The 72,089-nt window shown below is 43.1% G+C and overlaps 1 long non-coding RNA gene across 2 annotated transcripts; it reads right to left on the bottom strand.

Annotated features, from left to right (window-relative positions):
- Window positions 1-20,449: 20,449 nt before the first annotated feature.
- Window positions 20,450-41,171, bottom strand: LOC146080648 (uncharacterized). Of its 2 annotated transcripts, XR_014474927.1 has the most exons (4): window positions 41,094-41,171; window positions 28,227-28,422; window positions 21,569-21,672; window positions 20,450-20,744 (listed from the first exon to the last, which is right to left on the bottom strand). It is a non-coding gene; the product is annotated as an uncharacterized LOC146080648 (long non-coding RNA). The 2 variants fall into 2 exon arrangements; XR_014474928.1 differs by lacking the exon at window positions 28,227-28,422.
- Between the last annotated feature and the right edge of the window lie 30,918 nt (window positions 41,172-72,089).

Raw genomic sequence — 72,089 nt, 5'->3', positions numbered from 1 at the left:
GAGCAGGGCCCCACTGGTATCTTGCCTGTGGCTTTATGAAGTCTAAAGTTACCTCTGGTGGGAACATACCATTTTCAAGTAAATTATACGCAAATTAGTTTGTGATACAAGAAAAACATTAGGGCGGAGCTAACTGGGAACTACAGTATACTTGCCTACTCTCCCGACCCCTGCAGGTGAGTCACAATTTATGGAGCATCCCTCCCACATTCTGCCCACTTACTAGTGAAGTGGTCAGAGAGTTGAAAGAAGAGTAACAGGAATCTGTGTTCCATGCGGAAGGGTAAGGTTGAAAAAAGACTTGCGTCCATCTAGTTCAGCCTAGGTTGTTGTTTTTAGTGAAAACAGACAGTTTTTACTGAAAACAGACTTTGGTACTTATGTATTATCTGGACTCCCATGTTAAATGCACCCCGTTTTTTCATACCCCTACTATCCAACTACGCATGGAGTTGAATTTATATAGTGTGGCGAGCGCAGCGAGCCACCGTGCCCGAAGCGTGGCGAGTGCAGCGAGCCCCGCGAGGGGACGCGGTCTCATAAGAAAAACGTGAGCCCAGATATTACATAAGTACCCAGACTTTTAAAGACAGATTATATTTCTTATTTGTAACCATGGATGTTATTAGGTGTTTGTCCACTTATTGTAGGTGTAGGGCCTTGTGAAATGATTCTATGTTAATCATGTCATTTAGGCCCTGCTTTCTATTCAAATATGCACAACTTGCGTCACTTTGCCGTGAATGGATGGGGCCTAATGATGTGAGGGCTGCAGCCCTGCCCCCATCACTGCCCACCTGCTTGCCCTCTTTAGACTTCACCTGGAGAGGACAATTTAAAAGTGTGTAAGTATTCTGGAGACCTATGGCAATGCACTCAGGCAATGCGCCAGGGTGTCTGTTTTGGTACATCAAACAGCATTGCATGCCCCATAAAAACCTATGAGGGATGCAGGTGCGGGCGTGACAGGAGGGATCTCAGCAGGTATCCTGCTGGAGATTCCTGCTGTGGTCCCTCCATCATACATCCCAAAGGTACTTAATATTTGCGGTTAACCCCCAAAAATGGGGGATATAGCCACAAATATTAAATGATAAATGGGCCGCTAAGTCTCTCACTCACTCCAGCTTTGAAGACTTCTGCTGCGGCTCGACTTGAAAATAATCATCCAGGTTCACCTACCTCCCTCCGGAAAGGACTTGCGGCCAAGTATACCTGTTTCCACATTTGTGACTTTAATGGCTACCTGGTAACAATATACAGTATGCGATTCATTAATATTGGAGTAATTACTCAATTAACCTTATATGTCATTTTTTATGTTGTTTTTTTTTTAACTATGTAGTAAAAATGAGTGTAGTGGGTATTGGTTAAAACACCAATACCCAGAAGTGAATGTAGGGTAATTATATTAAATAGCATGATACAGTAGTATATAAAACATAACAACTCGCTTCTTCTCCTTATAACACAATGTACTGTACTGTGCAGCCCATCCCAATAAATAAAAGTAGTAAATTATTTTATAGTTGGCAAATGTAAAATAGGTTACTGCACAGCTAAATAACAAAATGTCCTCTTTTCTCAAATGCCTACTGAGCAATAGAAGAAAACTTTGTACAGCTTGTAGTAGTGTAATGCAGCAGTCCTGTTTTCTCAGAAGTCAGCTTATTATCTTCTGTTTCTTCTGCTTTTTCTCTTGTAATATTCTCTGTCTCTCGTTACTTCTAAACACTGCTGAATAACTTTATAATGTACTGTACTGTATCCAGACTATTTGCTCCACTGTACATTTCTTTTTTGTATATGCTTATATCCTGAATTACTTTATTATTCTATACTATATACAAGATATATTGGGGGGAAATTTACTAAGAGCCCGGGATATGGCCGATCCCGGGTACGAATGGATACAACTGGTATCGACCATATCCCGGGTAAAAAAAAAGTTGTAAATAGGGCAAATTTACTAATCTGCTGTATTTATGGGATCCATATTTTCCGATGTCGTAGCCACCCGGATCCACTTGTATATGTATTTGGCGGCCATATACTGTATACAGCCGCCAAATACATAAGAATCGGCAGTCACACCGGTTTTTAAAGTGTAAAAAAAGAATAAATAATTGAAAAAAATGCTTGGGATCCCACGTGGGGGTATTTTGGTAACCAGCACCCTGCCCAAACAGCCAGCAGGGTAATGCCAGAGTCAGGTAAACTATTTACACTAGTTCCCCCGGTCAAAGCATTGTATTACATCGCACAGGCAGGGTGCGCCGACAGGTCTGCTGCGCCCTGCAACAGGAGAGTGGGAAGCTGGACCTGGGCCCCTCCAGCAGACCCAGGTCTTGTTAAAAAGTACCCCCCCCCCCTTCTCTTGATGCCACTGCGCACAGGCTCACTTTTATTGATACGGCACCCACAAATTTGTTGTCATGGGCCCCACAGACCTTCATATGACTGCAAATGGGCCTTTGAAGACTCAGAGGCAACTCTTTCTTTTTGTAAACTTGTCAGACATTAAACTTAGTCTCTATCATGTAAACTTGTATAGAGTTTCATCAGGCAGGATGGTGAACCATAGTGACTTGGATAAGATGGTGGTGCGACATAGGGATGTTTGTTTTGCAGTGTAGTAAAGCCAATAGTATTGTCAAACATATGCTATTAACTGTTTGCATAGGTGGTTTATTTATCCCAAATGGAATTACTGGGAACCCAAGGGTACAACATAAGGTCCATCTTGCGAATAACTTTGTCAGTTGGCAAGCAAAGAACTTACCATTACAGTAATGTCCTCACAAGCACCAACTTTGCCAAATGGGTATCAGTGTTTTCAGTTTGTTGAAAAAATGCTTGGGTTTCTATAGTTTTAGTATGCATGGATATGAGGAATGCCATTCCGATATACAGTAGACCAGAACTGACATTCGGTGCTATAGGGGAAAATGTATTCAAAGTTATGAAGAGTGGAGAAGTGGAAATTTGACCAGTTGCCCTTAGCAACCAATCAGCTTCTAGCTACGTGTTTATCAAGTACATAAAATTATATCTAAAATCTGATTATCTGCTAAGGACAACTTCTCAACTTATTATTATTATTATTATTATTATTATTATTATTATTATTATTGTTAATAACAGGTGCTTATAAATCACTGCATATTCTATTTACAATTGGAAACAACAGTGATAGAACAAACTAGGTAATGATAGATACACATAATGGTAGTAAGGCCCTGCTCACAAGCTTATGGTCTATAAAGAAATAGGCGGAATACATATTAATGACCTGCAGATGGGAGGTCTGTGGTTGGAAGACCGACAGCAGCATCCAAGATGAATGGCCTTCTCCATGTCTCCCCTAATCTTCCCTTTCTGCTACCTAACTCTAACACACTTACTCCCGCTGATCAACCCTAACCCTCCCAATTAACCTTAACCTCCACCACCCCACACCCTATTCCTAACCGATCCCCTAGTGCCTAAAACTTACCCTCCATGCCCACAGCCTAACCCTAACCTGGCCCAGCATAGTTACAATCAGGATGTCAGCAGTTGGGCTTCCGGCATTGGTATATCCAGCAATGTTGGTATTCTGGAGGCAAAATGGTCCAGACAGATTGCAGGGGTTTGCATGATATACTGTAGCATAGGCATGCGCAGCACATTTTATTAGGGGGTGCACCATCAAAGAGTTGTGTCTAGCACCACCGATTGGGCATGTCTAACATGACACATGGGTGTGTCTAATACCGCCAATCAGGCATGTCTACCATTATCTATCGGCACTCGCTGCAATATAAAACGTCTCTCAGCAAAACCCTAATCTCCTGCCTATTTCAGTTTTAAACTTCTAATTACTCTGTGTAACAGTACATGCAAATAAAGACAAAAACATATATGGCTGACACCTGCATGTAGTGATATAATAATGGTCTAATACAATTAACAATGCAAAACACACATAATTGATTGATTTTTTTTTATGGAATACAGTTTAGCAAACAAAAGTCTTGGATAAAAGTTATTGCTAGAAACAGGGAGGTGTTCACAGGGCTGTCGAGATGGGGGGGGGGGGAGCAGGTACAGTTTACCTGGGCCCAGGCCCCACACACACATTTTTTTTTATTTGGTGGTGAGTGCATAGGGTCTGAGTGCACCGGAGTCAGCTGTTTAGCAGCGTCAGCAGGAGCGCGGATGTGGGTGGGCGTGGGGGCGCAGCATCACTGAGGTCCTTCTGAGTGGCATTCCACTCTCTGGCTCCAGGGCCTGCTGAGAGCCTGCCACGTGACTTGGGAGTTTACCATGGCTCAGCGGCAGGAGGATACTTCGGATAGGTAGTCCCTGGGTGCTGGGAGGAGTTGGGACAGAAAGAGGCCACCTCCCACGGGAGTACTATGGAAGTCAGCATGTAACCCCTGGCAGAGCACAAACTGTGACTCCTTGGCAATGAGCATGTTAACCCCTGGCAAAGCATGTATCCCCTGGCAGAGCATGTAACTCCATGGCAACAAGCATGTTAATCCCTGGCAGAGCATGTATCCCCTGGCAGAGCAGGTTAACCCATGGCAGAGAATGTTAACCCCTGGCATTAAGCATAAAACCCATATCAATGAGCATTTAGGTCAGCAGAAATTATGTGGCATAATATGTTCAGTATTATATGTACTGTAATAGGCATTACAGTGTGTTGCATAATATGTAATGAGCATTACGGTGTGTGGAATAACGTGTAATGGGCATTACGGCATGTGGTAACATACGTCATAGGTGTTACGGTGTATGGCATAATGTGTACTGGGCACTGCAGTGTGTGGTATAATGTGTAACGGCCATTATGACATGTGGTATCATATGTAATGGGTGTGTGACGTGTAGTAGTCATTACGGTGTAAATTTTTGTCCGATAGGCCACCATGGAAGAAGTGATGTAACAGCAGGTCCGTAGACCCCGTGGCGGCTTGGGGGAGCCAACACCGGCAGAGTGTGCGGGGATCTTCATCCATGGGGGCCCAGGGAAGTTGTTGTACTGGGTCCCAGGATTTCTCATGGCGGCCCTGGGTGTTCATAAGGGTAGGCACACCATTAGGATGTGCCTGTGCACTCCTAACACTCAATGTGCTCACTGTAGTCACACAGCAATGTTGGGCAGGATTTACTTACGGTATACAGTAGATGTACTTAAGTCGGATAGCTTTTGAAGGCGATGTGAGCAGTTCTGAAATTTGATAAGCTTGCATGAAGAGGTAAGTTTTCATAAGGGGTAAATGTAATATGGTGAGAGAATCAGAAAGTGAGAGATTTGGTAAGAAATCTACAGTTTTTGTAAAGTGGTAATCAGGGACGTAACTAGATATTTGTAGGCTCCATAGCAAATGTTTGTAAGGACCGATATTTACCAACCTATGGTGATAATGTATATAACACATGTAACTTAAACAGGGAAGATGGGCCCCCTTCAGCTCTTGGCCCCATAGCAGTTGCTCCCCTTGCATCTATGGTAGTTACACCCTTGCCAGCAATCATTTACACTGCAAAACCAGTTTGATTTTCTAGTCAAAATTACACTGTTTTTGGTAGATTTTTGCACATTTATTAACAATAAAACACTAAGATTAACATGTACATAAGTATTCACAGCCTTTGCCCAATACTTTGTTGATGCACCCATGGCAGCAATTACAGCCCCAAGTCTTTTTTAATATAATGCCATAAGCTTGGCACATTTACCTTTGGGCAGTTTCAACTCATTCATCTTTGCAGCACCTCTCAAGCTCTATCAGGTTGGATGGAAAGCGTCAGTGCACAGACATTTTCTGATCTCTCCAGAGATGTTCAATCAGATTCAAGTCTGGATTCTGGCTGGGCCACTTAAGGACATTCATAGTTGTCCTGAAGCCACTCCTTTGATATTTTGGCTGTGTGCTTAGGGCAAATGATCTGCTGAAAGATGAACCATTGAGGTCAAGAGAGCTCTGGAGCAGGTTTTCATCCAAGATGTCTCTGAACATTGCTGCATTCATCTATCCCTCTATCCTGACTAGTCTCCCAGTTCCCATCCCCACAGCATGATACTGCCACCACCATGCTTCAATGTAGGCATGGTATAGGCCTGGTGATGAGTGGTGCCTGGTTTCCTCAAAAAAAACATGACACCTGGCATTCACGCCAAAGAGTTCAATCTTTGGGGCAGATGTATTAAGCCTTAACAAGAGATAAATGCAAGGGTAATAAAGAGAGATAAACATCCAGACAATCACATCCTAACTGCCATGTTACGAGCTGTGTTTGAAAAAAGTCAGTAAGGAGCTGATTGGCTGGACATTTATCTCTCTTTATCACCCTTGCATTTATATCTTGTTAAGGCTTAATACATCTGCCCTTTTGTCTCATCAGACCAGATAATGTTGTTTCTCATGGTCTGTGAGTCCTTTAGTTGCAATTTGGTAAACTCCAGACAGGCTGCCATGTGCTTTTTACTGAGGAATAGCTTCCGTCTGCCCAATCGACCATACAGGCCTGATTGGTGTATTGCTGCAGAGAGGGTTGTCCTTCTGGGAAGTTCTCCTTTCTCCACATAGGATTGCTGTAGCTCTGACAGAGTGACCATTGGGCCCTTCTTCTCCGATCGCTCAGTTTAGACTGCCAGCCAGCTCTAGGAAGAGTCCTGGTGGTTCCAAACTTCTTCCATTTCTGACATTGGGACATTGCTGACATTGCTCATTGGGACCTTCATAGCGGCAGATAGTTTTCTGTACCCATCCCCAGATTTGTGCCTTTAAGCAGTCATGTCTCAGAGATCTACAGACAATTCCTTTGACTTCATGCTTGGTTTGTGCTATGACATGAACTGTCAAGTGTGGGATCTTATATAGACAGGTGTGTGCCTTTCCAAATCATGTCCAATCAACTGAATTTACCACAGGTGGACTCCATTTAAGCTGTAGGCAGAGCTGGATTAAAGGGGGGCTCTGGGGGCATGTATCCCCAGGCTCCCTTATCTGAAAGGGCCCCCTTGCCCGATGAGGCAACCTGTGCAGTCTGGCTGTGTTTATTTCCGAGAGTGCCACCGTCCTATACTACTGCTATCTACTGGAATACCTGGGAAGGCACCCAGAGCTTATAAATAACCTGAGGGGAGAGTGCCGAGAACTGAGTCTGTATATATATATATATTTATATATATATCATCCACGAAAACTCCACTTCAGCTTACTGTAGAAAACGGCTTTATTGCAACGTTTCAGGCATCACAATGTAAAACAGCAACTTTTACCTTAAATAACCCCCCTAAAGGTTGTGTCATATGTACTTGTACATGCTGTAGATTTTTGCTTCCAGGTGCTGTCTTTCCTTATCCCCGCACAGGCAAACAGATTACTATTAGACATACATTAACTTGTTTTACAACATTTACAGTCTATCAGATAATTTGCCCGTGCAGATTAACATACATTGGGAAAACTGAATGTCCCTTTAAGGACAGAATGGCAGCCCACCACAGTGCTATTACCACTTCAGTGGCAATCCCGAGAATTTTCCAGGCTGTGCCTCAGTGCCCAGTCTGGCAAGCCCAGAAAATTCTCGGGCTTGCCACTGTTTACAGCCGGGCAGCACTGCTGAGTTCAATTACTGAACTCAGGCAGCTACAGCTCTGCCCGGCTCCCTCCCCTCTGCCGTGCCTCCTCCTTCCTCCTCCTCCCACCAGCTGCTGGGGACAGGTACGCGGTGTGGGGGTGCAGGTTCGGCCAGCCACTGATTGACAGTGCAGCGGCGCTGCGCGGACCCAGGAAGGCAGTGGTGGTTTTGTTTTAAGGGAGCACTCCCCATAAAAAACTTGCCCAGTGGGGAGCGCTCCCCCAAAAAACTCCACCACTGAAGGGGTTAAAAAAGCATTAAGCACTGGCGGCAGTGACCAGCCTGTGGCTCGCCACTTTGTGGAGGCTCACGATAATGTATCTGCCATACGTTACAGAATGATAGATCACGTAACTGCCTCTTTGCGTGGGGTTAATCGTGGATTGAAACTGTTAGGTTGTGAAGCACACTGCATTCTCAAATGAGGTACTTTGACACCTTATGGTTTAAATGAACAATTAGGTCTATCCATTTTTATTATGTAAGGTTATTACTATTTATATGCAGAGGTAATTGTTATTAACCGTTACTAATTGTATTTTTGTACACGTTTTATATATGCAATGATGTGTTGTTATTGTTACTATGGTGATGGGTTGCACTCCATCATCTCTTACTGACAGTTCAGGCCGCTAGTAGAGTGATGTCATAGCGGCACGCACACCGGGGCGTGCGGATGCACAGTGATCGGCGTATTCACTTGGGTGTTATTTAAGGTAAGAGTTGCTATTTTACATTGTGATGCCTGATGAAAATACTGCCACGTATTGAAACATTGCAATAAAGCCATTTTCTACAGTAAGCTGGAGTGGAGTGCCGTGTTTTCGTGGATAGTGTATGTTTGCTGCATGGGCACCGCGTCTACCTACTATGTGTCAGTGGTTGTGCCGGACATCCGAATGCAAGTATATACATTATATATATATATATATATATATGAACTCATTTTGGAGCTGTATACCCATCTATATTGTGGTCTTGACAAAGGGCCCTGTGAGGCTCGAAACGTCGACATACCGACATGAATATATGGTGACGTATTAAACCTTTTTAATTGCATTCTGAAGAAAAGCCTGGTGAGTGCTCTTTTATTGGACTGTTACATATATATATATATATTGACATTATACAAGTAGTGATCTTCTAACAAGTTCTCTATATCCGGAATGTCACTCCAGCTAATTATTTAACACAGATGTGAGTGCCAGTACCATGGACTGTACATATATATATATATATATATATATATATATATATATAACCCTGCTAAAAAGTGGTATGATACATTTGAAATGTTGGACTTTATTTTTATTTTATTTGGAGAACCAACCGCACACTGGATTTACTTGTATAGTAGCAGCAACAAACTTCTCCCGGGAGGGCACACAGGCCTCATCGGTATAGTAGCAGCAACAAACTTCTCCCGGGAGGGCACACAGGCCTCATCGGTATAGTAAGTAGAGTGCCAGCCACTACAATAAGCATTTATATATATATATATATATATATATATATATATACAGTATATATCTGGTCGTGGAGCAGCTTCTGTGTTTTTCTTTGACCCCCACTAGGTCCCACCAGGAATCTACTGGCCGGGATATGTGGTGTGTACTAAATAGGTCTGAAATCAGTTAACACAATTCCAAGAGGCTGATCTAATATCACACTTAAAGCCTGTAACCATACAATTATACACCAGCATCCTTACCCCTTCAGTTGCACCTTCTGGGTTCCGCTGCGACTATACCAGCCAGGGCATGCAGTGTGTATTAATACAGGTCTATGATCTAATGGTGATTATCTATTATATTCCTTCTATTAGTTACTCCTTATGCAGCTATGTTGAATAGTCAATCATTCCTATCTGTCTGTCTCTCACAGTCGGTAATCCAACATGTGTTTCATATCAACCTGCCTTGAGAAAGCAGCTAGACTAGAAAACACATGTTGGTTTAACACATGCTGTATGTCCCAGCCGGTATAGTAGCGGTTGGATCTGGCAGGTGCGACTGAAGTGGTGAGCACACCGGTGCACGATCGTATGGTTACAGGCTTAATTGTGATATTAGAGCAGCCTCTTGGAATTCTGTTAACTGATTGCTGACCTATTAGACGCTGCATATCCAGGCCAGTATATTTCTTCAGGTTGAAAGATGCTTTATTGGCTTAAGTGACATTGAATTTGATACAATGAAGGAACCTTGCAGGTGATAACATTGTTATCTGAGAGAGGGAAATGAGTGTTATTGAATTCAGAAAAAAATCTAAATTGAGATATTGAAATCACCCATAATGGTTGATATGTTAGAGGACAGGAAGTGAGGGAGCCAGGCAAAAAAAATCTTCAGGAAATTAGGTGTCCCAGACAACAGCAGAGAAAATGTAGTGAAAATCCTGACAGAATATACTTCAAATTATGTAAATGTGAATGGTGGAATCTGTGGTCGAACTGTGTATGAGAAATTTGTCACAGTAATATTCCAACTCCACTACCTTTACTGTTATCAGGTCTGAAGTTGCACTTGAATTAGAGATCATCATGTGACAGTGCTGCAAGGTAAGCCATGTATAATTGTGTGAGCCAAGTTTCCGGACCTGGAGCCTGGGGCTGGTTGTTAAAAATCGGGAAACCCCTATTTGCTGGTTACAGCTGTGGGCGGGACCCCACGCCGTTTTTTTTTTAATATTTATTTTTTTTCTATTTTTTATACACACTGCAGCCTGCACGGATCTGACTGATCCGTGCAGACTGCCAGAAAAATTTGTATTAGCGGCCGTATATATATATATATATAATGAATACGACATCGGAGGGTTACAAAGCAGTCGTATATGTCTGCTTTGTAATTTCCCCTCCGGGGAAACAGTCGTATGCAGTCGTAGGGAAAATACTAATACGAAAAACTAGGTTTTTCATATTAGTAAATTTCCCACTTACTATCCCGAAAATACGGCAATTTGTATTCGTATTGATAGCACATCAATACGAATACGAATTGCCGTATTTTCGGTTTAGTAAATGTCAAAAATAAGTGTATTTCTGGATACAAATACACCTATTTTTTTACAAATTTCCTTTAGTAAATTTCCCCCTAAATGTCACCCCTGATGTTTATAAGTTTAGCTGGATTTATAAATTGTTGTGGCCTGAATTTGGTGAAATGTCGCCAGCTAATAGAAACAGGAGACCGACAAATATAGTTGAAGGTGGTTTGTGAATGTTTTTATTTTTTTTTGGTGATAGGTTGTTGATGTTTCTGTCAATGTATAAAGATAGATAATTCATAAGTGTTAATAAGAGGGGGATGATAATTGAGGAAGCAATATATAAAATCGGATGAGCTGCAGAGATATTGAAGGATGTAACAGCTTTGGAGAAAATATCATGGAGTGCTATAAAAAAGTGTGTTACATGTTGTTTTTGAAATAATACTAGTTAATTAGACTAAGAGGATAATGAAGATGCAATTGTTAAAGTTAAAATTTCAAAACCTGTTTACTGATGTTCTTCAAACTGTTAATTTTACTAAAGTGTGAATTTTTAGAAGTTACATAGTTTGTGAGGTTGAAAAAAGATAATTGTCCATCAAGTTCAACCTATATTAATTATACGTGACTTAATTTAAGTTAAATGAACCCTTATTTAGTGGCCAATGTATCACTGGCTAGTGCCCTTAACTCTTTGAGTGCCAACATCTCTGTGAGAGAAATGCCAGAATCATTCACATTTGTGATAAAAGAGAAAAAAAAAAAAGTTGTGTAAAAAAAGATTATGGGTGACATTTAATAGTATGCGATTTTTTGAAATCGCATTTTTTGCTCTGAATTCGCATATTTAATGAGGTGCGTATTCTGGAAAGAAAAGTGCGATTAAGTGCGATAATGGGCAAATTTTAGGCATGAAATGTGTTAATTTGAGGTAATGTGCGATTTCGTGTTTGTAAAAAAAAAAAAACAACGGCATGAGGTCCCCCCTCCTGAGCATAACCAGCCCCGGGCTCATTGAGCCAGACCTGGTTCAAAAAATACGGGGGCCAAAAATCTGGAAGTCCCACATATTTTGAAACCAGCACCGGCTCCAACAGCCCACGGTGTCATGCCACAGCCAGGGGACACTTTTTACATAAGGTCCCCTGGCCGAAACATGAGCGCCATGGCTGGTCAGCCTTGGACGGGGTACCTGGAGGAGTGGGGACCCCCCCAAATAAAGGGGTCCCCCCCAGGCTTCACCCGTCCAGGGCTAAAGACCAGGGCTGTCACCGGCGTCCGTGGCCAGTGGACGCCAGCCTGATAGGGTTAAAACTCACATACGTAAGATTGCTTTATCCAGGAGAACTACAAGTGCCAGCAGACCTCCCCCGCATGCAAGCATGCGGGGCATTAATGGGCCCACTGGGACTTGTAGTCCACCTGTAAAAACAATGTTATAATAAAACACGCACACACAGAAAAGTATAACTCTATTCAGAGGCGTAACTCTGGGAGGCAATGGAGGCATCTGCCGTTGGGCTCCTGCTCCCAAGGGGGCACCTCTCCTCCCCTGCACACGACTGTCAGAACCCTGTACCACACCCTCCATTACTGTGACTTCTCTGAGAGGAGAAGTTGCAGCTGATCCTCCTTGAGCTGCTAGGAGGTTTACAGGTGATAGGATTGTATGTGATATATTGCATGCGGTCGTTTTGCATGCAATATATTGCATTTCTATTCTTCACTGCCAGGAGGCTGTCCATGCTGGAGATCAGACCTGCAAGCAGGTCTGATTTTTCAACTCCAATGTGCATCGGGCCCGTGCATCGGACTGGATGTCAAACGCATCTGATCTGGCCACTTTTCACCCTATTTCTTGGCCTGATCCGTCGGAATCAGGTGAAAAGTGGCCAAATCGGACTGTTGGATTGGGGACTTAAGCTTTTAAGAACAACTCAGCCTCAAAGCGGAAGACCATGTAAAATCAGACTGTTATGGTGCATGGTGTTTATAGATTCCATAGCTGAAGTGTTCTGAAATTCCACTAGAATTATTGTAAACATAAAAACTGTACAGTGGGAGCTTAATGGAATTGCTTTCCATGGTCCAGCAGCTGCATGCAAACTTCACATCACAAAGTCCAATGGAAAGCATTGGATGGAGTGGAGTAAGGCACACCAACACTGGACTGTGGAGCAGTGAAAACATGTTCTGTGGAGTGATGGATCATGTGTCTCTGTTTGGCAGTCAGATGGATGAGTCTTGGTTTCGTGGATGCTAGGAGAATGTTACCTGAGTGACTGCATTATGCCAACTGTGAAATTTGGCAGAGAAAGGATAATGGTATGGGTCTGCTTTTCAGGGTTTAAGAGAGGCCTATGATCTCCAATTAAAGGCAATCTTAATGCTTCAGCATACCAAGACGTTTTGAACAATGCAATGTTTCCAACTTTGTAGCAATGTTTGGGGAAGGACATTTTCTATTCCAACATGGCTGTTCCCCAGTGCAGAAACTACAAATTTTAAAAACATGGTTTGAGTTGGATGTAGAAGTATTTGAATGCCCGCACAGAGCCAAGAACTCAATCCCATTGAGCACCTTTGTGATCAACTGGAAATGCAGACTGCGAACCAGGCCTTTCATCCAACATCAGTTCCTGTCCTCAGAAATTCTCTATAGAATGAATTGGCGCAAAATTTCACAAACTCTTGTGAAAGGGCCCTGCAGGCGATCCCCCGCACACTTTTCAATGACTGTGCCAGTCATTTCTACACAGTCACTGCAGTTTCCTCCTCCTCCTCAGTTTCAGGGACTGCAGAGCCTGAGGTGTGTAACTAGTAATAGTAATAATTAACCCATTACACCATTGCTCCATTCACTAAGCTTGGAATCTATGGGTAAATGTTCATTAGCCATTGGCTTATTGTGGGAGGAAATGGCTTATTAATGATTAGCTCTTGTTGTTAAAGTCCAAGACTATCAGCCAGTAAGCACATGGGGTGATTTGGGTTGGTTTGCAAAAGCAAACTCCTTCTTTAATGGACAAAACCATGTGCACTGCACATGGGGCAGATGTAACATGTGCAGAGAGAGTTACATTTGGGTGAGATGTTTTCAAAGTAAATCTATATTGTATTGTAAAAATAAAGCAGACAGTATTTACTCTACACGGAAACAAAATAACTCTCCCAAATGTAACTCTCTGCACATGTTACATCTGCCCAACCTGCAGTGCACATGGTTGTGTCCTTTTGCAAACCAACCAGAATCACCCCACAGTGCAATCGAATATGCCCATAATAAACACAGGGATAAGTGGGAAGGATGAAAGTACTATGGATACTGCATAGGTGGCTTGCTGAATACATTTAACAAAGGAACTTTATTAAACATGTGACAACTGTTTATGTTGGTTACAATATGAAGATATTGTTATTTTATTAATATGTTTCAACAAAAAGTTACATAATAGAAAATGAATTATTTTACAATACATGGTGACCAATGAATCATTTTAATATTTACTTAAAATGACTCCAACATGTCTTATGCAAGACCTGCCAGATCCATGTCACAGTCTCAGGGAACATGCTGTACTTTGTTTTCATTTCAGATATTGATGAGTTTTCTTTTTGTGTTATTTAGACATGCCTAAGAGCAATATAAATACATTGCGAATACTAAAGCCAAGAAACGCTTAGTAAAGAGAACATAATCTATTCAATATAGCAGTGTAAATACAACACTAAAATAATACTGGCTTTAAGACAATTAATAAAATCGTTTTTCTAAAAACTAGGTCAAATCACAATCACTAACCAAAATGCTTCCTGTATTTGGGGTGTTACAAACATCTTTCTTCCAAAGCATGCTCTATTCCGAATCTACAGTGCAATACGTTTGATGACAGATGTCATTCTTGGGGAGATGTACGAAGAGAGATAAACTACTGTACAAACCGATCAGCTTGAATCTGTCATTTATCAAACAAAAGGGCAAATTTAATGAGGGATAATCTTGTTATTACTCATTACAAATGATAAATGGTGCTCCAGCAAATCAGCTCAGACTTTCATTTTTCAAATACATGGCAGGTACAGTAGGAGCTGATTGGCTGGAACATTATTTATCATTCGTTAAGAGTAAAAAAAAGTATTTTGCCCCAAAGCCTATAACATGGAAGTTAGAAGTGATTTGCTAGCATTTTATGTCTCTCCATTTTTATCACTCTCCAAAGCTTAATACAACTCCCTCTTTTAAAGTATTTTATTCAGAAATTATTCATCAAAAAAATAATATTTCAAGAAAATATATTTGAAATAAATAGTATTTAATAGGGTGTATGATGGAATTTTAGAGAAATACGCAATAGGTGTGGGATGCCAGCCAAACTTGAATGTTTTTTTAAAGTGCCAAACATTTACAAGGCAAAGCCATGCCTTCTAAATAATTACCGCTTTAAAAAAAATCCTAGTTTAGCCAGCATCCGCAACTCTGGAGATCTCAGACACTGGGGGTAATTTTGGTTGATTCACTTTCCCCCGCGCATCACACAGGGGAGCGATGTTTTTAATCGGAGAATGAGCATAATGAATGGGCGAATGGACCATGCAAGTCCATGGGAATACCCAGTGTTTCATGGGTGTCCTCATGAAAATGCTGGGCATTCCCATGGGATTGCGGGTACTATGGGCGAGATGTATTAAACTGAAAATGCGGTAAAACCCCGGTTTTACCGCATTTTTCTATGTATCAAAACCCGGCCGCACCGATACCGCATTGAAGGGTATCGCCACCTTTGGGTGGCGATACCCTATAGAAGCCTATGGGCTTCTTTTCGCAGCCCGCCGCCTCCGACGCAAACCCGCCCCCTTACCGAACCCCTCTGGCTTACCTTCCTGAAAGGTCCTGCTGGACCCCGGAAGGTAAACCCCTCCTCCCCCTAGTGAAGCAGCCGGACATCCTTCCGGCTGCAGGGGGGGGGGGGAGGAGGCGCAGGGGACAGCCTGCTTAGCTGTCCCCGGCATGAGGGGAGAACCAGGCGGCAGGGAGATGACGGAGACCCCCCGCACACCACAGTACAGGTATCGCGGGGGGTCTCCGTCACCGCACCGCGATGCCAGCCGCATATGTTAGTACATATGCGCTGGCATCGCGGAGGGCGGGCGGCAGGCGGGCGGCGATGTATTTTAATACATCCCGCCCATAAGGAGGTGTGCCGGAAGCCCACACATATAAGCCAGTCTCCACTGGCTCATATTTGCATGCATATTTTTCAATGGCCAGCGGGACATGCGAGGGGATGTGTCTTCGTCACACATCCCCTTGCATGGTTGCAAAGGGAAAAGGCGATTCAGGGGGGCAGAATCAGGGCCAATATTACATATGCCCCAATATGTCAAAATATTGTATTAAAGATTAGGGTTATCTCTGAGACTTTCTATTATTCAATGAATTTAATTGTTTAACTTGAACAAAACCTACTGTATGAAAGCTAGAAAAAGATTTATCTTAAGATCTTAATGATTGTATTGTTTGTTTCAATCACAATCTCTTTAATCATGACTGAAAAAGGTATTGTATTGGCTGGTGAGGAAGAAGTTTAATTTTGTAGATTTTCCAAAGTCAGATCTGGGTACAGATTTCTCATTCATTCTGTCAATAAAAGGAACATGTCCTCTATAACAACTGCTGCTGTTTATGTGGGTGACCATGGCAAAAGAGAGAGCTCCCATGCCATATATTGCTAGCACCAATGAAGGATTATAACATACAAATACATAAGGCCAAGCAGTTTAGCTGTGAGGACACTTTTGAAAGTCCCGCTGTGTGCCTAACAAAGGGGGTCATTCAAACCTGATCCCTAGGCTCAAGGGCGTAACTACCAGCTGCTATGGGGCCGAGAGCTGAAGGGGCCCATCTTAACTGTCTAAGTAACATGTTTTACATACATTTATCACCATCAGTTACTAAATAGGGGGCCCTTACAAACTTTTGCTGTGGGGCCTACAAAAATCTAGTTACGCCCCTGCCTAGGCTGCTAATTTGTAGAGCCCTGCGATCAGGTAATCCCCACCCAGCTATATCAAAATCCTACCCTGCAATTAGCTGTAAATCCATTCGCAACTCACATTAAATGATTTTTCCACTCTGTGCAAGTCTCTGCATAGTACAGGACCTACCCGACAAGTGCAATAGAAAAAGACTGATCGGGGCCGGAGCTGATATCACACCCCCTGAAAACGCCTGGGTACGTCTGCACTTTTGCTGACACTCCCAGAAAAGGATGGGAGACATCCACAAATCCTGGCTTCCAGTGAGTCAACTTGCGTAATTAAAGAGGAAGATGGATTTAATCACAGGATGGCCTCAAGCAATCGCCCAGCCTGAGAAACCACAGCCGTGCTATCAAGTCTGAATAACCCCAAAAGTTGGGAGGTATCTAGCTTCACTGGGAACACCTAACATTCTAAACTCACCTGCAGATATTTGCAGAAGCAAATTGTATACCTGAAGTGTTCCCAAGAAAAGAATAATCTGAAAATGGGCTTTCAAATATGGTAGCAAGTCTAATAGGGTATGGGCCGACCAGGCAGTCAATAGGACAACCAGTATTGGTCAACACCTGAAAAAGGTTGACATACCTTGGGTCGACATGGTCAAAAAGGTTGGCACAAGCATTATGTCACCATGAGTTTCACTTTCTTTGGTGTCTATGTCGAAATTAACTCCTCATATGGCTCGCTTCGCTCACCATGCTTCGGGCACTACTATAATGCAACTATGTCCACTTGGATGGTATGGAAGTATGAAAACATCTATTTTTTTAAATGTGAAAAACTCATGTCGACCTTCTCCATGTTAACCTATTGCTTGTGTCGAACTTTTTACCATGACAACCGTTTTCATGTGTTAACCTATGGCCTATTGACTGCCGCAGCCAACCTAATTAGTGTTGAACTGCCCACCACATCCCATCAAATATAGGCAGGGCCAACCCAATAGTGGGTAGGGTTAGTATACCATTTGCTCTTTTCACATTGGAAGTCGGCGAGAACAGTGCACTGCTCAAGGATAAATGTAATGAAAAGTAAAGTAGGAGTATTACAGATCATATGTATACAAACTAAAGAGGAGTGTATATTATATCATTAACTTTTATGGACTGATTCTGGTATTTGTATCTACCTTGGTGGAGGAATGCTTGATACTTGTTTTTGTGTACCTGCAATATATATGCCGTCTGACAAATGCATATATATCATAGTATTTTGGACATATACTCATCATTTTTAATAGTTATGCCTCCATTGTACCATTTATAACATAAACTGTGGCTCATCCAATAAGGGAAGCTCTTTGCCTCCATGAACAACAACCTCATAGTACATAACACATACACCTCAACCATCCCACTATTCAGGTACTGTCCTGCTGTCCTACAGTACCCATAGTCATAGAAACAATGTGAACCTGTGGGTGGCCCAGCAGCTTGGGTAGTGCTGGGTATGTCCCCACTGTGACACAAATCAGGGTGAGTCATGAGGCCAATAGGAAGATTTTAGTGCTAGGGACAGGTGTACTGTGCCGCGTACAGATGGCTGCCTTCTGGTAGAGGGATGCCGCCCTCACTTTGGGGGTAAACAAGAAACAAGAAAGAGTCATGAGGCCGCCTCCCTTGACCAAAAGTTGCCCATTAGTTTTGGAGTGTACATTTAGCATATTGTTACTGTATGGGAGGTGGTCCTTTTCCCCTACTACTTGATCTTGGGGATTTGAATAACATTTCTGCAAAGTTTTCCAGAAATTTATATTATTGTGTGTCATCTATTAATTTGACATTAATCCATCAAGCCATCTGTACTATGTTTTATGTGAGGAATTAGTGCCCTAACCAAAGAAGATTGGATTAGCCATGAAGTGCCTGTTAGGTTGTGAGAGAATCTAATGCTGAAAAGAATTGATCTGCTACTCCCCAGTTCCTGCGCTTTTACTCCAATTTAAGAACCTTCCTACTTCTCTGGTGTCTTCCAGGAAATTCTGACGCATCTTGTTCCTGGGTTCCTCCAATGGAGAGGAGACATTTCTCTAGTCCTCTGTTGTGAAAGAACAATGCAAATGTCCATTTTGTTCGGGCCACAGCAGTGCATATAATACCTGATATGGCCGACTTGTAACATTAAAATATAACATTGGACGGACATTCTGGATGATTTAGTATTTAGTATATCTGGTTTATTAATTAATATAGGATCGGATGTGCACATACACAGTTCAGCTATCTAAGTATACTATGCAGAGTATAAAAAATGTAGTAAAGTTTAAACTTCCTGACAAATTAATGATAATAAATCTAATAATAACGGTTTGTGCCTCTGTTGTGGAGACAGACAATATATCCTGCATTCTATTTCCAAGACATTGCAACATCTGTCTAGCAATGTGAGTCAGCCTAGTCTCCCCCGGGCATCTATTACCCTTGTTTACAAACACAAACTAATTTTGTCTGTTTCAATTTCTAGGCTTGACATGTGTGTAGGTATTACATGTTTAATTCTGTTACAGCAACAAATCTTATCAATGTATGTTTTCAGATTTTTTATCAAGTATTTTTATATTTAGTTGAGAGTTTCTTTTCTTCCTTTATCTGTTCCTTTGTGAAGTCTTTGTTGCACATCTCTTTTCATATAATTCATAAAAGCTGGGTGATTTGTTTACTTACAAAAAATACTGAAAATCTTATACTATACTTCTTGTCCACTAAAGTCCAGAGTCCAACCCAGGATTTGGAAAAAGGCTCAAAACTTATTCTTGGGTAGGCACCATTCACACTACACACAAGTGTGAACGGATCCTGGGTCACACAACCCGTGTCACCAATTTACAATACAGCTTATCTGGGTCCTTCCCATGTAAAACCCTGCTAGTCACCTGGGATTGGATCCCAGGGGACTGCACATGGGTGGAGCAATTTCCACTGTCAAAAATCTCAGGCTGCTGTGCAGTATCCAAGGATTTTTGAGTCAGTGAAAAAGAGGTAACGGTGAAGGCAAGGGAGTGGAGCAAACACGGAGATGGACACTTAGGTGACCCAGTATATGCCGGGTCAGTTAAAGTATTGTAGATAGACCAAATGTATATTAATAATAATAATAATATATATATATATATATATATATATATATATATATATATATAAATAAATACATAACAGCAGTGTAGACCCCTGGGCATAGCAATGTATTGGGGCCCCTACCTATCCTCCAGTGGTAGCGGTAGGGGGTGCTATGGGCGGAAGCTTTGATGTCCCATGGGTGGTAGGGGGTATTATATCAACCGCTCAGCATGTAGGGCCTGGATTAGTAATATCCACTAATTACCCCTTTACTGCACAGATGGTGGGAGATGAGGTGGGAGAAGGGGGCATTGGGCTTAATTAAGGGGTCCTGATACATAGCTTCCAGGGTGGTATAGGATGTTTAATACGCAGAGGAGGGGTGTATAGTGGAGTGGGATTATTATTCATAATTTCTGGTGGGAGGACAGCTTGCTTGACTGCAGAAATCTCCAGTTCCGGGAATTAGATTTCTTAGCTTTTATTGGAATTTGAAACTAGAGAATCTCACCTACCAAATGTTACTGGGACTAGGGGATCAGAGTTCAGGAGGCAGAGCAATCCACCAACGAGTATATAAGACTATATACCAGGTGTATGGAGCTGGAGCAGTACCCAGCTGCTGGAAGGCTGATATCTCTGGTTCTGGGCACAGGAAAGACATGCTTCTAGTGTCCATCAAAGGGGGAGAGTCTTAGCTTTTGGAATAAAAACTCATAAAAACTCTAAGTCAGACAGAACATGAAATATCTGACTGGGAATAGCAATTAACAGGCTTGGATGAAGACCACTGTTTTGAAGTCAGATATCTCCGGTTCCCCAGGGCTGATTTTTAAAAATTTTGTACCCATGGAAAGAGGGGACCCTCAACTTTAAGTTGAGGGCCCTTAAATTCCTGGGAGGCTTTCTGGGTACTCAGAAACCCCCCTGCGTGCTCCACTGATAACATGATGTCAGCGCCCGCCCCCAATTCATAGAAGATTGGCCACCATAAAAGTAAGTTCAGGCTTTTATCTGTGAAGAAAGAAAAAAATAATTAGATGGTGAGTAACCATTGAATGGTTTTTACTCTGTGCAGGCGGATGTGTAAGCATACACATCCGCTCGCAGCATAGAGTGGAAACTTGGGTGGTGGGGGGCGTGCGTTCGTCTGGGTGGCATTTACCTGCTCGCTAGGCAGCAAATATACACAGCCTATCGAGCAGGTCTGAACTGGGGTCTCATATGCACAGATCCACTGATTCAGTTACAGTGTGGTAGCTTCTCTAAACTAAAAATGCGGTAAAAACCCTGTTAATAGGGGTTTTACCGCATTTTGGGATGCTCTAAGCATCCCCCGCCGGTTTACAGTGACGGGGGGCATCACCAGAAAAATATGACAATGCCCAATAGAAGCCTATGGGCTTCTACCGCAACCCACTGCTGCCCCGCACCGACCCCCCGACGCCACGCACCGGCCCCGCCTCCCCACACTGACCGCCCCTCACCTGTGTCCGGGCAGCACAGAGCTGTGCTGCACGGACCTGTGACCTCCTCCTCCCTGCACTGTGATCCTCTTCCGGGTGCAGGGAGGAGGAGAGCCCGGCGCAGCAGCAGTAGCGCCGCGTAAGGGAGGGGGGTGGGGGGCGCTGGGACCCGGGACTCTCACCAAGAGCTGTCCTTTGCCATAATTATTGCATATGATAGAACATATCCAGACTCCCCCACAATACCTTTACAGCAGTGTGTGAGATAAGAGGCAGCACTCTTTTCATCAGGTCATACATTAGTTGGCATAAGTGCAAATTGAAACAGTTTCTTACCTCCATTATGAGACATTAAATAGATGTGTAAACAACGTGTAGGTGTCGATGCCGTGCTGCTAGAACTTCCTGGAGGTCAGACACTCAGGGCCGCCCCGTGGGTGTTGCCTCAATGATGTCACACTGAGCCGGGCATCGCACTGAGATATACAACAAAACTTAAGTGAGAAAACAAGATTGTGATAACATGTGAGAAAAATTAATAACTTAACACGTGAACATAAGTGGTTGTACACTAGTTCTAATATAAAGATAAAAAATATTTAAAATTGTACAAACTAACAACGGGATTAAACGTTATAGTGACTAGATAATCGTCTATTTTTTTGTAGTGACTATACTTCAAGCAATTCACTTGATTTTAATCTATTGATATTCTTAAGGGATATGTGGGGGGACAAAAGCCACCATACTACGTCTCTAGCCCTGTCAGACAATACATCAAGTACTTCTGTTACTTTATCAATTAGATGGGATGTCATTCCTGTTATTTCTAAAGTATAAAGATTATATTAGGTTTATGTATCTCACTTCTAAAGAACAAGCCATTGGTATTATATTATATGAAAATGGGTACTTGTTTCCTAACACGGCGCCCGTAGGTGGGTCATCGCATACCTTAAGTTACGGTATGCGATGGACGCGACCGACGCGATTTTAGGGCTATTTTTTGCATTTTCCCCGACAATTAAAAAATCGCGTCCATCGCATGCCTTAACTTAAGGTACGCGATGCGACCGACACAACCGACGCGATTTAACATTGAATGCATTGTATTCAATGTTAAATTCCAATGTAAAATCGGGTCCATTGTATGCCATTATAATGGCATGCAATGCGACCGATTCGATGGACCCGTTTTTACATAGGGAACAATGTTAAATTGCCCAATGGACCCAATTTTTGATTGTATACCCACCCTGATGGGTAATTTGTAAGTAAAATGCCCCCCCATCATTAACGCCACCCCACGATGAACGGCAACCCGAAGCGTGGCGAGCGCAGTGAGCCCGCCAGGGGCGGCGGTATGCGTGCTCCGACCTTTTCATACCCCCACCATCCATGTCGTCGTGGAGTTGATTTTATATAGTGTGGCGAGCCACCAAGCCCGAAGCGTGGCGAGTGCAGCGAGGAAACGCGTAATACCTGTGAAGTTATGCGCGTCCCCTCGCAGGGCTCGCTGCCCTCGCCACACTATATAAAATCAACTCCACACCGACGTGGATAGTGGGGTATGAGAAGGTCGGAGGACGCGTACCGCCGCCCCTCGCGGGCTCGCTGCGCTCGCCGCGCTTTGGGTTGGCGTTAATTGTGGGGTGGCGTTAACAATGGGGGGGGGGCATTTGACCCAACAGGGTAGGGATACAATGAAAATTGGGGTCTGGGGGGCATTTAACATTGGGGCCAATGTAAAATTGGGTCTCAGGGACCATTTTACATTGGTTCCAATGTAAAAATTGCGTCAATCGCATCGCATGCGATTTGGTTACATGCGATGCGATCAACGCGATTTTTTAGGTCCCGATGGACACAACTTTTATCGCTGGCGCCGTGCTAGGAAACAAGTACCAGAAAATGTTCCATGTAAATATCTCATTTAAGCCATTGGGTACAAGAGTGTTCAGAGTGTGGATCCACTTGGATTCACACTGCGATAATCTTTTTGGACGATCACCCCCTCTTGGTGATTGGGGGACATGTTTGATGATCTTGCAGCGCAGGCTGGCCAAAGAATGTCCAAAGTTCTTAAAGCGCTTGTCGATTGGCTGTTCAATCCCTTTGGATTCCTTTCCATCCAACACAGCTTGAATTGATGATCGATGTTGTGCCATCCGGGTCCTCAAATCTCGAGTTGTTTGTCCTATATTTAAAAGCCCACAAGGGCATATAATGATATATATGATGAATGTCATGGTGCATGTAAGGGTCTGTCATATCTTATGTTTATACCCAGAATGTGGATTTTTTTACATAAGTACCGGGTTCCGCTGGCTTCCGCGAGTACGAGTTGGCAAAAAAGTCTCTTTAATCATTGGAGTCAAGTTCGTTTTCACGAGTATATCCCTGATGCTGCGACCCCGTCGGTATGACGGCATTAGTTGCTTATTTCTTAAACACTGGAGATCCTTATCGCTGGTCACGATAGGCCACAGTTTTTTTTGTGGTTTGAGGTAGTGATTAGCATACAAGGGTGTACTTGGTGACAAAGGGTATTTTATTGCCCATCTGTTTCTGTGGGACCTTTTTTAATAAATACCCGCGGGGAATTTGCATGATTTCCATTTTATTTTTAACAAGGTCTTTGTATAGGTACCCACGGCAAACGAACGTGTTGATCATTTCATCCAATGTTGTCGACAATGTTGTTGAATCGCTGGATTTTCGTGCCTCCCGTAGCATTTGGGATCGCGGTAAACCCCGTATCAAAGACGGCAGATGACAGCTTGATCTCAATAGAAAAGTATTTCTGTTGGTCGGCTTGCTGTATGTCGACTTATGTATCTGGTTATCTTCAACTTTAATTAATACATCAAGATAATTAATAACCTTATTGTCCATCTGATGTGTGAATTTAATTGGGGTCTCTTGAAGGCTAACTGATGTAATCACGGCATTTAGTTCATCCTTGGTGCCGGTCCAGAAGACAATCAGATCATCTATGTACTGCATGTACATTAAGATGTTATTAAATACAGCAGGATCTTTGAAAAATAGATGTTGTTCTTGCCCGAACATATATATGTCCGCTAGTGCTGGGGCGACTGGGGATCCCATCACACACCCAGTTGTTTGTATATAAAACTGTCCATTGTGTAAGAAGTAGTTGTGGGTCAACCTGTATTTGAGGAGCTGAATGAACAATGGTATGGGGATTGCATCAAATTTTTTTCGATATAGAAATGTTTCAACTGCAGCCAGTCTGCCAGCATGAGGTATCACTGAATAAAGATTCTTCACGTCCAGAGTGCACATTACCAATCCTGGAGGTACCTGAGGTAATGATTGTAATATGTGAAGCAATTCTGTTGTATCCTTCAAGAATGTTTATGTTAGAACATATGTGATAATTATGTATGTGATGGGCGGCGAAGGGGGGCGGAGCTGGGCCACGATTGTTAGAGAATCTCCCCCAGTATGTCATTGTGAATCCATGGTGCAGGACACTTAGACATGTCAAAAAAGGATCAGGACTGTACATACCTCCCAGATGTTTTCAATGGGACAGACAAGTAAGTAAGTGCAAGTAAGGGGGTACGGCGTACCTTTAAGAAATAAGTTGCAGGTATGCCCTACCACCCTGCATCTCCTGCTGCGCTTCTCCCACCCCTCACAATTTTGTACAATTACATTGAATCTTGTTTTTTAGACTACCATGCTGCTGCTATTTCTCGCTTCGGAGTGAGCTCCAGCTTTTTGAAGTACATGTCCCAGTTATGTGCTGTCTGCTTCACATTACAATCAGTTTAAAAAGGAACTATTAGCTCTAGACTGGCTTTAGTTCATCTACAGTATATGCATTCAGTGCTGGTTGAAACAGACCATCAACTCCTTATGAACATTATTTGCAAACCCCTGCATAGTGCCTCAACACAAATTCACAGTTTCATGTTCAAGCGCCAAAGTACCATCCGGATGTTTTGTAGAAATGTGGAAAAGACCTCCATGTCCCTGATGCATTATCACATGCTCACCTCCCAGACTCAGATACTGATGATGACTAGGATGCAATTGGTTTTGATGTCCTCTCCACCAGGCACATGGAGGAACTCTGTAATGAGACACTCAGGGATTACCTCTACTAATGGGTGTTTCAACTTGTCCTGTCCGATTGGTCTTATGATCATCAAGTCTTTCTTCATCATCCACAATGAGTGAACCCTCCCAGATGGCATCCTCAGCATTTTGTGATAACTTAAGCTATTCCAGGTCTCTATGCTCAATAGGGCAACCAGGGTCACAACAGGCGTCAGTCCAACATACAGCAGGCTAAGGCAGTGGCACACACAGGGGGTTCTGGTTTGGACTGAGGCAGATTTTACATGCTTGCAGGTGCTGCTCCTCAACATGAGAGCATTAAGGTGCTCTCTGTGCTAGGGGAAAACTTAGCAGCAGGGTCGGGACATCACTATCACTATGCAGCAGTGGGTGAGATCAGATTGATGTGTGTATGCATTTATATATATGCATTTATATATATGCTGTGCAAGGGAGACTATGGGCCGCATTTATCAAGGGGGGAGTGAGAAAAACTTTGCGATAACTAGCCAGTACCGTGAAATTAAAGTATCACCAGCATGTATCAATGTGCTATCGCATGTATTTTTGAAAGATTGAGAAGACAGATTTTGCATTTGTACAATTTGGAACTGCAGTTCCCATCTTTATAATTCCATTTAGTATGTCCCCTTTTCTGTATTTTATATATAATGTATAATATATGTGTACTGTATATGCATATATGTGTGCTAGTGTGTGTATATATATATATATATATATATATATATATATATATATATATATATATAGAAAAGAAAAGGGGGTTCTCAGAGTGCGCCCTTACCACAGTGCAAATGTCTAAAATGCTGTGTTCAATACAACAATAATGTATAACCAATAATTAACAGTAAAAATATTTTTCTTTATTAAAAAGCGTCTTCAAAGTGATGATATAAGCCCAACGCGTTTCGTCAACAGCTTGACTTCATCAGAGGCATTTGACAGCAGTACAGTACAGAGATTTTCACACCGAAAGAGTCCTTTTTAATACAACTCGTGTATAGCAGGCATTTTCATGTGGTATTAAATACCGGTAACTGTTTCATACGAGATCACTAAGTGTTTTTGTGAGCACTTAGATTTGAGAAAGGTGTCCACTTCCCATCTTAGTCAAGTATTCATTAAATACTGAGGGTTTGGTGACCTCAGGAGAAATAATATACTTGAATTCAGATAGCGTTTTTATCACTAAGTGTTTTTGTGAGCACTTAGATTTGAGAAAGGTGTCCACTTCCCATCTTAATCAAGTATTCATTAAATACTGAGGGTTTGGTAGCCTCAGGAGAAATACAATAAACTTGAATCCAGATAGCGTTTTTATATAGTGGTGGTGAAACCGGATGTGGACTCCTGGACTCCAAGCACTGAATGTATATATATATATATATATATATATATATATATACTGTAAGTTACATACCCTAGCAGAATTTGTGATTTTCTGGACATTTCTCAGAGAATATGAATGATAACTGACAAACTTTTCTTTCACTCATGGTAAGTGGCTGGGTGAAGCCATTTATTGTCAAACAACTGTGTTTACTCTTTTTAAATCATAATGACAAAATAAACTATTGTACCTAAATGACCCTGATCAAAAGTTTACATACCCCAGTTCTTAATACCGTGTATTGCCCCCTTTAACTTTAATGACAGCTTGAAGTCTTTTGTGGTAGTTGTGGATGAGGCTCTTTACTTTCTCAGATGGTAAAACTGCCCAATCTTCAAAAAGCCTCCAGTTCCTGTAAATTTTTGGTCTGCCTTGCACGAACTGCACATTTTTAGATCTCCTCAGAATGGCTCAATGATAATCAAGCTCCCACACAATTGACCCTATTAGATGTGCTCTGCTGGGGTATCTGTGTCAGAATAGGGTCATTTGTGTGGGAGCTTGATTAGCCTCTTATTTGTCCATTAGACCTTGATTACTATGTTACAGACCTAAAGGGCAATTGTGTGGGAGCTTGATTAGTCTTCCATATACTGTCTGCTAGACCTTAACTATCAGGTTACAGACCTAAAGGAACTGTTGAGAATATTATGTGGAATTCCCATTTATGACTTGTGATTGATTTGTTCCAATGTCAGAACTGAACAACCCATGATGATGAAACGCGTTTGGTTTCCTCCTATGTGAAAATAATCCATCTCTGTAAACAAGTGTCGCAAACATCATAACAAAGCATCAGCTATAAAGTGATAATTTTATCATCTTTTAAGAACCTTTTATGAAAATAATTTTTTTCAAGGACTTTTTATTATTGTTGATGACCCAAGAAGGTTTTATAGCATACTTGCCTACCTGACCCTCTCCATGAGGGAGAAAATGCTCTGTTCCTGGACTTCCCTGTTAATATATGATTGCCATCAACTGTGGGGAGCTAGGTAATAGATAACAGGTGATGGCAATCATACATTACCAGGAAAGTCCAGGAACAGAGAATGGAGAGGGTAAGGTAGGCAAGCATGTAAGACGTCATCCTGTGGCACCATCACTTTTTTGTTGTAATATATACATATATATATATATATATATATATATATGAAAAGGAAAGGGAGAGCAGGGTGCGCTAAAGGATATAATCACAATTCACTTGATACATTCACTTCATAAAACAAATGAATAATCTCATTGAAGTTGAGACTTCCAAAGTCGAATAGAATTGCCAACGCGTTTCGTCATATAGAATGACTTCCTCATGGGTGATGGAAGTTTATAATTCATACTGTAAATTACAATATACAAAAATCAGTAACAAATACAGATATATATACGACAGATGGCCCCGGCGGGGGTGACCAAAATGCGGCACTCTCGGGTCTTTGCAAAGAGATTTGATGTGACAACAATGTTTCGGGGGTCCCTTGCCCCTGTCTTCAGGTAACAGTACACACACATATCCCACATTTACCTCACCTTATATTGATGTGCATAGCCGGTACATCAGACCCGCGGTGTCCTCCATGCTTCTGGGCGGAAGACGTCATCTGACGAACTTCCGGTCCCATATTGCCTGGTTACCACAAGCCAGGGTCGTCAATAGCCGCACCTCCGGCATAGCGTTGCCAGGAAACCGCTGCCTGGAGTATACCTGCGTTCTGGGGGCTCAGGGCTAAAATTAAAAACAACTTAAGCATAGTTACTTTGCTCAGATGAAATGCCAGCACATAAGAACAACGTCTGCTGTCTATTAGGGGGAATGAGCAAGAAAACAAGCATATATGCATATATATCAATATTAGTAGAAATTAGAAAAATTGCAGCAATATCAGGTGTCGTGATGTAGAGAACTACATTACAAAAGTGCATAGGGACCCCTGAAACGTTGTTGTCACATTAAATCACTTTGCAAAGACCAAAGAGTGCCGCGTTTTGGTCACCCCCGCCAGGGCCATCCATTTGCTTAATGAAGGCACCAGGGCATCTGCATTTTCCGGAGTGCCAGCGCGCAGCATCAGTAACTAGATATCCGTTTAGGATATCAAGGAGCAAGGCACCCTACCATCTTTGATCATCTCTCCTATATTGGAACAGCATTGTCTGCTAGGATGGAGGCTCAAGATATGCAAGCAGGAGTAATTATAGCCCCCATTGGGGATACAAGCACCTAATTTTGAATCCTGGTCGGTGAAATTAAAATCGCAGTGTGACATGTACCGACGAGAACTGGTACGTTTTAAAAAACTAAACTTGCCACTCTAAAAACAGACTACGAGTCAAATCAGGTGTATTAATGGCTCACAGGCACTGAGCCAGGCTCTAGAGGTCCCAACACCCAAACTAGACGCAACTGGCGCAGTCGCCGCTACAGCAAGGAGCGCTCGCAACAATCGTCAGCATCAGACAGCGACTTTGCACCTATCGAGTCAGACGAGAATACAGCGCAGAAACCCCCTTTAGGGGTCACTACCCACAAGGGTCGCGGCACAAAAAAACCAAGGGCAGATGATCTACAAGACAAACACACAAAAAATAAACAACATCTTTAACTGGCCATTGACAACCACAGAGCAGAATATCCTCCAGAAAGGATTGTCATTTTGTACCGACCAACCATCACAATGCATATGAGTGGCAGCTTGATTTGCATAGAATGAACAGAAAATTATGGTTACGCAAATTTTTCCAACATCATCAAGACGATAGGTTGCCAAGTCTGGTCAGTAGATTTCTTCAGTCGCACAGTAGATCCACATTTGACCCTCCCTCCAATATCGCCTCTATCAAAACGCAGCCCCTACTCCTTATCATGCAAATCTCTCTAAAGAAGAGACCAGGGCACTCAAAACCCTTAGGTAGGATAAGAGCGCATATCCATACGTCCCGCTGACAAAGGCGGGGCAATTGTAATACAAAACCTCAGTGATTACAGAAATTAATTGTTGGGTCAACTTTCCAACACTCAAGTGTACCACAAGCTTACCTCAGACCCTACGGATGAATACAGCATAGAATTGTCTGGTCTTCCACAAAGAGCGGTATTGGAGAATAAAATTGATAAAAAAACTATGAATGCTCTGACCACCAAATTCCCAGTAATCTCCGTGATGTACAGTGTCCCCAAAATTCACAAGGACGTCAGATCCTCTCCGGGACGACTGATTATTTCAGCGAGGAACAGCCTGAACAGCCGGTATCCCAATTGTTGGATACCCTAATTCAACCTTTCGTAGTCATACAAAAGATGCAACCGGCTTCCTGAAACCGACTAAATCTGGTGACAAACATCACGCCCAACACTTTATTGTGCTGTATGGAGATAACAGTTCTGTACACAACCATACCTCATCAACAGGGACTTTTAGCCATGCAGAAATTCTTGGAGGATTTGGGTGACAATTTCAGGTTCGACAAAATAGTCTTTTTACAATTACTGGAACTGGTTTTAACCAGGAACTATTTTCTATTCGATGGCCAACTGTAATTAAAATAAGAGGGTTGTGCTATGGGCTCTGCCGTGGCACCCTCATATGCCAATGTTTTTACGGTGGCACAATAAAAAATGTTCTTCTCCAATAACGAGTACAGCAAGCAGATCGTCATGTTGTGCTGCTACATCGACACTTATTCATGCTGTGGGAGGGTTCCCCTGAACAGTTTGTCTGTTTGATGGACATCATTAATCAACAACCGGGACCCATTAAGCTAACCTATAATTGGAGTCGGGAAGGTGTCAACTTCCTGGATGTCTCAGTTTTCCTGAACAATGAGGTAATTTCCACCAACATCTATTACAAGAGAACCAACAGAAATACACTTTTGTTGTCAAGCAGCCATCATCCACCGCCCCTCAAAAAAGGCTTGGCCTATTCACAAATGTTGAGGGCAGTACGCATTTGTAGCAACCCAGCTGATCTCCCGGTCCAATTGGACTTTATCATCTCTAAGTTCCAGGACCGGGGTTATCCTTTGAAAGATCTAAAGGCATCCAAACAAAAGGTCCTGAAACTGGACAGAAGCACTCTCTTAAAACCATCTATACGTACCAAAATTTTCCCATGGACTACCACTTACGATGATTATAGTCCATTACTACCAGTGGCAAATCGGGCCTTGTGCCCTATTATAGCCACCAATAGAGATCTCAAATGCTTTACTTCTACCCGCTCCATGGTTTGCTTTTGTCGAGGATGTAACCTGAGGGACAAATTAGTCCATACAGATATCACGGGATATGACACCAGCTTACAATAATACAAGAGTTAAAGCGCCAGGGTGCTACAGATGTGTGAAGTGTGTGACATGTCAATATCTAATAACCGGCAGCTTGTTTAAACATCCTCACAATCAAAAGGAATATAAAATCAGGTACTTGTGTATTATCACGGCGCTCGTGAAATCGGCCGCAAATTGCATGCAAAAATCGGATGCGATTTAGCGGCCGATTTGCGGCCAAATTGCCACAATTTCCTGCTGATTTGCATGCTATTCCATCTTTGCACACCCCCACTATCCAAGTCGCAGCAGTACGCGTCCTCCCGACCAATTCATACCCCCACTATTTTTGTTGGCATGGAGTTGACTTTACAAAGTGTGGCGAGCACAGTGAGCCACCGAGCCTGAAGTGAGCGGACGCGGAAAACGATCCCAAAGTGTGCCGAACGCAGCGAGCCCCATGAGGGGACACTGATTACTTGACATGTATTCCGCATCCGCTCACCACGCTTCGGGATCGTTTTCCGCGTCCCCTTTGCAGGGCTCGGTGGCTCACTGCGCTCGCTGCGCTTTATAAAACAAACTCCATGCCAACGTGTATATTGTGAACATGTCGGGAGGACACGTACCGCGTGCGCTCGCCACGCTTCGGGCTGACTTGGATAGTGGGGGTGTGCAAGGATAGAATAGCATGCAAATCGGCAGGAAATCGCAGCAAATGAGCCGCAAATCAGCCGCAAATTGTGCACTAAATCACATTGCAGATCGAATCAACCACAAATCAGCCGCTAAATCGCATGAGATATCGTATGCGATTTAGATGAAATCGGGTGCCGTGATAACACACAAGTACCTAAAATCAATCATGTATTAACCTGCGGGACCAGGTATATTATTTACATTATCATCTGCCCCTGTACTATGTTGGGATGTCGACTAGACAGTTCAAGTATGGCGATGCACAGGTCAGCCATCAAGGCTGCCCTCGCAGACAAGCCTAATAACCAACCTGTTGCATCCCACAGAAATGTGGACATGCACTGTCCTCCTTGTGATACATAATCGTGGACCATGTCCCTCCCTTACCTAGGGGAGGGGACCGTCAGAAGATTCTATTTAAACTGGAAGCTAACTGTATTTTCCGCTTGGGGACAGTTTACCCTAATGGCCTTAATGAGCGCATCACATGGAATGCGCTTTTGTAATGTAGTTCATGGCACCTGATATTGCTGTTTTTCTATTTTTCTATTTTAATTTTTTTTTAATTTTTCTAATTTCTACTAATATTGATATATATATATATATATATATATATATATATATATATATATATATATGCATATATAAAAATACAATATGGCCTTCATTTTGCGCTATAGATTTAGGTAAGCTGCTACTCTGATAAGGCTCTCCTTTTAGTGAGAGTCTGATGCACAAAAAGATGGATTTATCGAATAGCGCTGGACTTAGTACCACCTTGTCAATTATACTGGAAATGATACACCAATCACACTTCATATGACAATTCCTTGTCGCCTTCCAGAATGACATGTGAGATTCGTTCAGGATAAAAGTTCTTTATTGAAACCCAACGCGTTTCGTCATAACGACTTCATCAGGGGTATAACAAAATAGTTTATTGATAGGCCTGAGTGTCAATTAATGTTTCTTTCGAACAAGGTAAAATCAATAAAATGATTGATTTTTAAGAGAAGCCAATCTGGCTTGACATGCCAGATATTTCCGTGAAGATGCGGTCCTTAGATATTGGACTCACAAGGCCGTATTAATACGGTTGCACCTTACAGAACAGATTAGATGGATCCAGATAGGTGTATCACCTCTCACATAATCACCGCAGTGTAGCAAAGTCCCAAGCTCCTTCAGCTTATACATATATATATATATATATATAATCATATCTGTATATATACATTTTTGTCTTTGTATAGGTGTGTACTTGTTCGATGTAATTCTGATGGCTGTCAAAACAAGTCTTGATAAAGGCCATAATTCGGGTCGAAACGTTGACCAGAGTGTTGGCAGCGTACTAATGTGATGAAATAAAGCAAGTATTTAAAAACTTCAGTCTGGCGAGTGACCTTCCCTGTATATATATATATATATATATATATATATATATATATATATATTTCTGCGAGTGCCGCCGCCCCGACATCCTTATGTTTCCTTGACCCACGGCTGTGAGCTCAAGTTTGGAAGGCACCGCAGCATTCACACCGCGTTTAACTGAGTATCCCTATTGGGACTGCATTGCCCATCAGAGTGCCGCCACAGCTACACTACATTGCGATTTGGACTTTTTTATGTCCGGACCTGGCTGGCACCTACTGCTCTTCATTTCTGCTGAACCCCTGGGACTCCGGGACACTGTATTTGCACGTGCACCCTGCACCTACACCAGGTGCTACCACAAATCACTATTCACTGGGCTGTTTGTCCTTCTCAAAACCCAAGACCCAGCACACTGTGGTTATTTGACTTAAGTGTCTAACCAGGATGGATGGTATTATTCCTCACAGCAGCGCTGAGCCGTCGTCACAAACTCGGGTAGAACTGTCCCATGGTGCGATGTTCAGTTATTCTGACACAGACTACGACCGCTTATTATTTAAAGATGACCTGTTTTCTGCAAGTGGAACGCCGGATAATATTCAACTTTACCATGACTGGCTCAATTTAAAAAGGAGGGAGGTTGACTTCCACTATCATGGAGTCACCCTCTCCGATTATGTAAGAGAAAAAAAGATCCCTCGGGGATTTCGAGTCAAGAACGTCCCTACTTTGGGACGCTATAACATTCAATTTTGTAAAACATGGACTTCCATTTTAAATAAGTGTTCATTTGATTTAATGGTTGCAGTGATTGAGGAGGTTTCACGTGAACTGGTAGTTATTCGGGAGAAAATCAACTCTTTTGAAACCACTAATAAGAGCATACTGACAGCTGACAACACTACAAATTGGTGCGAGAAACTGTCGATACAGCTTGACAAATATAAGAAGGAAAACAAAAAGAGCAAGGTTGATAATGATTATCTACGGCATCAGGTGTACCCCTGGCTTACGGGGGGAGATCAAACCAATCGCCCCTTTAAAAAGCAACCCTTTACCCGTTACCAACGCCCTGGCAGAGATGGAGATTCATCCCGCGATGAACATTCCTCTGCGAGCTACTTTGAAAGATCTTCCCAAGGCTCCGGTTCAAACCCTTTAGGAGCACATCCAAAGGAACGGGCACCACACGCCCCAGAAAATTTACCCGCCGGGGGGGGCAGTGGAAAAGGTCGGGGTCACAAAACCCGGTTTCAACCCAAGAGGTTCCCCAAGAGTTAATTTTCAATCTGTCAGACCGTTCTTTAACTCCACTTGAGCACAAAGTGCTTTCTAAAGGTCTGAGCTTTGTGCCTACTTCAAAGCCAGACCCTTTTACAATCAAAGTGGAGCAATACAAATTGATAAGACAATTAAAACTCCGTGAATTCTTTCAGAACAAGACACCTTCCCCTATTTGTTCTAGTCAAGCTGATAATTATCCTCCCAGCCTGAAGAAGAAATCAAGCTTTGAGCCTGTCTCAATTAATCCTTCGATCAGGACGTTTGCAAGAATGATTAATAAAGAGACCTCCAGTATCATTACAACCTCCTCTCCCAGCCATTCTAATTTCTCCGCAGCTGAATGGCAAGCGTTGAAATCCTTAAGTTCGGACACTTCCATCTCCATTCGACCGGCGGACAAAGGAGGGGCTACGGTCATCCTCAATATGTCAGATTATGTGGCTGAAGCTGATCGCCAATTACAGGATACTGCAACTTACTGCCCATTAGCCAAGGACCCGACTGTCCAATACAAGGCTGAGCTTGATTTGATCTTGACTGATGCGGTCACTAATGATATTATTTCATCTACCACTAAAGAAGCATTAACCACTGATCACCCTGTGATTCCTTTACTTTATTTATTGCCTAAAATACACAAAAGTCTGGACAAACCCCCGGGGAGACCCATCATCTCTGCCCGGGGGTCCCTGTACCAGCGTGTATCAGTGTACCTGGACGCTTTCCTCCAACCATGTGTCCAGGGTATGGAATCGTACCTTAAGGACACTAACACGTTACTGTCTAAATTGTCTACCATTGGTACTACACCTGATGAGTGCCTTCTGTGCACTATTGACGTGGTGAGCCTGTACACGTGCATTCCTCACCAGGCTGGTTTGGATGCCGTGTGCAGGCTCATCACGGACAATCCTCTGTACAAGGGTCCAAGCATTCCTTTCTTCTTATCGTTGCTTAAACTAACGCTTAAACGCAATTATTTCTGCTTTAATGGCAAATTTTTTTTGCAGCAACAGGGCTGTGCGATGGGGTCCTCAGTGGCTCCATCGCTGGCTAACGCGTTCATGTACACCATCGATTTACAACTGTTTATTAACAATCCCTTAACAGCTGGTAACTTACTGCTTTACACCCGCTACATAGACGACCTGTTGGTCCTATGGGCGGGTGGAGCAGAGGCACTTCGTGCCATTCTGGATCGACACAATTTGACTGTGTCGCCCGTGAAGTTTACCTATGACATGAATCCGGATGAAATCCATTATTTGGATGTCACCATTAAAATCATTGACAACCAGATTGGCACATCCCTGTATGTAAAAAGTACAGATAGGATAATACTCTCCTTGCGACCAGTCACCACCCTGTCCCACTAAAGAAGGGACTTCCCTTCTCACAGATGCTCAGGGTATGCCGTATTACAAGCGACCCTGTAGATCTGGAGGTAGCTCTCAATGAAATGGTTAGAAAATTTGAACATCGTGGTTATGCCCTAACAGAGTTACTAAAAGCTAAAACCAAGGTACTTAAACTCACACGTGATCAAGCTCTGGTTACTTCTTTGAAAAATAAAAAAGTTGACCACAAAGTAATTTGGGTCAACTCCTTCCACAATAAGAGCCATTCTATACAAAAGATTACAAAAAAATACTGGCCTATAGTGGAAAGTGATCCAGCCCTTCCCAGTCTTCATAATAAAATGGTAATGTGTGCTTATAAGCGTGGCAAAAATTTAAAGGACCATCTTGTCAGAAACAACATCAGCTTCCCCCTTGCTAAAGCCTCCACCTTCCTAGGAACCCCTAAGCCTGGCTGCTTTCGATGCTGCGGCTGCACCACCTGCAGCTATATGGTGGTGGGAGACAAATTTAACCACCCATATTCAGGGCGTAAATTTAACATCAGACATAGGGTTAGCTGTCATACCAAATATGTTGTGTATCTTTTGAGTTGTCCCTGCGGCCGACACTATGTCGGGAAAACCGACAGGGCGTTTAAAGAAAGGGCCACCACACACAGATCTAATATCAAGCTTGCATTGGCCGCTGGGCACGGGGAACACCCGTCAGCAAACATTTTGTCGAGGCCAGACATTCTCTGACCTCTTTGCGATATAGAATCATCGATCACATACCTCCCCTACCTAGAGGAGGTGATAGATCACTCATGTTGCTGCGTGCAGAGAGCCGGTGGATCTACATCTTAGATACACTGGCACCTCGCGGCTTGAACGAAAATTTAGGTTTAAGTTGCTTTTTATGATCCCTTATAAATTAGTATTTGCTGCACATCTCATTCTAAATTATCTGCACTTTAAGCTGCTGCTATTGTGTAGCGTTTTTCATATGCTGCTATTTTCTTGTGGTTTTGGATTTTAACTTGTCTTGTTAGATATGTATTTTGTTACACTGTTTATGTATGTCATATGGTAACTTTGTATTTTCATTGTATGCACAGATCACGTGATATGGGTCTCTTTCGTGACTCCTGGCGTTGCCGTGGACACATGACGTCATCATTAGACGCTGCAGAGGCGGACGCCGGGCGTCACGAACGAGTCCAGGGCTATTTAAGTAAGTTTTACACTTGTTCTTTGGCACCTTGATAAAGTGGCGACACCAGCCACGAAACGTTGGTTAAAACCAAGCTTGCCTTGAGTTTTCATTTCTGCGAGTGCCGCCGCCCCGACATCCTTATATATATATATATATATATATATATATATATATATATATATATATATATACACACTGGTGCTGCGAGCTGGCACTCCGGAAAACAAATGCAGATGCCCTGGTGCCTTCATTAAGTGAATGCATATGACAGATGGCCCGGCGGGGGTGACCAAAACTCGTCACTCTCGGGACTTTGCAAAGAGATTTAATGTGACAACATTTCGGGGTGCCTTGCCCCTGTCTTCAGTACACGTATCCCACATTTACCTCACCTTATATTTATGTGTATAGCTGGTACGCCGGACCCGCGGCGTCCTCCATGCTTCCATGCGGAAGTAAACATCTGACGAACTTCCAGTATATATATATATATATATATATATATATATCTGGAAAGAAATGATGAGAGCAAGCGCTCCATAGTGCGTGAATCAATTTAAAAGGATTTTATTGTTACACGGTAAAAACAAGTGATAGACAGCAGGGATCACGTACCAAATACAGCGGTATAGACACCGCAGTATAAATCGCATAGGGTGCTGACACCGCAGCAGTGTGTTGGAGTGGTTACACTCAGATGTTTTTCTCACCAAACGGCAAACAGCACGTGGCGGGCGGTGATCCGGTGCAGACAGCGGCAGTGGTCTGTGCTCAGAATGGGATTCGGTCAGAGATGACGCTAAGCCACGCCCCAACGCATTTCGTCATCGACTTCGTCAGAGGGCTGGCTTAGCGTCCATCTCTGACCTCTTTTAACAGGTAAATGCAAATTAGCAATCGTGGTAACACCTGGCCAATTAACCTTCACTTTGCCAGACAAATTTTGTACTAACCTGCAGCGTAACTGCATTCAAAAACCTCCATCACCTGATAGAATAAAAAACTTTTCTATTTGTTTAAAAAACAGCTCTTTCTATAGAACATTATAAAAATATCTATATATACAGCTTTCACGATTGCTGTACATGATATAACAACCCTTTTATATATATAAAAAATTGCAAACAGTTATATAAAAGAAAACAATTATATAAAAAATACAAGACATTTTTAACAATAAAATAATTTAACAATAAAATGCAGGAATGGCACACAATAATACATTGAATAGGAAGAGGAACATACATTTCCTTCTACCTAGTTTAGACATAATTATACAGAACCACATCAAATTATTATATAATGTCTTATCACATAGTCGTACAAGATAGAAAGCATATATTATACAGTATTTATTTCATAAACAACTATATAAAAGAAAAGGCTTAATTAGCCCAGAGTTCAAAGCGCAGGCAAACAGACATATAGGTAATCTTCGTATGCATCAAATAGAAGTATTTCTTCTTTATCTCCTTAGTCCAAAAAAGAGACAAAAAATAGTTATAACAACCAATATTGGATATATAATAAATTCACCTCATACAGGTACCTCTAAAACAATTAACGCATAAAAAATATAAAAAATAATATGCGAAGAGGATTACATATAACTATGCAATACAAAGCAGAAGGAGCAAGCTTCAACTATTACCGCCTTTCGTATGCATAGACCAATTTTAACCAATAAAGGCTGTAATTTCCAGTCCATCGTTTAATCCCTCTGGACTTAATGTTCCTAAATGGTACATCCAAAAAGATTCCCTTCTAAGCAGCATTTTTTCTCTATTCCCCCCCCCCTGATATCGGTAGCAACGATTTCAATTCCTACAAACCTCATGCCCTGTGGGTCACTTTTCTGACAGTGGGCAAAATGTCTAGGAACACTGTGGTTAGTCACATGGTTCTTGATGTTCCTATAATGTTCCAGGATTCTTATTTTTAAGGCCCGTTTTGTTTGCCCCACATATCTCATGCCACAAGGGCAGACAAGAAGATATATCACATGGGTGGAATTGCAATTAATTGCACCCTTCAGCTTCCATTTCTTGCCATCCTTCCCAACAATTTCTTTTGTGCCCTTTAGGCTGTGCGGACACATTTTACATTTTCTGCAGCAATAAAAACCCGTTGCTGGGGACATTCCATAGGGCATAAGACCTGGGTTATTTGTCGCTCTAATGGGAAGTAGACTGGGGGCAAGTCTGGTTTTTAAGGTACTGGCTCTTTTGAAAACTAAATCGGGGCCGGAGCCCAGATAATCTTTAAAAAGGGGATCCAGTTTGAGGACCGACCAATGTTTGTTCAAAGTTTTGCGTATTTGATCATTATGCGTGTTATATTGGGTCACAAATGGGCAGAAGTTAGATCGATTTTTCTCTTTTTCTTTGTATTTTAACAATTCATTTCTGTTCAGATTTCTTGACCTCACCAAAGCATTATCTATCAGGGTTTGGGGGTACCCTTTTTCCTGGAATCTGGCCACATAAACTAAGGCTTGTTGTTCAAATGTATCGATGTTACTGCAATTTCGCCGCAATCTCAACAGTTGAGAATAAGGGAGATTGCTTTTCCATTTTTTATGATGGCAGCTGTTATACTGCAAGTAATTATTGCTATCTACCTTTTTAAAAAAGGTGCTAGTCTCGATATTCACAGGCTGTTCGTCATTTACCATGAGGGTGAGGTCAAGAAACTCCAAACTCTTACTATTAAAATTATATGTAAATCCCAAATTATATTGGTTGATATGAATATACTCAATAAATTTAAGGAAATCTACTTGTGACCCCCTCCATATCAATAGCAGATCATCGATATATCGCCTAAATAGGACGATATTATCTGCAAACGGATTGTTTTGAAAAATACATTCCTCCTCCCATTCACCCAAATACAAATTGGCGAACCCTGGGGCACAAATCGTCCCCATCGCCGTGCCACACAGCTGGATGAAGTAGCGCCCCAAAAAAGTGAAATAATTCGATTTTAACACGAAATTCAAACATTTTAAAATAAATGCACTTTTAACCTCAGAAATATCGATGTCTCTTTTCAGAACCTCCTCTATACACTTCAATCCCTTTTCATGGGGTATTGAAGTGTATAGAGAGTTCACATCGATAGTTGCCCAGTTGTAGTCACTTTTCCATTCTAATGCCTCTACTGTCTGAAGTACAGAGATTGAATCCTTAATATAAGATTTTAATTTAGGAACATATTTCTGTAAATACTTATCTACATAAGCCGACAGTCTTGATGTTACAGACTCAATGCCGGATACAATCGGCCGACCTGGTGGGGCCGACCGATTCTTATGTAGTTTTGGCAGATGGTAGATTGTGGCCACCCTTGGTTGGTCATTGTACAGGTATTCATATTCTTCCCTGCACAACACTCCACATTGCCTCCCATCGTCCAAGATGATTTTAAGTTCCTCAACAAATTCTTTTGTTGGATCTCCAGACAGTATTTTATATGAAATAGGGTCAGATAATAATCTTTCCATCTCTTTCACATAATAATCTCTTGACAGGATAACTAACCCGCCCCCTTTGTCTGCCTGTTTAAATACCAGGCTCTCATTTTCAATCAGTTCTTTTATGGCGCGGGTTTCTTTATAGGTTAGATTTTTTTCTTTAATTGCAATATTTTCTGAATATCCCTCAAAATCTTTTTTGACCAGCTGGGCAAATAACTCTAAGTTGGGGCCACGTGATTCCACTGGATAAAAAGTGCTTGGCTTCTTTAACCCAGAGGAATTAATATTTTCCTCCAAAATGTTTACTTCATCATTTTTATTATTTTTCAAAAAGTGGCGTTTAAGGGTTAATTTCCTAATATAAAGGTTCAAATCCACCTGTAACGCAAATTTATTGACCCTATTTGTAGGGGCAAAGGATAAACCCTTTTTTAAAAGATCTAACTGGGGTTGTGTTAATTCTACATTAGATAGATTGAAAATGCCTTTAATCTCTGAACTAGCTAGTTCAGGAATCTCCGTTTGAAGACGGGAATTTTTTCTCCCTTTTTTGCCCCTTCGTCTCGATTTCTTTATATATATATATATATACATATATATATATATATATATATACACACACGACTGCGGCACTCGTCACACGAAATAATGACAGGAAGCAAAAGCTTGAGACCATCAACGTTTCAATCAATAGATTGTCCTCAGGATGTACAAAAATCATTACAACATGCTCACCTTATATCCCCCACCAAGTGTCTCGAGCCGCCCCCGCCGCCGGGGCATGTCCCGCCATTCATCCTTGCATGCCGCGTCATCGGGCCGTGTCTGGCAACGAACTGACACCGGCGCCCGTCAATGACGTCATACATCGCCCGGCAACCCGGTGGCGTTGTCACGCATTCCCATGGTAACCTTCACCACGTCACCACTGTGAACAAAATAAACAAATACATGAACAATACAACTACAATCAATGAATACAATACACATATTAGATATAATAGCAAACATAGCAGCATACAATTACAATGACGCCAGATGGAGAATCAATGCATAATGTTACGATCATATCAGCGATTAATGAAACATGAAAGAGGAAGGTTTTCATTTAACCCTCTGGGATGTATGGTCTGTAACCTATTAATCCATTCGGGTTCGCGTCTTAGAAGCATAAAGTCCCTATTGCCCCCTCTGCTAGGTATTGGGACAAAGTCTATCATGCGATATCTCATGCTAGGGAGACCATGCTTAAGATCAGCAAAATGGCGGGCCACCGGTTGTTCACTTCGGCCACTGGCCAGCGCTGCCCTGATCGAAGACCGATGTCCCGCCATTCGCTCTTTAAATTTCCTCTGTGTCTTGCCAATGTATGACAATCCACAGGGACACAAGACCTGATAGATAACATACATGCTTTCGCAGGTTAAATGATGCTTGATCAAACTGTGAACTTATGCCTTGTTACTCGAGGGCTAGAAATTTACGTAGTTTACTTGTAAAAACCGACATTACGGGTAGAGGAAAGGAACACAACAGCCATTTTCTTTCGGTGAAAAAAACGGGCTGTTTTAGATTCGGTTGTGAAACTTGTAAATTTCTTATTGCAGGTGACATGTTTTGCCATCCCCAGAAGGGGACTAACATTTTGTGTCGCATATGCGTGCCACAGAGCCCAGTGTGGGGAAATACATTCATACGCGCCGGCCTATCCGGACATGCATCATCTCCAGTGGACGCGCAATACATGCGTTCCACAAGCTGGAAGCTGGGACGCGGCGTGCGTTTCAGCCGGCTTTCGCCACTGTAAGATACAGCTTTCTCCGCCTTATGTAAGGTAATAAATCTTATTAATCTGCTTAGTACTGTAATTAGGTCTGCCTCCTATATCATTAGTAATATCATTAACTGTATCTTATTTTTAAATATACGTTCTATGGATCAATTGGATAATTAATTACATTTGTAAGTATACTTCCTGTCTAAGGGTATTTAAACCTAGCCCACTGACCAAGTGCCATACCTTTGATAAAGTCGTGACATCACGACGAAACATGTTAGGCAGCACTTGCTACTTTTAATTGGACCAGGAAGAATCTTTGCCTCTGCTGCCCCCCCCCACCACTGCATTTTCCTGGAAATTTTCCCTTTCATTGTCACCATTCCAGATTGCCCTACAAATCCCTACCCCAGTTGGGGAACCTTCCACAACCACACTGTGGACTCCATCATTCGCAACATCGTGAGGACCCTTCAATTAGAAGGAATTAGATCATCCTCCAGCGAGAAACCAACCACAGTTCCCCTCCTGAAATCAGCGCAACATAGTGAGGACCCCAAAATTGGGAATCAGATCATCCTCCAGCGTTCATTTACACCATCCAGGATGGCATCCTGCTAACCATCATCTTCTAGGGCATTACTCAGCGAGTAAAAGCCCCCCATTTCTAGGGACATAACGGCAGCTATGCAGAGACTTAAGTATCGTCTTCCTTGTCCTTTTCTTTTACTGTTATTGTCATTGACATAAATGCGATTGTCTATTCATATATTGTTTTTAAAATATTTTTATTAAAATTGTGATATCCAATTGATCCACCTAGCGCTCCACCTTTTTTTCCCCATTTCGCATCCACAAGAGGGTTGACATCCCTCAAGTAGGAGCAGCTTAGCAACACACCCCACAGGGCGCCTATTCCTACCCTGAGTATCCCATCTCGAGTATACCCCCATTTTTTATACATCTGCACCTGCTTTGCCTGATCCAATAATTTTGCTGAACCTCCAATCAAAAATGCAAATCGGTAGCCAGCAATTCTTTGTGAAATCGGGAAAATTCTGCATATTAAAATTCCCAGATTTGCCTATCCCAATCATTAATTGGTCGGTATTAGAAAATCAGGAATTTCAGGAAATTTCTCCAATTTCCTGACCAAGGCGTCATTGGATCAGGGAATTGCCCCAATACATTGAAGATATATGGGGCCTTTGCTGTCCTCACATTTACTATCTACATTATAACCAATCCCCTGATTACTACTTTTCAATGTCCTGGACGTTTGACTCTGCTTTGTTTGCAAAATTTGTGTACACCTGGCTATGGTTCCTGATCTTTGGACAGTCCCTATTTGGCGTTCCGTTTGATTATATGAGTAAATAATTCCTGGCTCTGGACACCCAAGGCCACATGCATGATTGTAGGTGAGTAATGGCATCCCTATGTTCATGTTTATTCCCATCTGCTTTCGTAAGGCATATTTACATACAATCTACAATAATAGGAAGCAGTTTCTGTAGACATACTGCATTTGCCTCCCTTACTGTTTAAATAGACACATACTGTAAGAAGCCCAAATAAAGGCTTGTATCAGCTTCATCTTACTCATTTGAATATTAAAATCAAAAAGAAGAAATTTCTGTTAGAATAACAAATGACAATTTATATAAGAGATAGCCTCTACAGATTCTGCCTTCTATCATAAGAAAAATGTGATTAATTAGATGAATGTATCTCTAAAGACTAGGCATGAGTGGTTAGGATTCCTGAGAATCCGAACATGGGTATTCGAGTTGCACCGAGCCGTAGCCCACGTGTTCCCGCCATATTCGGACCCCCCTCATGCTTTAAACAGTATCTTCCCGGCATAGGATTCTTACAAGACTTGGATTCCAAATAAGGCTCAAAGCCTGTGGCATGGCGCCCTTACATGCAGGGGAACTTTAAGAGAGGAAGAGGCCTGTGTACAGCCTCCTCCGGGTGGGCCCCCTCCTCTCTGCTGGGAACAGCACCCGCCCACTGCCAACGAAGTAAAGTCTGTGTGCTAGAGCTCTCAGACTCTACTAGTGTACAAACTACCGGAAAAATGGTGCTGTGGCCATTTTTCCAGTGATTCTCCTCTCCAGCGATGTTACATTCATTGCGGTACTCCAGAGGGTAAGTACTAAAGAATGGGTGCAGTATGCGGTGTGGGCCCCCCTGGGACTCAGGAGCCACACATTGCACCCATTATAAATAAGGCACTGATTACATGGGATCAAAGCATCAGGACAGCATTCTTCTCTGCATGCTCTATAGAACTTTAATTCGTATACAATATACTATACCCCACTCTGTGTATAGTATATTATATAAGATATGTTACTGCTGGCTGTGAACTCACTGTGCATAGTGTATACTGTCACTGCTGGCTGGGCAAAATTGAACCCCACTGTGCATACTGTATTGTCACTGCTGTCTGTATCCCCACTGTGAATATGTTACTGTGACTGCAGGCTGTACCCCACTGTGTATATGGTACTGTGACTGCTTGCCATACTTCAACTGTGTATACGGTACTGTGAAGGCAGGCCATACCCCACTGTTTATACATTACTGTGACTGCTGTCTGTACCCCACTGCATATATGGCTCTGTGAGTGCTGTCTATACTTCACTGTGTATATGGTACTGTGACTGCTTACCATAAACCCACTGTTTGTATCTGCTCCTGAGGAAGCTGGGAGGTTGACCTCAGGGAAACGCGTTGAGTTTGCATTATTCTACAAAGGACACATTGCATTGACCACCACTGAGGGCTACCTATGGAATATGGACAATTCAACATCTTTCATATAAACAAGTCTCCATAAACTTCATATCCGGAAAGCAATTCGAGGCAACGTAAGACTTGTACCAGGTTTACCATCCCCCCTCAGAGGAACCTAATTCCATCTTTGGACTAAACTGGAGACAATACAATTTTCCATGCCCGTATGGTTATATGCCCTATACAACTATTCCTATGCACAGTGTTGGTTAACAAATCTATTGCAATATTGTATGTCCATATTTTTTTATTCTATTAATTTTTTTAAATATCTTTTACATGGAATTCTATAACTTAATTGCAGCTTATTAATTATTACTAAAATGTATTGTAAAATATACCGTTCCAATGTAATAGTCTTTTTACAGCCTGCGCTGGTACACCTCTTGTTTTTGCTCTGTGTATGGAACATGTCTACAATTAGGGACATGTCTACCATGACCATCAAAGAATGGTGGATGATTCATTTAGTGATGGCATCCAAATAAGCATGTCAGACAGTCCTTTTGCCTGTCAAGAAATAAAGACAACTTGGAGGCCCTTGCACAGGCTGGCTTTGCTTTACTTAAGTTTCCCACCCTCCATTGTGTACTCTGAAAGAATTTTCAGAGCAGCCAGAACCTTGTCAGCGATTAAGTTAGAAGGTTACCTCCCCAAAATGTGGAAAAAAATTTCAAAATGAATTACGATTTCCACAAGGAAGAAATTTGCCGGCAGTCACATCCTTAAAATACAGAAACGCCTGTAGGAGTGGATTCAAACGGGGACAAATAAATATTGTGGGAAGAATAGGATGTACACGCTGATGGGGTTGAGTAATCGGAGTATGATAACAACATTTCGCTTCTGTAGAGCCAGTTTGCACAGGGAGAGATCAATGCCAGCTTGTTTTGTGGTGGCTCAAACAAACCAATAATTTCAGCCACAAGTGTGGCAGTCCCTGTCACTGAAATAATAGGTTTGTTAAACTGTGCATGTACTGTGTAATATATTCAACATAAGGGTAGTTGGAAGCATAGGCGAATCTAGAATTATGGTAATGAGTGGTCCCAGATCTAGACATAACAGCAGGGGGACCTTTGCGTGGCGTAGCCGCGTGCCACAAGGGGGTGTGGCCTCATGGGAAAGAGGTGTGGCATCACAAAAAGGGGTGTGGTATTACACTTTAGACCATACACAGTAATGCCCATTACACATTTTAGCAAACTCCGTAATACCCATTACACATAAAGCCACACGCCGTAATGCCAATTAAACATAAGGCCACACACCATAATGCCCATTACACATTGTGCCACACATCATGATGCCCATTACATACTATATAACAAACCGTAATGCCCATTACATATTTGCCACATAAGTGCTGCTTACCTACGTGCTCATTGCTAGGGGGTCTTTGCTTGATGGAACCATAGTACCCATTACACATGATGCCGCACATCATAGTACCCATTACACATGATGCTGCACAACATAGTACCCATTACACATGATGCCGCACACCATAGTACCCATTACACATGATGCCGCGCACCATAGTACCCATTACACATGATGCTGCACACATAATATCCCTTACACATGATGCTGCACACATAATGCCCCTTACACATGATGATGCTGCACACTGTAATGCCCCTTACACATTATGCCACACATTATGCATAATGCCCCCACATACCACCACTTGTAGCTTCCCTTAAGCAATGCCCCCAAAAGTGCCACTTACTGTAAATTTTTATATGAGCCTTCGCTGCTGCTGCAGGGAGAGATGGAGAGCGGTGCAGCTGCTTCTATGGGGAGAGGAGCAGAGCGCAGCGCAGAGCACGCTCCCACTCCCCTCCTGGTGTCCCCTCTAGCCGAGTGGACATTTGAAATATTGTGCGCGCTGTTGTTGTGCGTGAGGTCGGGGGAGCACGCCGGGCGCCGGCACCACATGATTAAAGGGGGGGGGGGTGGGCTGAGATGAAAGTGGGAGAAGAATTGGAGCGGAAGCTGCAGGGGTGACAGTCATTGACAGCTGGGCAGAGAGCAGGGAGCTGCCCGGCTGTATTCAGAGCACTGCAGGTCACGGCTGTTTGAAATAATACCACTTTCACAAGAGAAAATGCAGGGATTTACCTGGGACTATGGTCCCAGGATAATGTAGGGACATTCCCAGGCTGTCCCTTATACACCAGCCTAGTCCCTGCATTTTCTGGTGTGAGGGGGAGAGACAACCACTCCCCTCTCCCTACCCCCCTTTAACCAACCAGCTATATCTTCGGAACCAACTGACCTATTTACATGAGACCAGTATCATATTGAAGAACTTTTGAGTTGGCTTCGAATGATTTTGGTCCCGTGAAACTGGGCTGTTTGGTTCCAGAGAAATCTGCCCTCAAAGAACATAAACAGTCATGAAATTACATTTAAGAAATGAAAAAAAAAAAATACGGTTTAATCTCAATATCCCTGGAACCAATTAATCCATATGGATCCAGCCTGGTATCAGATTGAAGGCCCAGCGATTTGGGAGATCAACCTCGAGCTTCAGTGATGCCGAAGGGGGAACTGGTAGCCGTTGAACTGGGTGGGGGTCGGATTTAGCGGGTCCCATGTTATCCTAAAGTGAAAACGTTCCAGCTTTGCGTGGCAGTATCTCCGGTTCCCAGGGGGCTAGAGACACAGGGCTGGGCTTGTTAGAATGCCACATCCCTCAGGTACAAAATGGGCTAATGGGTGGTCCGGTGCACCCCCAGACCACCCCCTAGATTTGCCTATGTTTGGAACGGCCCAAGGACAATTCTATCTTATAACTCTTTTTTTTGCATTATGCGCAGTTTGGAGAAATTCTTCATAGATGCTTAAACTTCCACCATGTCTATATGTTAACAAAATTGTTATGAGCTGTGCAGTCGTCCAAATTGACTGGAACTTAAGGTAATTGAGGTCAATAATACAGTAGGAACAAAAACAAGTCATAATCCTGTTATTTTAGCTGTTTTTATGATTTATGATCCAAAATCACAACTTAAACCAACAAGGTGGGTTTTGGCAAATACAGATCTAAAACCCCAGGGAGATACAGATCCGATACCAAAACTGAAAAAAAGAGGCCAGCGCACATCTCTAGCAAAGACCAGTTATTAAGATTAGCTATGATCAGGGGAACTATAACTTTTTTGTTTGGGGATGGGCCAAGATATGATTTCATTTTAACATCCATATATTGCTGGAATTACCCGCCAGACCACCTACCTGATGATAGAGATATCTATCTATATACATACACAACTTTATGTAAAAAACAGCATAGAGGGAATGCAGAAAATAGTGGATTAGAAAAAATGTACAACATTAATGTGCCAATTTACTGTTTTAGTGAGGTTTAGACATGATAAATAGAATTTCTAATCACGCTATTCGGATAATAAGAAATACATCTTAAAGTTTCCTTTAAGATGTATTTAAAATCCCATCCACGGTCAGATGTTCTGATATGAGCCCATCTCAGCAATGTGTACACTATTGTGTTCACATCAGGGATCATTTTACTTTATGCTGCGTATCATGGATGGAATTTGTTGTGGATTTGGCTGAGGCTCTTGAAGAAGAGTGGACTTAGGGTTTGCGCGTAGCAGCAGTCAGGTAATGATTGGCTTGGCTAGACACAGAACGAAGGCACATAGTCTAACACATTGGGTGGTCTTCACCAAGAACCACTGCAAGGAGGTATGGGCTTTAGTGGCCCCCAGAGTACAGGTCACGTCCCTTTGGGCCCACTCTCAGTTGACAGAATCACAGTTGTAATTAGCCGAAGATGGATAAGAGTTAAGTCTCCGGAAGGGTAGCTGATTTGAATATAAATAATTAATGACTTGATCCGGTATATAAAAGACAGAGTGGACTGTCCTAATTACTGGATGACAGTAATTAATACAATGAATTGAGGGGAAGATTTATTAAGCCCAGAGTAGGGTGGCTGGTACGTTATCATGATCGGCCAATCAACTAATAACTGCCATTTTCAAACCCAGCATGTAAATTGACAGTTATGGGCTGATTGGTTTGTCCCTTGGTTATCACTTCACTGAGCTTAATATATCTGCCCCAAAGACTCTGGACAACTTTGAGCTTAAGAACTGATGACTTGTGTATACCAGACTGAACTGTCAACAATAAAATAAAATAATAGAAGAAATATTTGGACTGCAGAATAACTAGGTGTTTGGATTTGAGCTAAAGGAAAGAAGAATACTTGAGCCGAAGAATAACCAGGAATCTTGGACAGAGCTGAATAAATATAATACTCAATCGAAGAATAACCAAATAACCAGGAGTCTAGACCACAGCTGAAGAAATAGAATAATACTAGATCCAGAGGATAACCAAGAGCATCCCTGCTGGAGGTCTCTGTGTCTCCCCCCCCCCCGTCTCCTACTCCTTTGCGGTCGATTTTCTCTTTTACTATTGTGAGTTCTCTAGTGGCTTCAGACACCACCAGTAGGATCAAATCTAAGCTACATTTGTTCAGAATCGCCACCCATTTGTGACAGAATTCCGTATTGTATTTGCCTATCGTAGGTGTATTGCGAATTCTGAAGCCTCTTGGTATTTGACCTAAGCGGTGATAGTCTGAGAGTGTCACCCCATGTAGATAGTAATCAATTTCTCGTTTGCGTAGCCTCAGCAATTTTCCATACAATGATTCATTAGATTCTGCTCCACCTGAGGTGGCAAGGTTGTCACTGAACAATATGCTGTCCGCATCCGCGTCAGAGTAGCTCAGGGTTTCGCCTGTTGGTAATACAATATTTTTGTAGCCAGTATTGTCTTGCATTGTAATCCAAAGGACATATATGGGGTGCTGTCACACGCAGTGAAGGAGCAGAGATATGCAGGGGGTGCCTTATCAGTTAGAGGACCTGAGTCCAAAACACGTATAGCTGGAGGGGGCGATCGGCACTCGGAGGGTTGATATGCTAAATGCAGCTGCTTTGGTGCCTTCCTGTGGCAAGAGGCACGAATAATAGCAGCGGGAGATGGCTGGCACTCACAGGGCTAATCAAGGAAAAAATAGGCTGGAGGTAATCCAGTAGCAACGTTTCGGTCGATTTATTGACCTTTTTCAAGCTCATACATACAGAACAAACACTTACCAAAATACCTTCACCACACCATGTGCAGAGGGCTGTCAGCCTCCTCCTGACGGTGTGAGTCCGGTGACGTCACCAGCCGGCGACGCGCATCCGCCGGTGCGCTCAGACTTGCAGGCAGGTTGCTAGGCAACCCTATAACAACAAAGAGATACATACAATAAGTGACATACATATAAAAAGCAACACCATATAAGGAAAAACATTCAATAATCAGGGGTAACATTCCCACAATGTGCCGGACAATTCTGAGACAGCGACTGCTGCGGATGGAACATGCACGGGAGCATTAAAGAAAACTGGTAATGTCCTATCAACCTTCTCTATAACAGGACATTAGCACATATGGAGTAAAGCTGATTACATTTTCCACAACCTTATATGAATTTAGGAATGTTTTGTGATAGTAATGTCAATCAAGTTTAAAAAAAAAAAAAACCTGCATTGTTTTTGAAATCTGTAAATTAAAAAAAAAAAACATACTATTTAGCATTTTTTGGAGCACTGTGAGTGCAGTATTTTTCGTCTTATCAATAACAGTGTCTGGTTGTCAGATCTTGCTAATAAGAAATAACTGTTGCAGTCTGTTATTGAAAAACAGTAACTGTTACAATAAGTATTACAAGTAACCGTGTAAACTGAACTGTTTAATGTATCATTCTAAATATCACTAAACATTAGATGTATTTGTTTATTACATCATAATACACTTCAACGTATTTAAATATTAATATATTGGCTTATTTTTGGCATAACTGGGGGGGTTATTCTGGTTCATTCTTTCTGACAAAATCCTTCTTAGATGGACAAAACCATGTGCACTGCGGGTGTGGCAGATGTAACTTGTGCAGAGAGAATTAGATTTGGGTGGGGTTTTTCTTCAAAGTGAGATCTATATTGCAGTGTAAAATAAAGCAGTCAGTATTTTCCCTGCACAGAAACAAAATAACTCACCCAAATCTAATTCTATCTGCACATGTTACATCTGCCCCCCTGCAGTGCACATGGTTTTGTCCATTTAAGAAGGATTTTGTCAGAAAGAATGAACTAGAATAAACCCCTATATGCCGTAATGCAGCCCATTCATGTTCCCAGCATAGGGAATGCAGAACTGTTTTTCAGGCCAATTCATGTTTAAAATAAACTGCCACAAGTAAAGACAATAAACAGAAGTGTTTTAAATCCTGCACCTAAAGAACAGAGTGTAATGCATTGTTACTGAACTTACTGGAGCATTCAGTAAAGAGTTTGTTGGACATTAGAAGACACAGAGGTGCACTATTCTATTAAGGGCAAACAAAAGGGATTTACCCTGTTTTTTTGCACCAAGTTTCTTTTCTTGATCACATCAATTACAGAGCATCCTCTCCAAAAAAAAAAAACACGTTCCGGAGAAAACACCATATTCACAATTGAAACCATGTAAATGGTCAATTATCAGGGATTTTTTCTCCCGCCAAAGTCAGTCACTTTGCACTTGGACAAGCTTGTACTCTCTTTTACTAAGCTAAAGTATATTAATAAACCACTCTAAGACATCCTGACATAATTTTAAGTAGATCGGAGCATAGTTTTCATCATTTTCACCTAAAAAGTGAAACTTCAGACTTGCCAGAACACGTTTCTTATTCAGGTCAAGTCACAACTTTTTCCACACTAGCCGATTTTGAATTTCTCAATTTCAGTTTTTTCACTCTGCCCCAATATACATATATATCTAACTTTTTTCTCTCCAACAGGATACCACCCTGCTTCTTCAGAGACTGTCACTCACTCACCACCGCCTGGCAGTAGCTCCCATCGCTTCAGTGTCCCTCCTGGCTCCCCATCACTGAGACTGGCTTGCTCAATCAGGCTCCGGCGGATGTAAGGGGACTTTCGCAGAGAAGTGAGTATCCAGGAGACAGGGAGGAGGAGCGGCCGTTACGCACACGTGGGGTGGGGCACTCTCACCCGGCACCCGCATAAGATAACTGCGGCACACAATTAAGCATCAGAACATTGGAGCCAGCGCCTCCTTTAAGCCGGGTGCCTGGCAGCAGATGACTCCATTGCCTCTGGGAGTTCCGCCACTGACTTGGACAATCACCATCTTTGCTTATGCAACCATTGAAGGACATCAGTAAGAACTGTCCAAAGCCTGTATACTGTATACTCTCAAAAGAGATTTCATTTGTATGTAACAGTGCCACACTGAATAGAAAGGGACACTCAAGAAGTTGTACCACCTACTGTATTTCCAGGTTGTATCATCTTTAAGGAATCATTTGAAAGGCTCTTTCTGTTCTTTGCTGAACACTTAGAATGCCATCCTGAAGATATCTATGGATGCACGTCAATGCCATAACTCAACTCTCTCTTAATAAACACACTAAACAATGTCATTTGTCATACCTCTGTATGCTTGCCAAAGTGTGTGTGACTCACTCCTGGATGCCCATCTTAGATCCATAATTTGGGAAATGGAACACCCTGGTCAATACCCCTATAGCTTAAGATACATGTATTTAACTAGATATGCCTAGGCGGCAACAGTCACATTATGCTATGAAGTCTTCCCAAAGTGATGCTACCTTCTTGACTTTAACTCCCAGGTAACATTAGAGCCCATTTTATAATCCCCAGTTTATCCTTCCTTATTTTGTGACACCGATTCTTGTCCACTTTAGCATTATACTGCAGTTCTTTTGTTATTTCCAGTATGTTATATTGGCCGCTTTACTCCCAGTACTCCGTTACTGTTTACATGCATACTGTATCTCTATGAAGAATTTTGACACATTTTTCAGTCTACCTGGTGTGAGCTCACCTACTGATATTTAATATATTCCCAAACATTGTATAGAATTTTACATTTGATTAGGACTGCCATTAGTTTATGGGTCAGTTTTGTACTGCAGTTTATGGCTTCCAAGAACTGTGATATTCAAGGTAGTGGCTAGTGCTACTGTATAAAGATCTCAATATAAAAAAAAACTGTAATACTTATTTTGCGCCTGATTCAGACAGGCCAGGGACTTCAGGTGGTATGCAATCATGATAGTTGATATTCCCAATATCGGACATTCAGAATGTCTATGCCAAAATGGCAGAGGAGTGTCGCTAGTAGCTAGGAGGAGGTACATTTCTTGCATTCTTTTTTCTACCTTTTTTACTAACAAGGTACTATAATCCTGTTTTTAATTATTGTTTTCTGGGTGTAAAATGTTTTATTCCTTGTACAGTATGTGTCTGTTATATACAGTATTGCTGGCTTTTATGTGGCAATATTATTGAATATTTTTTTTTATTACATTTGAGTCTTTTTACATTATAGATATATGTATAGTATATGTAGAACATTCCATAGTCATAATTAAGTTTCAATCCGTAGATTTTGGTTTGAATTAGAAGTCCATAAATTGTTTGTCCTGAACACATTTCCTGATTAGTCATCGCAGGGGGACATTTACCAATATGTTAGGGTACACATGTACCAATGGCAGATACCAAGTGGTTGGCATGACCCAGGACAGATGGGCGGAGTCTAACACACTGGGGGTATTCACCCCCACAAGGGTTTTTTTTTACTTTGCAGGTCACGGCCCTATTGCCTGGGTCACCTGGTATCTACAATGGCAAGAGTTATTTTCCTGAAGAATAGTAGCTAGCAAGGCAAGGGTTAACTGCAACCAGTATTAACACAGTGGGGGAAATTTACTAAAGGAAATTTGTAAAAAAAATAGGTGTATTTGTATCCAGAAATACACTCATTTTTGACATTTACTATCCTGAAAATACGGCAATTCGTATTCGTATTGATGTGCTATCAATATGAATATGAATTGCCGTATTTTCGGGATAGTAAATGTCAAAAATAAGTGTATTTCTGAATACAAATACACCTATTTTTTACAAATTTCCTTTAGTAAATTTCCCCCAGAAAGTCTATGGTGACTAGAATTCAGGAAATGGCTGGTGTATAAGTACTGTACTAAGTAGCAAAGTAACAGGGTACAGAGGCAATGCAAAGCAGTTTGTCAGGATTCCAGGCAAGGCAGGGCAGGTTGTCAGGATTCCAGGCAAGGCAGGTCAGGTTGTCAGGATTCCAGGCAAGGCAGGTCAGGTTGTCAGGATTCCAGGCAAGGCAGGTCAGGTTGTCAGGATTCCAGGCAAGGCAGGTCAGGTTGTCAGGATTCCAGGCAAGGCAGGGCAGGTTTTCAGGATTACAGACAGGGCAGGGTAGGCCAGCAGTTCTCCACCGTCTCCACTCACCAGATGCTTTGCTTTCTGTCACCAACGTCCCACCTCCCCCTCCTGTCAACAGTTCCTCTCCTCCTCTAATCCCCGTTTTCCTTCTGCCTCCAGTAACTCAGGGCCTGTTTCAGAAATGGAAACAAATCTAATACTCCAGAGAACTGAGTGATTGTTGGCAGAACCTCTGCCACCTTAGACGCTGTGCCTCTTTTCTATGAATAGGTCCATCCCAAATCCACGCTATCCATCTGGCAGTTGTGACAAAGTGGGGTATTCAATGCCGCAGCGAGCGGCCGGTGAGGGGGTTAAACAGCGAGGATTGCTGAAAAACAGCGATCCTCGCTGTTTAACCCCCGCGCCGGCCGCTCGCTCTATTCAACGTTCTGGAGAAATCCTCGCCATCACAGGACGGCGAGAATTTCCCAAAACAGTGAGACCCGCGGCTACTGCAGAAAACTCGCCGTTTTTAGCCGCGGGTCTCGCTGCTTCTGGAGCCGCATCCGCCAATTCCCCCTCGCTCAAAAAATGGAGCGAGGATGAATTGGCGGATGCGGAGGCTGTGTTGAATGCTGTCAGGGTAAGTGGTGACAGCGAGCAGGAAGCCCTGCTCGCTGTCACCACTCGCAAACAGCATTGAATACCTGCCATTGAGTCAGCTGCAAATTCAGCGAGAACTACAACTTTCTATAGCAGAGTATAAACAACATACAGTACTCTGAGGGTATGTAGAGTGAATGATTAAAAGTTTGTACGATAAAGGTACTATACAGTATGTATTCTTGTACAAGAGTGGGATTGCAGCAGTGTGCAGGCAGACATAAAACATGTTATCATTAATGGTGGCTGGTAAAGCATACTAATGAGAGAAAAAGGTCTGGCGCATAGTGGAGGGAACAAGTTGGAAGGTCGTTTTTAGTGGAAAGATGTACAGTATGTAAGAGAAGCCTGGAGGAGACACTGCAGAGCACTTATGGGGGCGGGGCTGAATGGTCTAGCTAATTTGGTACTGTCCTCAACACAGGGAAACACCTGCAATCCGTGGGTCCACTGTGGGGTGGCGAAGCTACAGTAAATGACACAATTCTGTCATTTAGCCCTGCCCCTTCCCTCAGGTCCCACAATTGCCATTGAGTAAGACAATCCTGCTTACTTCACTAGGAAGCGGGCAGGAAGTGAGTGATCAACTAGTCTTCCCTAGAAAAATGTGCCTACAGCAGCTTCTGGGAGGGTAGGCCAGTATGATTTAGTATATTTTGGTTTATGGCCATGTATGCAGAGCTCGAAGTGAGCCGCTATGCAGCGGCATGGCATACCGGCACTTCCATTGCACTGACCAGGAAGTTGCTGTGAGCTGTATAGTGGGCGAGTGGATTGCCACATATGGTAGCCACATATTCCAGAGCCCTGCGCTGTCAGATGCCCACCTGAAATTTATTTTCAGTGCTAAATAAAATGTAATTATGGCATCATTTAGTGCTGCTAAATAAAAGGACATGCACAGTCTGTGCTTCCTGATGCCATGTCGCCTGGCCCACCCCCGCTCTTTCTCTGCTATCATGGTGGGACACTGAGAGCTGCAGCCGCTGCTGGAAGCCTGGACAGGACTGCATGCATGCAGGTTCTGTAAGGGGGGCTGTGCTGACTATCTGTGGGGGGGAGGGGTTATGTGCTGAGTATGGGGGGCTGTGCTGTCTATCTATGGGGGCTGTGCTGTCTATCTATGAAGGGCTATGCTGACGTTATTGGGGGCTGTGCTGTCTGTCTATGAAGGGCTGTGCTGACATTATGGGGGAGCTCTATGGGGACTATGCTAAATACCACAGTATGCAGATGGAGCCATGCCCATCGCCGGGACGTGGGGGTGCCCCACACACTTGCTCATCTATTGCCGCGAATGGGTGTGTGAGCATCAAGCAAATTTGTCTCATTCGCTCCGCAGCTAGCCATTCGGCGTGCTGAGAGCTGCATTAATGAGCGTGGCTCCATCTGTAGCTTAGTGGCCTACACTGTCTTAAAGGATGAAGACCCCCGATATAGGATTTCAATCAGGTAATAAATAGTATTATTATTATTTCTTTTAAAAAGCAGATATTTATTTTACATTATCTTACAGCTTTAAATTTCATGTGTAATATGACACATGGACGGTGCTCAGTGCTTGAAGTATGGTTGTTCTTAGTCACCCTCTGACTAACCTTGCCACCATAGGCGAATCTAGGGGGTGGTCCGGGGGTGCACTGGACCACCCAGCCCTGTGTCTCTAGCCCCCTGGGAACCGGAGATACAGTACTGCCAGGCAAAGCTGGAACGTTTTTGTTATAGGATAACATGGGACCCGCTAATTGCGACCCCCACCCAGTTCAACAGCTGCCAGTTCCCCCATCACTGAAGCTCGAGATTGATCTCAGTCGAACCCAAATCGCTGGGCCTTCAATCTGATACCAGGCTGGATCCATATGGGTTAATTGGTTCCAGGGATATTGAGGTTAAACCTTTTTTTTTTCATTTCTTAAATGTAATTTCATGACTGTTTATGTTCTTTGAGGGCAGATTTCTCTGGAACCAAACAGCCCAGTTTCACGGGACCAAAATCATTAGAAGCCAGCTCAAAAGTTCTTCAATATGATGCTGGCCTCATGTAAATGGGTCAGTTGGTTTCGAAGATATAGCTGGTTGGTTAAAGGGGGGTAGGGAGAGGGGAGTGGTTGTCTCTCCCCCTCACACCAGAAAATACAGGGACTAGGCTGGTGTATAAGGGGTCAGCCTGGGAATGTCCCTGCATGATCCTGGGACCATATTCCCGGGTAAATCCCTGCATTTTCTGTTGTGAAAGGGGTATTATTTCAAACAGCCGTGACCTGCAGTGCTCTGAATACAGCCGGGCAGCCCCCTGCTCTCTGCCCAGCTGTCAATGACTGTCACCCCTGCAGCTTCCGCTCTAATTCTTCAATTCTCCAATGTGGTGCCGTCGCCCGGCGTGCTCCCCGGACGTCACGCACAACAACATCGCGTACAATATTTCAAATGTCCACTCGGCTAGAGGGGACACCAGGAGGGGAGTGGGAGCGTGCTCTGCACTGCGCTCTGCTCCTCTCCACATAGAAGCAGCTGCACCGCTCTCCATCTCTCCCTGCAGCAGCAGCGAAGGTTCATATAAAAATTTACAGTAAGTGGCACTTTTGGGGGCATTGCTTAAGGGACGCTACAAGTGGCAGTATGTGGGGGCATTATGCATAATGTGTGGCTTAATGTGTAAGGGGCATTACGGTGTGCAGCATCATGTGTAAGGGGCGTTATGTGTGCATCATCATGTGTAAGGGGCATTATGTGTACAGCAACATGTGTAAGGGACATTGTGTGTGCAGCATCATGTGTAATGGGTACTATGGTGAGCGGCATCATGTGTAATGGGTACTATGGTGTGCAGCGTCATGTGTAATGGGTACTGTGGTGCCATCAAGCAAGAACCCCCTAGCAATGAGCACGTAGGTAAGCAGCACATATGTGGCAAATATGTAATGGGCATTATGGTTTGTTATATAGTATGTAATGGGCATCATGATGTGTGGCACAATGTGTAATGGGCATTATGGTGTGTGGCCTTATGTGTAATTGGCATTACGGCGTGTGGCTTTAAGTGTAATGGGTATTACGGAGTTTGCTAAAATGTGTAATGGGCATGACTGTGTATGGTCTAAAGTGTAATACCACACCCCTTTTTGTGATGTTACACCTCCTTCCCATGAGACCATGCCCCCTTTTTGGCACGCGGCTACGCCGCTCAAAGGTCCCCCTTCTGTTATATCTAGGTCTGGGACCACCCATTACCATAGTTCTAGATTCGCCTATGCTTGCCACCCTCTACCTATCACCCTCTGCCACTTCATCACTGCCTCTTCCAGTTACCCTCTGCCACCCATTGCCTCCTGCTGTCATCTACTGACTCTCTCATTTACCCAGCCACCCCCTGCCTCTATTTGTCACCCTTTGTCTACCCCTGTCATTCACTAACTCTCAAAGTCACCCTTTACCCTCTGCTGCGACCATCTGGCTCCTGCTGTCATCCACTGACAACCTCAGTCTCCCTTTTAACACTTAGCCTACTGCTGTAACCCACTACCTCCTGCTATCATTCTCTGCTGCCCCATGCCACCATCTGCCTCCTGCTGTCACAATCTGACACTTTCAGTCTCCCTGTCACCCACTACCTCCCCAAGTTTGCCTCACCACCGCACTCTGCCGCAATGCCCCTGTCCCTTAAGGACACGCCCCTTTTGAGTGATCATGCCCCATTTTTTGACCCACCTTAGGTGCACACAACAGTACACCCCGTGCATTTTCCATAGCTCACTTCAAAAAATTTCCACTTTGACCACTGCATGCATGTTAATAAGTATTTTATGTTGGATTCGGCAATCATTGGCAACTAATGTAGAGCCTGACAGAGAGGAAGAGCTGTATAAGAACATTTTAAGAATGACTACATGAATTAAAGTTTTATGAGGGTCTCGTGTGAGATGTGTGCTTTATGGGAATGTTTCTTACAGGTATGTAACCACATTTTGGCGCAGATTTGTGGGGAATAAAGGATCTGATTCAGTGGTGACACTGGGCCAGCATGCTTAAGTGTTAGGGTTTAGTCTCATATTTTAAATTCTTCACTTATCACTTGTTTTTCTTTTGGCTATAAAACTAAGCTAAAACTTCCAGTTGTTGCCTGGAAAGATTCAGCATAGTACTTTAATAAAAATGCGAAAGATCACTTGCACATCATCTTCCAATTTCTTGTTTTTATAGTTCTATGTAACACAAAAAGTTCAGCTTTATCTGGGAAATATGGAAAGAAACCTTGTGGTTCTCAAACTCGTTCCTCAGGAACCCACACAGTTCACGTTTGCCAGATAACCGACAGGTGCACTCATTACTGACTGACACATTTTAAGAGATCTCTCCTCCACCCTGATCACTGTTTCCCATGCTAGAGTACAGGACTTTGCCCGTGCTGCACCCCTTCAGTGGAACGCACTCCTTCGCTCCATTAGACTCTCCCCGACCTTGCAAAGCTTCAAAGGGCACTGAAAACTTACCTATTCATCAAAGCATACCCTTCCACTTCATAAACTAGCTGGTTCTCCGACCCCTTGCCTGTTTACATCCTGCTATCTAGCCACCACCCACTTGCCTGCACCTCTTGTAATCTGTCTGTCTCCCCTTCCTACTAGATTGTAAGCTCCTCCGAGCAGGGCCCTCTTCCCTCCTGTTGTTAAAGCCAACTTCTCTTCACATTTCACTCACAGCTCTCCTATACTCCAACACTCAGTGACCATCTTTGTCTGCATACTCATCTCCATCATTGGCCTCAAGCCTCTAGTTGTATGTTGATTGAGTCCCCACTACTTACTTTTAAGCTGTAATGTGTATTGATCTGTGGCACTCTTTATTTGTACTGTATTTTTGTTATTTATTCAATGTTATGCCAAGTTTTGTCTTCCTGTATTGTTCCTTTGTACGGCGCTGCGAAACACTTGTGGCGCCTTATAAATAAAATTTTAATAATAAAATAATAATACAGGTGGAGCTAATTATTTTCCTTGATTCTGTGAGGAGACCTGCAAAACATGCTCTGTGTGGGGTCCTGAGGCCTGACTTTGAGAACCTATGCTACAGTAAAATTATTTTGACATGTCTTGAGAGCATGTAGAGTATTACTGTATGTATATCCCCTTGTTGTAACTACTGTAGCTGGTTATAATTTCCATGAAGAAGGGAATATCTGAGTAGGATTATTGGGATCTATACATTTTAAAACATTTTTTCAGCAATGTTTTCCTAAATGATCTCTGAGAAAAACATACAGTAAATTAATGATTTAGTTAACAAAAAACACTTGATTCAGACCGGATTGCAGGGCTGCAATCACATAGCAGCTCCCCCCCCCCCCCCCCCCCCCCGAGTGAAAACCTGCTCCTGTGCAAGCCTACAAATGGGCTTCAATATATCGCAGCCCAGAAAAAACAAGCAAATTCATTTGCAGCAAACTCACATCCAATAATTTCACCATTCTCTAAATACCCCTGAACTAACTCAGTGGCTCCAATGAAACAGGCATATCGGGCCGGAGCTGAAAATGGGTCTCCACTTCTACATTTTTCCTGACACTCTCATTAAAGGGCCACCCCCAAACACTGAGATCCTGTATGCAGTCAGCAGCTTCCTCAAAATTGGAAACTCAAGTGGGGTGGGATATAGCAGCCAGTAAGTTTTTATGGTCCACACAATTTACGCGTTTATCTGCCTTTAGTGCATTATGTAGCCACTGACTACATAATGCACTAAAGGCAGATAAACGCGTAAATTGTGTGGACCATAAAAACTTACTGGCTGCTATATCCCACCCCACTTGAGGTAAATACTCCGGATAAAGCTGGGTGAAAACTTTGGATAAGCTCCACCAGCCGGGAGCACCCTGTGAGGAGACAGAGAGAAAGGCAGCACATGCAGCTGAAGGGTGGAGCTCCGCGGATGGCTTAAGTAAACCAAGGGTATTTTTACTATATCTTTTGTACATTTCATTCTGCTTAAACTGAAAATAAATATGAGTGGTAAGAGCACTGTGTTTAAAGTAATTCTGTAATCTTTCAGTTACCATCCTGAGATTTCCATCACTGTTGACATCTCGACAATCTACCCTACCCCACAAGCTTGTTGCCTAGGGGTCATCCTCGACTCTGAACTGTCCTTTCTTCCCCACATTCAATCTGTCTTCAAATCATGTTACATGCATTTAAAAAACATATCTAAAATACACCCATCTCACACAAGACACTACTAAATCTCTTATCCATGCACTGATTATATCCCGCATTGATTATTGCAATAGTCTCCTAACTGTTCTTCCCAAGAACATACTCACGCCTCTGCAATCCATTTTAAATGCTGCTGCTAGGCTGATATTCCCAGTAAGATGCTCATCGTCTGCTGATCCGCTCTGTCAGTCCCTTTATTGGTTACCTGTGTTTTACTGTATTCAATATAAAACCCTTCTGCAAGCATATAAAGCTATTAACCATACTGCACCCGCATATATCTCCTTACTTATCACAAAATATCTCCCATCTCGGCCACTACGCTCTGCGCAAGATTTGCCTAGCTCGCAGCTCCCATCACTATTACAGGACTTTCATCGGGCTGCTCCCACCCTATGGAATGTCCTTACATGCACAATAAGACTCTCCACTAGCCTCCAAACTTTCAAGCCTATCATATTTAAGTTCCATATGCATAACCCTCTGAGGCACTTACTGTATGTATTATATAGCTTCCCTTCTAGACCTACAAGCTATGCTATTACAAGTGCCTGTCCTTGTGTATCATTCCTAGGTCCCTATAGATTGTAAGCTTGCAGCAGGGCCCTCTAACCTACAAGTCTGTCTGTTGTTAATAGGCACAAAAACGGGGGCGTGGCCTGACAGGACAAGAGAAGGGACGCAGCCCAGAGGAGCTCCCGAAATAAGCCCTCTAAATCGCCTTATTTACCTATCTCTACCCCATCCCCACTGCCCATATTCACTCACCACCTCCCTACCTGCACCTCGATACCAGTGGGTCTGCTCTGCGGAGCCGGGGAGCACTTATCAGTGCTCCTGCGGGTTGCTGCCTTCCCTCTGTGCTGAGGCCGGGGCCTCGATTTCGGAGCCACTCCTGCCACCGCTGGCACCAGGGACTGCCGGGCTACAGACACCCATTGACGGCGCCACCCGGGGCGCCCACCCGCGCTGACTGAGAGACGCTGATCGCGGCCTACTCCACAGCCGGAGCCGGGGACTCACCCAGGGATTCTGGCCGGGATCGGAGCTCCGTGGCGTGGACCACGGGCAGATCTGCCTGCGCTGGTACCTGGAACCCAGCCTCCCAACCAGCCAAGGGGAGATCCCCCCCAGCACAGGCGCCGCTCAACCGACCCCTGGGCGCAGCGCTGACCCGGGTAAGGAAGATAGGCAGCCCTGCCTCTCTGCAGTGATGGCGGCCATCTTTTTGGTGGAAGAAATCTCTTCCTCTCTCCCCTCACTGCTCACTACTCTCCCCCCCCCCCGCAAAGTTGCTGCTGCCTGCCTCGGCAAGCCCTGGTGGCTCGCAGCTGTATAGCCACCCTGATTAATACAGGTTCTGGTGCATAAATAATAAAAATAAAAAAATATATAAAATAAATAATAAAATTAAATAAAATAAAACTATAAAAAAAAAATTGAGCAAAACTGCTTAAACTGAAACCCACTGCTCACCCCATACCATATCATACCAGTGAAAGGGCTTAAAGTGACGTTCACTTACAATACGCCCACTGTCAGCAACAGACACACACGGGTGCATACTCCCTACCAAGCCAGGAGTCTCAATTAAGGGCCCAACAGGCTGCTTCAACCTGCGTAGCCCACTCCCAGACCCAACCGCGGAGCTCAAAGCCCTAACAACTTCACCCACCCAGTGTTTCTCCCCGCGGCACTGCTAGTGTGACTTCACCCGCAAATGCTCCCATAAAGTGACCCGTGACCAACCTGTTCCTCTAATGTTCTGAAGTGCTACCTATTACACCCCCACTCCTCACCTGCACAGTATCATCCTCAATTCCCCTACACGGTGACCCCTCACAATGTCACAAAAAAACAAAAGAGGCCAGGCAGCCTCTGCAAGCTTCTTTGGACACAAAGCTAAAGGCACACAAAGCCAAGGGTCTCCATCAAACTCGCCTTCTTCTCCACACTCTCCTGATACTGGCATTGATCCCCAAATCCAAGCTGTAATGACCAGTCTGCTAGAAGGAGTACAGTCAGCCTTCAGCCAAGAACTCACCAAGGCAGTCTCAGAATTCAAAACAGAGATCGCTTCGCTGGGTTCCAGAACGGACATCCTAGAAACAAAAACTGATGACCTCTGTCGCTCACAACACATGGATTCAGAACTAACTTGGCTCCATGAAGAGATTGAACTACTTAAGGAAAAGCAAGAAGACCAAGAAAACCGATCCATAAGGAACAATATCAGGATCCGGAATGTCCCCGAAACAATACACGGTACTGCCTTGCAAGCCTTTCTTAAAGACTTCTTTCAGCATCTGGTTCCAGACCTCACAGATAACGATTGTCTGTGCGATAGAGCGCACAGAGCCCTTAAAAGCAAACCCTCCACGTCTCAACCCCCCAGAGATGTTATTGTACGTCTACACTACTTCAAATCCAAAGAGAAAATTCTGTTTGCTACCCGAGACTCCTCGGACATCCTTTTCCAAGAAATGCACTTACAAATTTACCAAGACCTAGCCCCCTCCACCATCCAGAAACGGAGAGATCTCCAGCCAGTCACCAAGATTCTTCGCCAACATAACGTCCGCTACAGGTGGGGCTTCCCCTTCCTTCTCCAAGTATTCACCGACAACACCATGTACCCAATTAAGACCCTGGCTCAAGGCCAAGAGATGCTGGCTAAACTAGACCTCCCCCCGCCGAGCCTCCCCACACCTCTTCCACTTCAACTTCTCCTAAACCGCAACGACCACGGCCTCCGACAGCTGAATGGACGTGTGTCGGCCGTCACCAACATCGGGATGCAGACTCTTGAACTATTCTGCTCAAGCAGGATACCCCACTGGCCTCTGCCGACCAGAGCCGCAACTGTGGGCTTGTGGCTCAGTGAAGCCACCCACAGACTGCACACCATATCCTTTCTATAACCTGGGTGACCCCATATCGGGTCAATTGGGTTTTGTTTTGGTTTTTATTTTTTCATGTTGGTTCCCTTTTACATGTTGTCAAAATGTTATGTCTACCTCCAAGCGAGTCCACCTCCGGACTTTACTAAGCTCACGCAACAAGAGTAAATAGACATAGTTGTTTAACCTCACGTTATTGCCCCCCCTACAACCCTCCCCCACTCACTTCCTACCCTTTCCTTACTAAGCCCGCACCCTTCCCTCTCCCCTAGACACTCCACACCCACCTTTCCTATCACTGATAGGTAGCACGTTTATTAACTTTCTCCCTATAGTTAGGGATTGGTTCTTTGTTTAAATGATTGGTTCACCCCATCTAGGATGGGGACCAGGTTGTCCTAGTCATACTAGTTCTTTAGTCCACCACCCCCATGCACCCTGCACTAATAATGACATTCATCTGTACAACACTTACTGCAGCGGTTTTTGTTCGGAACCCACTCTTACAGGGTTCCGGCCCTTTTGGGCACTTTCTGTCTCCTTCTTCTTCCAAAATGTTCCTTTCTCCTTGTCTTTACTATCCGCTCTCTCCCTCTATACTCCTGTTTCTAAGGTGGGTCCTCTGTACCTTTTTTCCCTTCCTCTTTTTGTTGTTTAATCCTACTATAGATCACATCGGCTCCATAACTTAATCATGGCTCTGAAGTTACTGTCTATTAACGTCAACGGGCTTAACCCCCCCAAAAAACGCACTATTGTCCTTGCAGCCTGCAAACGGGAGAAGGCAGACATTGCCTTCCTTCAAGAAACTCACCTTACGGGCTTGCACACCCAATTATAAGGCAAGCAGTTCTCCCAGACCTTTTTTGCCTCAGCTGACTGTAAAAAGCGGGGAGTTGCAATCTTAATTCACCGCAACGTTCCCTTTACCCACTCTAAGATGATAGCAGACCCAGAAGGACGATATTTAATAGTAATAGGCACCTTGTGTTCAGAAACTGTTACTCTTATTTCCATATATGCTCCCAACCAAAACCAATCTCCATTTTTTCAAAAGTTATTCCAACGTCTTCAGAAAATAGCACAAGGTCACATTATTCTTGGTGGGGACTTCAACACGGTCATCAATCCTGCTTTAGATAAGTCTAACACCACAAGCACTGGATCGACAAATACCCACTCTAAAGCATCCCTCACCCTCATCTCTTACCTTAAACAATTAAACCTATGTGACTCTTGGCGACTGTGTCACTCTTCAGCTAGAGACTACACTCACTACTCCGCTCCTCACCAACACTATTCACGTATAGATATGCTACACATATCCCACTCTCATCTTCAATCTCTGATGCTGGCATTACCCCCTTTACCTGGACCGACCATGCGGGTGTATATAGTTTACTAGATCTCCTACAGGGCCTTCCAACTACACGTAAATGGCGCCTGGATGACACACTACTCTTACAACCCTCTACCCTAACCGAACTCAGAACAACCCTCCAACACTATTTCAAGGAAAATAACTCCCCAGATATCGCTCCTGGAATTATATGGGAAGCCCATAAGGCTACCCTAAGAGGCCATATAATGGTAAAAACCTCTGTTATGCGGAAAAAAGCAGCCCAGGAAATCTCTTCTATAGAAACCCAAATCTTCACTTTACTGGCCCAACATAAACAATCCCCCACACCACCACTCCTCGCACAGATAGACAAACTTAAAGGCCAACTGAACACTCTTCTCTCATGGCGAGCAGCTATTACCCTGCAGAAACTGCGCCAACGGTTTTACGACAAATCAGATAAAATTTATTCCGTGTTAGCTAACAAGCTAAGGCGTAAACAAGCCCTAACCACCATAGACAAATTACACTCCAATAAACTGAATGGCCCCACATATGACTCCCGGGTAATGGTGGAAGAATTTAGAGACTTCTATAGCTCCCTATATAACCTACCGACACCCCCGGTTTCTTCCGCAGAACCAGAGAAGGCCCAATCCTATCTTTCAGATACACCTCTACCTAATATATCAGACAGCCAACTATCTGCCTTAAATATAGACATCACGCCAGAAGAAACCATCACTGCCATTAAATCTATGCGCCCCTCCGCTGCCCCAGGTCCTGATAGTTTCACAGCCCAATACTACAAAGTATTTGCAAAAGAACTTGCCCCCCAACTTACCTCTCTGTTTAATAGCATTCTGAATGGAGCATCTTTCGCGCCAGCTTCCCTGCAAGCAAACATAATAGTGATCCCGAAACCAGGCAAGGATCCCTCGAAATGTGCAAATTACAGGCCAATCTCTCTACTTAATGTTGATCTCAAAATTTATGCTAAAATTCTAGAAACACGCCTTGCCACCCACTTGATCCACCCGGATCAAGTGGGCTTCATCCCAGGCCGACAAGCATCAGACAACACCAGACGAGCTCTAGACATAATACACTCCATCCATAAGCAGAAATTGCCATCTCTAATTCTAACATTGGATGCCGAGAAGGCATTTGACCATATCTCATGGACTTTTGCCTTCCAGGTCCTTAGAAGGATGGGTTTTGACGGGAAATTTCTACAAGGTATCCAAGCCCTCTACCAATCCCCATCTGCCACTGTATCAGTCAACCGCTGCACCTCCTCACCTTTCGGCATTGAAAATGGCACCAGACAGGGTTGCCCACTCTCACCCTTAATATTTGCTCTCGTAATGGAACCCCTTGCCACCAGAATACGAAGCAACCCCGATATTGGAGGCGTGCGGGTTGGGCAGACTGAACATAAGATTGCACTATATGCTGACGATGTCATGTTGTCTCTAGGAAACCCAATTCAATCCCTACAACCCCTACTAAATTAAATAGATTTATATTCCCAATTTTCCGGCTATAAAATCAACGCTGACAAAACCGAAGTCCTGGACTTTTACCTTCCCGGGCCAACCAAACTAACATTGGAGACCTCCTTCCCATTTAACTGGCACAAGCGGAAAATTAAATACCTTGGTATCTTTTTAACTCACCAGCTTCACCAACTATTCCAGGCAAATTTTCCCAGGGATCTTGATCAAATTAAAACAGACCTACATGCATGGTCCTCCCACCTCATATCATGGATAGGTAGAATAAACTCGGTGAAGATGAATGTGCTCCCTAGACTCCTTTACCTTTTTCAGACCCTCCCAATCTTTGTCCCTCCCGATGTGTTTAAATTCCTGAGATTTCAAACTTCCCGTTTTATCTGGGCGAATAAACACCCCAGAATCCGTCTGCAAACACTACAACGCCCCTCACATAGTGGAGGACTGGGTATCCCAGACTTTAAACGGTATTACATAGCAGCACAGTTAGCTCACTGCGTTCAATGGGAACGGCAAAGGCAAAGACGGTCTGGACGGATATTGAGGCAGCTGAATTGGGGCTCTCGTCTGTCTCCTCCCTCCTTTGGATCCCGAGACTCAAGCGCCCCAAAGGTATTACCTCTCACACAATAGTGTCTTGGTCTCTATCTGTTTGGGACTACGCAAATAAAAAGTATAATTTAGCACCCAGCCCATCTCCTATTATCCCCATCCTACATAACCCTGCCTTTCCTCCAGGCATGCACAACACCGCATTCCTCCCATGGAGAGACAGAGGCATAATGTTTCTTAATGACATCACTAAAGATGAGACTTTTCCCCAGTTCTCTCAGATCCAAGCCGACAAAGGTGTACCTACAAGGAACTTCTTTCAGTTCCTCCAACTTAAGGTGGCCATACACACGCAGATTTATCTGCAGATCTGTCTGGTTGGAACAAAAACATGGTTATGGATGAGAGCAAATGACAGTTAACCATTTGCTTGGAAAACTGACAAATTGTCACTCATCCATAACCATGTTTTTGTTCCAACCAGCCAGATCTGAAGATAAATCTTACTAGTGTATGGGCACCTTTAGACATCTCCACTCCACAGTGAAGTCTATTATCACCAACAGGCCCTTATCGACCTTTGAGGCACTGTGCCTTAGACGGTCCACCACTAGAGGACTAATCTCTCTTATATACACGTTGCTCACTGATAAATCCACCCCCCAGCAACCCGCTTCTGAAAAAGCCTGGGGAACAGATATAAATGGTTCACTAAGTGAAGAGGACTGGTCGGAGATTTGGGACAACGCTGCCTCAAGTTCTATATGTGTCAAAATGAAAGAAAACACCTATAAACTGATTTATAGGTGGTATTACGTCCCCCCCAAACTTAGCAAAATATACCCAGATGTATCGGACAGATGCTGGAGAGGATGTGATGCCGAAGGATCATTCATGCATATATGGTGGACTTGCCCCAAGATAGCGGAATCTATTACCTGCCCCCGTCCCAAGCGACCCCAAATATTTTCTCCTACCACTAGATGTCCCATCTCTCTCCAAGCCACAAAACAAACTGATGCGTCATGTGGTCTCTGCAACCACCTGCCAGATCGCGATGGATTGGAAAAAGCTGGCGGATCCCTCCATGCACTCCATAATATCCCGCTTGTGGCATGTGTATCGCATGGAGTATATGACAAGCATCCTTAATCATTCCTCCCAAAAATTCAATTCTGTTTGGACCCCCTGGGCATCCCTCCAACAGACCACCTCCCCTTTCAGTATATGATACCGAGCCTACCCGAATGACCCAAAATATACTACCGTCACCATCATATGACACCGAGGACCCAACCTTCTTCCATCTTCCCCTTCCGTTCTCCTTCCCTTCCTATCTCTCTCTCTACCTCCACTCTACTCCCTCTACACCGATTGGTTACACTCTCTTCCCTTTCTCACTTATCCTCTACTCACAATTTCTTCTTATCTTTCTATAAAACTGTTAAAATAAATCACGTATTTGCTTTCTTATTGCACAACAGCTGTTTTTTCCATTCTAAATGTGGATTTTATTGCCTCTGTGTTATGGAGCTTTTTCTATATTGTATTGTGATTCGCAAATAAACACATTTTGAAAATAAAATAGGCACAAAAACAAGAAAAAAGAAACTCGGGTGGGGTGCACACTTGACCCCTAGAACTTATATGCTACTTGCAGTTAAAACATTTTATTTAGATTTTATATATGTATTCCCACACAATAAAGAAAAAGAGAAAATGTATTAAGTATTAATACGCCTGCCTTGCATTCACGAAATATGTAGATATTTTATTTTTGCCGGACAGATCATGAATATGCACCTTCTCACATCCAATTATTGTACAAGGTTGTGCAAAATAATGTGAAAAGTGTGAAAAATGACCATAATATTTCCTTATTCCCGATTGACCATCGGAGCTTGTTATGTTCACTCATTAGATGGTGGTAAGGATTTAATCATGGGTCATGCAAGGTAAGAGGTAACACACAGTATTGTTACATACAGTTGGAACTTCTATGATGCACCAGACTTCTGCTGCTTCTGTTGTTACCCAGTTTTTTTATCTCTGTTTACAATTGTAAAGCGCAACGGAATCTGCTGCGCTATATAAGAAACTGTAAATAAATAAATAAATAATCAACAACTAACTGAGCTTTCTACTAATCGATTACTGACTTTATTATAAGAAGATGTTCAGGACCAGCTGTGAGAGAACTGGCTTCAATATAAATTGACTGTGACAACACTAACCAGACATTTATAAACTTTCATAAAATGAATAGAAAAGTGGGGCCAAATGTAATAGGGTGAGAGTTTCAGAAAGTGAGAGATTTTGGGAGAGTTTTCCCATGTTTTTTAAAGCAGCAATCAATTACACTGCAAAACCAGGTTGATTTTGCCATGTAAATGATTGCTGCTTTAAAAAACATGGGAAAACTCTCCCAAAATCTCTCACTTTCTGAAACTCTCACCCTATTACATTTGGCCCGTGATGTCTATATCTATGATTATTTCTGTTTGACAGAATTAATGAGATTCACTTTAAAGCCCTTTTTAATGTACAATATGTACTGTTTGTAATTCATATGTCTTACGAATTTATGTGTATTTATTTTTCGTTACTTGTTTCCTAGCACGGCGCCCATGATTTTCATCTTATGCCATTGTTTCCAGCGCATCGCATCATATGCGACCCGATAGCATGCGATGCGATCAGACCCGATTTTTTAATTGTACAGGCACCCTGAAGGGTGATTACTATGTTAAATGCACCCCCATTGTTAATGCCACCCCCACTATGAACGCCAACCCAAAGCGTGGCGAGCGCAGCGGTACGTGTCCTCTGACCTTTTCATACCCCCACTATCCACGTCGGCGTGGAGTTGATTTTATATACAGTAGTGTGGCGAGTGCAGCGAGCTACCGAGCCCGAAGTGTGGCGAGCGGACGCGGATTACTTCACATGTATTCCACGTCCGATGGCCACTATATAAAATCAGCTCCACGCTGATGCGGATAGTGGGGGTATGAAAAGGTCAGAGGAAGCAAACCGCCAATCCTCGTGGGCTCGCTGCGCTCACCACGCTTCGGGTTGCCGTTGATAGTGGAAGTGGCGTTAACAATGGGGGTGCATTTAACATAGTAATCACCCATCAGGGAGCCTGTACAATTAAAAATCGCATCGCATCGCATGCCATTGTAATGGCATGCGATGTGACGTGATATTAAAATTGTACAGTGCGGGTCTAAGGACCCGAAAATCGGATCCCATCGCATACCTTAACTAGTGGTATGCGATGGCATACGATGGGCGCCGTGCTAGGAAACAAGTACCTGTTTTTCTTATGATTGGAATGTCTAAATAAATGGAAACATCATTCCAGCTCCAGCCTGCACTGTTTTACATATTGTCTTATGTCTGAGTCAGGCACACCATCTGAATCAATGTCTGTGGCTGCACACAGATTCACAATTATTGGAATTTTCAGATGCTCAAGTCTTTCTGTTGAGGAGGTCGTGGTGGTCCTGCCTTCCCAGCAAAAGGGACGCATCACATTAATTTTCACAATGGTCTGTAACAGGATTCTTGCTAGTTTGCGCTCTGCTACAAAAAAATCCACCAGCGACCTACTCCAGGCTTGTGCAAAAACAACAGGTACCTTTCATTCAGGTTGCTCAAATACAAGGAGACAAATAAACAACCATGGAGGTTAGGCCCTGCCTCACTCCCTTTCACTTAATAAAGTGAAAAGTGACACTAGTGCCCCAGTCTTCTGGATCCCAATAATTCTAGCAGACCTGGACAATAACTGCCATCAGGAGCCCTGACTAATGGGAGACACTCTGCTTTAAACCCGACAGCCAGGTGCTGGTTGATGAAGCAGCTTTTGGGCTAAGAAGCCCATAAGACTTGGTATGGGTCCAATGGATGGGAATTGGACATTTACCACCTACCCCTACCCCTAGGACCCTGTGAGTAGCTTCCACCAACCACTCTGTCAGTGGCACAAGCCGCTATTAATTCTCTAGAGTTGTTTCCAAGTGGCAAAGTACCTCTCCCACCACAGGTCGCAATGTTGGATTTCAGCTTGAGCAGTTGATCACATGCTGGTATCACAGTTATATGCAGGAGGTATCTCTTCTACTGAGACATCTTCAGCATACCCTTCCTGAAGATTGCATTGAAATATAATGCTGCTTGCAACTAATGGATTAAAATGAGGAAGTAAACTGGGCAGATGGGAGCCTTGTTCATACATTGCATACCTCTCATCCTTATGCCTGGCATACATTATGCAAATATTATACCAATAGATTGTGAATAGGTCTCCTGGGCGCTAAGGCAAACATCCAAATTTAGTCCAGAAGATATACCCAAAAAAGAAAAAAAATGCTACAATAGTGTAATATTGTTTTAACATATAATTCAATTTTGGCAGTAATCAGATGCTGGACTCGTACCCTAAAATGTGGTCTACATAAGGTGTAGACAACTGCGCATAAGGGGGGCGACACACGTCACACTGGATAGGATCCTCTCCTTTCCTCCTCTGTGGTATGCGATGATTGTCTCAAATATATAAAAGAGACTTCATGGTGTAGTATGTACACACTTTAATAAAACAATTTAAAATCACATGAACAGTGAATAGGGAAACAGGTGGACTCTCA

The sequence above is a fragment of the Crinia signifera genome, chromosome 5 (genome assembly GCF_055691185.1).
Source record: "Crinia signifera chromosome 5, ASM5569118v1, whole genome shotgun sequence".
Classification (NCBI taxonomy): domain Eukaryota; kingdom Metazoa; phylum Chordata; class Amphibia; order Anura; family Myobatrachidae; genus Crinia; species Crinia signifera.
The sequence above is the reverse complement of the archived record's forward strand: the minus strand, read 5'-3'. Positions and strand labels throughout refer to the sequence as shown.